General features: G+C 39.5%; 1 long non-coding RNA gene across 1 annotated transcript; it reads right to left on the bottom strand.

The window, feature by feature from the left end:
- Nucleotides 1–13,407: 13,407 nt before the first annotated feature.
- Nucleotides 13,408–67,168, bottom strand: LOC108581031. The gene is made up of 3 exons (XR_001892783.3): nucleotides 66,894–67,168; nucleotides 58,548–58,603; nucleotides 13,408–15,589 (listed from the first exon to the last, which is right to left on the bottom strand). It is a non-coding gene; the product is annotated as an uncharacterized LOC108581031 (long non-coding RNA).
- Between the last annotated feature and the right edge of the window lie 4,921 nt (nucleotides 67,169–72,089).

The raw sequence follows: 72,089 nt of genomic DNA, 5'->3' as shown, positions 1-72,089 counted from the left end.
CAACATGGAGAAACGCCGTCTCTACTAAAAATACAAAATTAGCCAGGCGTGGTGGCACATGCCTGTAATCCCAGTTACTCGGGAGACTGAGGCAGGAGAAAAGGCGGAAGTTGCAGTGAGCCGAGATCACGACACTGCACTTCAGCCTGGGCAACCAGAGCAAAACTCTGACATAAAAAAAAAAAAAAAAAAAAAAAGTGCTAGGTATGAATGAACAAAAGAAAGAGTGAATACTAGTATTTCTCCCACAGAACTCAAGGGGTTTCCCAAGACAGCTTCACAAAATGAGATAACATTTGTAGTTATTTGTGTGTTTTCAACTTTATTATATTTGAATCAGTATTATTTTTTAGTGTTTTTGTTGTTGCCGTAAACCGGAGCAATAAGAATGAGATATTTGAGAGGTAGATGTGGGCGTTGATAGGGGCAAGGTATGGGAGAGACTATTGTGACAGAATGGTAACCTCTTCTAGACACTGGAGAGCAGGCTCTGTTTAGAGTCCTTTGTCTGCCTCTGCAAGGACAAAGCTTTCATCTTAATGGAATCCTCTGCTGGGCTCAGTAAGTGTTTCAAAGCAGGAAGGAAAGAGAAAAAGGATGGTCCTGGGGGAGGGGAAATTGTAGGAAGAAAACATTTTTTCCCATTTTCTACTCAAAGTATGAGTTAGAAACACACAAAGAGGGGTATATGGAAAGAAATGTAGAGTGCAGCATCGATTACCTCTGTATATAAAAAAACAGTACATTTGCTGAAATATAGATATAATGTGTTGTTCCAGAGTAGCACATTGAAACCAGTTCAGAGATGAGAAAGTGTTGGAGGTCATGGGTAATTATAGAAGGAGTGCTGTATTAGGGTAATTTCTGGTTTAAAAGGACACAAAGCAATCTTTTGGGGATGCAAATATTTTATATCTTGTTTGGAGTGGTTACATGCATGCATACAGTTGTTGAAATTCTTCAAACTGAATGCTTATCTCTTTACATTTTACTGAATGTAAATGATACCTCAATTTTTAAAATTATTAAATAACAGAGTTTTTTTCTGATTGCAAAAATAACCTGTATTCATTCTAGAAAATTTAGAAATTACAGATAAGCACAATGAAGGAAATAAATATTGCCTGGACTTTTACTGCCCAGAGATAATCACCTTCACTTTTAGGTTATTGTTATCTGGATTTTATTTGCCTGCCTGCCCAGTTATCATGTTACCCAAGAAAGCAATAGTCATCCCTATTATGGACATGTTCACTAACAACCTGACCACTCATCAAATTTATCCCCACCCAAACATCCTCCAGCTTAACACTGGCTTCCCTCCCCACCCATCCTGTCAATGTGCTTGTCAGTCAGCTCTTTCCTGAATGTTGCATATGAATATCCGCAAATGTAATGGAAATTGACTCTAAGTGGATTGTGAGCTTTGAAAAATAAGATATGTTTGATGAAATAAGTGAACATAATGTTGGAAAACTACTGGGTCACATAAAAAAGCCATCGACAAGTGAGGAAGTTAGACCTGATGAGCATCTACTAAGAGAAAATAAACAGAGATGATGATTAGGCTCTTCAAAAGAGAATGATTTGATTATCAAAGACGAAGCCCTTTAGAAAATAATAAAACCCTCAAATTATTTTTGTTGTAAAAGTTATGACAGTATTATAAAAGTCAGACATAAAGTGGTAAACAATGTTGTATCATACTATCATACGATTTCGTCCAAAAGAAAAAGCCAAAGTGTCATTTTAAAAGTTAATTTCCAAACAAACATTTCAAAAATTATTTTCTATAACTGAACATCTCAAATGTCAATATGCATAAGAATCATCTGGAACTCCTGTTAAAAATACATTCTGGTCTGGTCTGCTCACACCAATCCCAATGCTTTGGGAGGCCGAGACGGGAGGATTGCTTGAGGCCAGGAGTTCAAGGCTGTAGTGAGCTATGACCCTTGTCTCAAAACAAACAAACAAACAAAAACCAGATTCTTATTCAATTAGGTCAGGTCAAGGATCCTTAATTCTGCATTTCTAACAAGTTCCCAGGAATACTGATGCTGTTAGTCTCTGGACCTTACTTTGAGTATCAAGACTGTACAATTGTGATCTTATGTAGATTCACTTTAAATGGCCTTTATCCAATATTAATTATCTTTGAGTATTGAGAAATGCCTACCTATTCTTTCAGCTATTTTGTACTAATTGCTCTAGACCTGGGCAATGCATGATTCTCAAACTATAAACAAAATTACTTAGGGCTTGCTTAAACATACATTGTTTATCTTCACCCCCAGAGTTTCTCATTTGATAGATCTGAGGTGGGGTCCAAAAATTTGCATTTTAAACTAGTTCTCAGGTGATGCTTAATCTTGCTGGTCCTAGAACTACACTCTGAACTGCTGCTTTAGAACGATTGCAAATAACTTCAAAGAGGGTGCTTACAATACCTGAATTATACATTCTGCTTATAACATTTGCAAAACAGGTCATATGAACGAGCTGCAAACTTTTAACTATCTGAATGTTCCTGGTATATATTGCACTCAATGATACAGCTCCCCATCCACAGATTCAGCTTGACTTTATATATGTACACCATGGTCCCCAATTGTTTTGATTGCAAAATTATTTTTATTAATAATTGATATTATTTTCCATATTATTAATTATATTTCTAGTAAGAGCAATGAGACTATGTATGTTCTATCTGCTTAGATTATTACCAATCACTTTTATCTCAGCACAGCTGACAAATGAGTGCCCCTGAATTTACAGGTGGTGGCTCTGCCATCATCTTGTTGATTGTGTTTGCATTATTAGTATATGAAAATATAAACGGTATGGTAACACACAGTTTCTTTTCAGGGATCCTGTTAGGCAATACTCTCATTTTGAGAGGATTAATTACTTACTTAAAAGTGGATAATGTAACCTGTAAATCCACATATCTGCTTTTGTAACCTGCAACACAATGCCGTAGGCAAAAACTAACAAACTACTGAAGACTTCACTACCAATCCCTTTCCTTTGAGGGATTCCCACTCAGGATACTGCAGATCTTTCAACATGACTCTTAGTATTGTTATTTAATTGACAACGTGGTCATCTAATTGCATTTTCATTTAGCACACAGATTTGCAACTGGTTCAAAGTAATATCAGTGATGCTGTGTCAGATGCCCTGGGAAAAATCAAAGTTTGTAGAGGTTAAGGGATCTGATTCTAGAGCCAGATGGTCTAGTTCAGATCCTGGCTCTATCACCTACTATAAGCTCTGTGGTTTTGAGCAAGTAACTGGACCACTCTGTGCTTCAGTTTCTTCATCTGTGAAATGGGAATAATAATAGTACATATTTCATAGTGTCATTGTGAAACTCAAATAAGTTAATATCAGTAAAGCATTTAAAGCAGTTCCTGGTATATTAAGAATGCAAAAAAAAAAAAAAAAATAGCAATTTTATTATGCCCTTAGCACTGAATTGGAAGACAAAAGATCTGGGTTCAGGTCCTGGCTCTGTCAGTAATTAGTTCTATAACTTTAGACAAGCCTTTTAACCCTTCTGAGCTTCATTTGCAAAAAGGGCTAGCAATACCTGTCTTGGCAAGCTAGCAGAGCTGTGATCGCAAATAAAATAGTTCGTGAAATGTGCTTTTATAAACTGCAAAGCACTATACAAAAATAAGAGTCCTTCTTTATAATTTTATGTGTTATATCTTAATGTATTTATAATATGTGAAATGTTTTATAGTATAGAAACACAATCAAAGCAGGAACTTATTCTTAGTGAATACTTTCAACATGAGTCCCAAGTGAGCTGTGTGACCTTGAATAAGTCACTGAAATGCTCTGAGCTTTGGTTTTTTCTTTTTTCTTTTCTTTCTTTCTTTCTTTTTTTTTTTTTTTGAGACGGAATCTCCTTCTGTTGCCCAGACTGGAGTGCAATGGCGCTCGATCTCAGCTCACTGCAATCTCCACCTCCCAGGTTCACGCCATTCTCCTGCCTCAGCCTGAGTAGCTGGGCCTACAGGCGCCCGCAACCACGCCCGGCTAATTTTTTTGTGCGTGTTTTTAGTAGAGACGGGGTTTCACCCTGTTAGCCAGGATGGTCTGGATCTCCTGACCTCGTGATCCGCCTACCTCGGCCTCCCAAAGTGCTGGAATTACAGGCATGAGCCACTGTGCCCAGCTGAGCTTCAGTTTTATTACAGGGATAATACTGGCTTCCCAGCCCACATCCTTGGGCTGGATCTGGAGAGAATAATCAAATGAATATAAACTTTCACAGTTGCTATGGATTAGAGATTACATCAGATATGCATCTTGCCCAGAAATGGGTAAAGTTTTTTTTGATAAAAAACTACACAGTAGGTATTTTAGACTTTGTAAGTCATACAGTCCCTGTTACAACTACCTAACCCAGATATAGTTGCATAAAAGCATCCACAAAGAGTATGTAAACAAATGGACATGGTTATGCTCTTTTTATTATTTATTTATTTATTTATTTAGAGGTAGACTCTCACTCTGTCACCCAGGCTGGAGTGCAGTGGCGTATCTCAGTTCACTGCAACCTCCGCCTGCTGGATTCAAGCAATTCTCCTGCCTTAGTCTCCCGGGTAGCTGGGATTACAGGTGCCTGCCACCATGCCCTGCTAATTTTTGTATTTTTAGTAGAGATGGGGTTTCACCGTGTTGGCCAGGCTGGTTCCAAACTCCTGACCTCAAGTGATCTGCCCGCCTTGGCCTCCCGAAGTGCTGGGATTACAGGCATGAGCCGCCACGCCCAGCCTGTTCTAATAAAATTTTATTTATGTACACTGAAGTTTGATTTTTCTTCTAATTTTCATGTCATAAAATTTTCTTCGTTTGAGTTTTTTAAACCACTTAATTTACTGTTTTTAACATTAAAAACAAGCAGCAAGCTGAATTTAACCTGGGGGTGCCCATAGTTTGCAGACTCTTGGTCTAGCACAATGCCTAGCACATAGCAGATAATACTAGTTAATGTTAGTCATATAACATTGCTTTATAAACTGTAAAACTTATTAGATGTAATCTAGCAACTTTCTTGTTCTCCATCATGCCTTTAAAATGATCAGCTCTTGTCCCACCATCACATCTGTTCTCTCTTAGTACCTTAGCAGGTGATTAATGTGGGTTTGTGGGCTTAGCATCATCTAAGGCATTGAGTTGAACTCTTACTAAATCTTTACTTATGTCAAATAGTAATTCCCTGTTTTTCAATAAAATAGAGTCTTTTTAAACTAAAATGATAAAAACTCATTCTAAAACTATTTTTAGAAAATAGAGAAAAGTGGGCCTGGTGCAGTGGCTCACGTCTGTAATCCCAGCACTTTGCGAGGCTGAGGAGGCCGGGAGTTTGAGACCAGCATGGCCAACATGGTGAAACCCCATCTCCACTAAAAACACAAAAGTTAGCTGGGCATGGTAGCAAGTGCCTGTAGTCCCACCTACTCAAAGACTGAGGTAGGAGAATCACTTGAACATAGGAGGCAGAGGTTGCAGTGAGTTGAGAGTGTGCCACTGCACTCCAGCCTGGGGAACAGAGTGAGACTCTCCCTCAAAAATAAAATAAAATAAAATAAAAAGAACATAACCATGTGCATTTGTTTACATACTGTCTGTGGATGCTTTTTTAATTAAAAAAAATAGACAAAAGAAATAATAAAGAGGATCTACCATAAGTTATACTGTCCAGATTAGTTCCTGCTTAGTTATGTTTTCTATCTCCCACTTTGAAGGCCACTTTCTTCATTAAAAAAGAATAAAGAAATAAAGCTATGGTGAAGTAGTTATACTTTCTCTACCATCTGTCAGCATTACACCATTTTCTTGCTCCAAACATAGTTTTTTTAAAAAAAACCAAACTGCAATTGTTTTTGTTATCTTTAACCTCAGCTGGTTCTGTGCTTTATCTTTCCTGAGGTTTTTCCTTCATATTTGTTCTTGCCTCTTTCTGTCATCAGCATGTCTGTCAATAGAGGCTCATTCTTTTCAGCCACATGTGTTTCTTTTAGTATTGTCTTCCTCATCAGCTTTATATGTGATCGTAATTTCTTATAAGCTGTTTCCCTAGCCACACCAATCTAAGGGTAAAATGGAACCATATTAATGGTAATAAATGATTTTGTATATTAGTTTTACCCCAACCCTCTATTGTGGTTCCAGCTACCCTCAAAGTCTCATCCAGTTATCTCTAGGTGCTCTTAGGTTTTGTAACAGGTGCTTGCAAACAAGTTATAGCAGCTATTGTCTGTGTCTGCCATGATTCTGCCCCATTCTGGACCCCTCTGGTGATGTCTGCTGCTTAAAGCTCTACTTGCTATTAAGTCATTTGATATTGCCTGACCTGCCACTGCAGCTGGTGTCCACCATTACAGTGGTGTGTCCATGCTAAGGGGTCTTGAAGCTGCAAACTATTATAATCTCTCTCACTCTTGGAACTGGTTCCCACTGCTGCAGTGTGATGAGAGCTGGCCTCTGTTGTGGTCACAGACATAAGAGCTAGTCTCCATTGCAGATCCATTGAGCATTAAAGTTGAGGGGAAGGCGGTTTTTGGAGCCTTCAATGCACTGAGGCCATGCTGCACCTAAGTGGGATCAAGCTTTTTCTCCTTTTTGTGTTTTGTGTTAGCATGAGCGGATGAGTAGAAAAATAAAATAATTTCGTGATCCTAGCATCTTACATAATTTAGTGAAACAAAGCTGCACATTCTTACATGTCCCTCTCCTTAGTAATCTGACATGGGTTTATGGAGGCTGGACCAGAGGCAAAACCTGAGAGACAGACATCACCACGTGCTAATTACCCCTCCCCTCTGACCTGTTACTGGTCCAAACTTAAGAGCCCTGCTTTCACTGCCTTTAGAATAAATTCTTTCCCAGGAGACTTCCACTCCTGCATGAAAACAGAGGACTTATGCCCTGGCACTACACATGCAGATGTGTCTGAATGAATGCCAGTGGTGACCAAATTTAGGTTCAAGCCGGAATCCTCCGCTCCATCAGAATTCCTCCCCTTCGACACTTCCATTCTGCATCTGCTGTCCCTTTTTAATGGTGTTGGTCATAGGACCGCAGTTATCTTTACTCTGGGTTTTTAGAAAATCTGGGCTTTCTAAGATTTCCCATATGTTTTTAGAGCAGACATCTGTTGTTTTTACATGCCTCCTCAAGAACATTGCTCTGTCAATTCTGCTTTCATTCTCCTACATTCTCAGTTTCCCCTCCCCTCTCCACTGGATCACTCCATCAACATACAAATTCCTCCAATTAAAAAAAAAACTTCTTGACCCAATATTCTTCTTCTACCTACTGTCCATTTCTCTGCTCCCTTTTATTGCAAAACATGTAGAAATAGACCACGTGTTGTTGCTTGAAATTTGCAGTCTCCAAATTCTTTTCTTCTGATTCTCTCTTGACCAGACTCCAACAGTGTTTTATTCACCTTTACAACACTTAAAACTGCCCATGTTAAAGCCTCCACATGGTTAAATCCAAAGGTAAGTCTTAATTTTATCTTGACTTCTCTTCACTTGACAGTGACCTCTCTCCTCTCCAGGCACTTTATTCCCTTTGCTGCCGGGACATCTCATTCTCTCAGATTGTCTCCTATCTCTTTTTTTTTTTTTTTTAAACCATTACAAAATGTTTAATCAGAATTCATTTTAGCCAATCTAGTAAGAGGTCAACTCAGTTTTCTATGCTGTAACAAAGCTATGTCTATTTTTTTTTTATGGATTACTCCACTCTTTTAAATTCTTTTATTTTTTATTTTATTTTATTTTATTTATTTATTATTATTATACTTTAAGTTCTAGGGTACATGTGCATAACGTGCAGTTTGTTACATATGTATACTTGTGCCATGTTGGTGTGCTGCACCCATCAACTCGTCATTTACATCAGGTATAACTCCCAATGCAATCCCTCCCCCCTCTCCCCTCCCCATGATAGGCCCCGGTGTGTGATGTTCCCCTTCCCAAGTCCAAGTGATCTCATTCTTCAGTTCCCACCTATGAGTGAGAACATGCGGTGTTTGGTTTTCTGTTCTTGTGATAGTTTGCTGAGAATGATAGTTTCCAGCTGCATCCATGTCCCTACAAAGGACACAAACTCATTCTTTTTTATGGCTGCATAGTATTCCATGGTGTATATGTGCCACATTTTCTTAATCCAGTCAGACATTTCTCAAAAGAGGACATTCATACAGCCAACAGACACATGAAAAAATGCTCGTCATCACTGGCCATCAGAGAAATGCAAATCAAAACCACAATGAGATACCATCTCACACCAGTTAGAATGGCAATCATTAAAAAGTCAGGAAACAACAGGTGCTGGAGAGGATGTGGAGAAATAGGAACACTTTTACACTGTTGGTGGGATTGTAAACTAGTTCAACCATTATGGAAAACAGTATGACGATTCCTCAAGGATCTAGAACTAGATGTACCATATGACCCAGCCATCCCATTACTGGGTATATACCCAAAGGATTATAAATCATGCTGCTATAAAGACACATGCACACATATGTTTATTGCGGCACTATTCACAATAGCAAAGACTTGGAATCAACCCAATTGTCTCCTATCTCTTTAGGAGTTACCTCTCTCTCAGCCTCCAGCCTCCTTTGCTCATTCCTTATCATCACCCTCACATCTAAACACTGAAACACCTCATTCTTGAAACTCTTATATCTTATCTTCAATGCCTTCCTTTCCTTTCTTTCTTTCCTTCCATCCTTCCTTCCTTCCTTCCTTCCTTCCTTTCTTTCTTCCTTCCTTCCTTCCTTCCTTCCTTTCTTTCTTTCTTTCTTTTTTTCTTTCTTTCTTTCTTTCTTTCTTTCTTTCTTTCTTTCTTTCTTTCTTTCTTTCTTTCTTTCTTTCTTTCTTTCTTTTCTTTCTTTTCTTTTTCTTTTCCTTCCTTCCTTCCTTCCTTCCTTCCTTCCTTCCTTCCTTTCTTTTTTATTTTTTTATTTTTTTATTTTTTTTTTTTTTTATTTTTTGAGACGGAGTCTCGCTCTGTCGCCCAGGCTGGAGTGCAGTGGCCGGATCTCAGCTCACTGCAAGCTCCGCCTCCCGGGTTCACGCCATTCTCCGGCCTCAGCCTCCCGAGTAGCTGGGACTATAGGCGCCCGCCACTTCGCCCGGCTAATTTTTTGTGTTTTTTAGTAGAGACGGGGTTTCACCGTGTTAGCCAGGATGGTCTCGATCTCCTGACCTCGTGATCCGCCCGTCTCGGCCTCCCAAAGTGCTGGGATTACAGGCTTGAGCCACCGCGCCCGGCCCCTTTCTTTTTTTAGAGACAGAATCTCACTCCATTGCTCAGACTGGAGTGTCGTGGTGTGATCATAGCTCACTGCAGCCTCTAACTCTTGGGCTCAAGTGATCCTCCCACCTTAACCTCCTGAGTAGCTAGGACTACATGTGTGTGCCACCATCTTCAGCTAATTAAAAAAAATTGTAGGGACAGGGTTTTGCTATGCAGGCTCTTACTGTGTTGCCCAGGCTGGTCTCAAACTTCTAGGCTCAAGCAATGCTCCTGCCTCAGCCTCCCAAAGTGCTGGGACTACAGGCGTGAGCCACTGTACCTGGCCAATACTTTCTCTCCTTCAGTGAGCTCATCCAATCTCATGGTTTTCAATATTAATTATATACTGATAACTCTCCAGCCAAGAACTCTTGCCTAAATTTCAGGCTTATATATTTAACTGCCTACCAACATTTCCACTTTGAGGTGTAAAAGGAATCTCAAATTTAACATGTCTAAAAATTGAGCTCCTCTTCTCTTTCAAAACTCTTCCTTTCACAGTTTTCCTCCATTTCGGTTAATCACATCTCCATCCTTCTAGTCACGCTTGCCAAAACCTTAGGGTCATCCTCACTTCTTTCTGTCACTTTTCCTCTCCCCTTATTCAATCATGGTAGCCCTGCCTTCAAAATATGTTGAGAATCTATTTTTACCAAGTCAGCTGTTATCACTTTGGTCTACACTAGCAACATCTCTAATCTGGATTATTTCACTACTCTCCTGCTTCCTCCCTTTCGCCTGCATTTTTAAATGTCAGCTAGATTATGTCACTACCCTGTTCAAACTCTCTGCTGGCTTCTCATTCCAGAGTAAAACCAAAGTCAGTAGCCTACAAGACATTTTGCAATCTTTAATCTCATCTGCTACTCTCCCTTGGCTCACTTAGCAGGGCACAAACCCATATATACCTTCTGTTCTCTCTCTCTCTTTTCCTACATGCCTAAGTAGCTCATTCCCCCATCTACTGTGACTCAAATGTCCCTTTTTCAAGGCCTTCTCCAATAACCTTAAATAAAATTACAGCATCCCTCTACCCTAGCAATTTCTGTTCCTCTTCCTTGACATTTTCCTTCATAATTCATATCACCATCTGAACTATTACGTATTTTATTAATATAGCTGTTTATTATCCCCCTCCCCCAACTAAAATGCAAGGTCCAACAGAGCATGGATTTTTGTCTATATTATTCACTGTTATATACCTGGAACCTAAAATAGGCATGCATATAGTAAGCATCAGTAAACATTTGTTGAATGAATGAATGAATCCCCAGCACGCCTAATTCTTGTATTAGTACCTCAATGGATAAGGGATACGCAATCTGTATGACACTGCCTCTTTTTCTTGGTGTTCTTGTAGTTTCTAGTTACTTTACTAATCAGTTTTCTTTACTAAATCAGTTTAGTAAAAGTCAAGTCTAGAATATAAAATCCCCTAATTGCTTCCTCAGTCGTCTGAGAAATGAAACTATCAAGGAAGCAAGTAAAGAACTTTTCAAATTCTTTGCTTTTAGTAGAATGAACCTATCAACAGACATTGGAATCATTGTAGTTCCTTCTCTGGAACTTGTATCTGTGTCGATTTTGTAACTGGAATGAAAAAAGAAGCATCTAGAACATTTGTATGGTTGGGTGGCATGCAGCACACTCCTGCAATTATATCACTTGCATTTTCTCCTTTTTAGCATGAGCATAATGATTTTCATTATTTCTATCCTTGGGTTTCTAGACCTTGTTATAGATGAACTTTATAAAGTTAGGAAATATTTATTGAATCCAACTCCATAGCTGGTACTTTTCTAGATGCAAGGAATGTAATGATGAAATTTCATTTTATCACACAGTAGTTGAGTTAGTAAATAAAAGGGCATATTGATACATACAACTACTTGAATATTCATTGGATCTATTTCCTTTGAACAAGATTTACCTTTCTGTTGATATATTTTAATCTGTGATGACAAGTCTTGGTGGGGATGATAATAACAATGACTTCAAGTTACAAAGCTCTAGTGGGCAATATATGTAATAATTTATGTTAACACTTTTCTGATCAGTGATCTTTAGGTGGGCAGGAGCAAAGACCGAATGGAGTTAGCTTAAATAAAGAGGACTTATTATATGTAGCAATGAAAGTGTTGTCATAGCAACCCAAAAATACCCACAAGGAACAGCTGTAACAGAGGGTGCCAAAGAGGAGTTCTGATTTCATGGCATTTTTGGCGACCTCAACAGCAGGAATTCATTAACTGTGACCTGTTTGCATCATTGTTCATTATCACGACTCAGTAGTATTCCACATGCCTGCTTCTTTCTCTTGTCCTCTGATCAGTTGGCCATTCCTGGTTCAAGCGGCCAAGGCCAGATTCACAAAAGCAGGATGTAAATGGCAGTTGGTGCTCAGTGTGGGAAAGACTATTGGGAGCGGCAGTGACTAGGAGGAATTTGAGGGAACATGAAGCCTTATCTAAAAGGGTCTATCAATTGTTGCCATGTGGGAATATGAATCTATTTTTTAACAATACTTGATTTTTCACATGAAGATGGAAATCCTGAGTGAAATATCTTAATATTTTTTAAAAAGGCAACTAAGTAAAATATAAACAAAACAAAACAAAACAAAACCAAGAAATCTGCATAGGCAAACCCTGTGCAGGTCTGTGCAACAAAAAGTTGAGGTAGCAGCCCTAACTGCTTATCCTTGGAAAGGCCTGCTTACACAGCCAGCCCTGGGCAGGCATCTGGGAATGTGGATTTCAGGAGGGTTCCCACCATTCCCAGAACTGGTAAGAGCGACTCTTTGTGCCTAAACTTTTGTGTAGACAACATGTTTATGCTGACTACCTGCTTTCCTTCTAGGACTCTGAAATCTGAGTATGTGCCTAGCAGAGGCTGCCTGCCTTTTACTGGGCCGCAGTAAAAGCCCTGAGCACTGAGTCTCTAAGGAATTTCCTGGTTGGCATCATTTCACATGTTTTATCACAACTCATTACAGGGGCAGTTGAGCACATCCTGTGTAAACTCTATGGGAGCTGAACCTTGAAAGTCTGTGGCTGGTATATCCTGTATTTTGATCATGTGCCTTTTTCCTTGCTGATTTTGCTTTATATCCTTTTGCCAATCATAATCATGAGTATTACTATATGTGAGTCCTATAAGTCCTCCTAGTGAATCATCAAACCTGGGGCTGGTCTTGGGGACCCTAACTCAAGGAAAAGCAAAACATATCTTTGAACCAAATTCAGCCAATAGTTTCACCTTTCAACCTCTAACCTGAGACATGGGCAGGACAGTTGCCAGGCATAAATGGAACATTTTCATATGCATCATCATATTTAGTCTTCACAACAACCCTGCAAAATGAACCATTTTATAACCTCATTGTATAAGTGAGGAAATAGACTCAGAGGACTTAACCTCGCACAAGGTCCTATCACCTGTAGGTGGAAGAGGCAGGAATCAGAGTTAAATCCAATTTTATTTTCATACTGCCTCAATATGAAATTATATTTCCTCCCTTATGTTAAAATTTCAGAATCATTTTGTTTATTTTCTATTCCCTATGCATAGTATTTATACCTCTGGAGCTCAAAGTATTCTTATCATTCCTCCTCCTTGTAATATTTGCCTTTTTCTTATTCCTTTCCAATCTTACCTTCCTATCAGCTATGAATGAGGTTTTCGGAGCCAGTAGGGAAACAGAAAAAAAAAAAAAAAAAAAAAAGAAGGTAAATATGGGCACAGGCAAGGCAAGGGAAGGATAATAAAAGACAGCAGCTGGGCCTGCCTCTGCTAGGGATGGTCAGTAGTCCCAACAGTAGGGTCTAAAGTGGAGTGGAGGCTGGGTGTACAGGGTGGCTCACATCTTTAATTCCAGCACTTTGGGAGGCTGAGGCAGGATAATCACTTGAGACTAAGAGTTTGAGACCAGCCTGGACAACATAGCAAGACCCCCTTTCTACAAAAAAATTAAAAATTAGCCAGACATGGTGGTGCCTGCCTGTAGTCCTAACTACTTGGAAGGCTGAGGTGGGAGGATTGCTTAAGCCCAGGAATCAAAGGTTGAAGTGAGCTATCATCATGCCACTGCCCTCCAGCCTGGGCAACAGAGCAAGACCCTATCTCAAAAAAATGAAAAAAAAAAATGTAAATAAAGTGGCAAGGAGAATACCAGGTGAATCTAGGCTGTGATAGTAGTACTTATAGTCAGAGAAGCAGTGATAATCTTTCCAGAAGGATCCATGAGCTTTGAAGCAGGATCTCATTCAGCATATAGCATAGTTCAGGTGACAGGATAAGAGCATGAGAAATGGATAGGCAGGTTGTCAAGGGCCTATCTGGGGGTGAGTGCAGAGCTATACTCTCAGGAAAAAGTAGCATGAAAACCTGGAAGCTGGATGGAAGCCTTACTCTAAGATCTGAACTTGCAGAGTCAGAAGTCTGGAAGGGAAAGTGCAGCTTGATGGTTGAGCAAGTACTCCAGAGTTCCCCTCTGGTCCACTGAATATTAAGCTTGGAACAGCACGACCAGTTCGAGCCTCTTTCTTCTAATATTTTGCATATCTTGAGTGGCTTTCTAGGTAACGATGGAACTGAATTCATAAAGCGGAAGGTCTTTCTTCGTTTCCCGTGTCTGGGCTGAGCTGAACATGTTTGAGACGGACACTTCTTGCTGAAGGAACACACCAGAATAGGTTTGCCTAGCTTTGCAGTATTTATTACTGTTTTAGATTTCCCTCACAATACATCTCTGAAAAGACTCAGTGAACTAAATGATACTCAGAGAGATAGCATTTCAGTGAACTCTCAGTGAACTCTCGAGGTTACAAACATTTAAAACAGTCACATTACCATGTAAGTAATTATTCCCAGTTATTCCCATACCAATCTGTTTTACAGATGTTTTAATACTAGGTGGTCTCTGAGTTATAAGCATCAGGCTTATGAACATCCCATGCAATTCGCTGCATCCACTAATATCTTTTGAATTTCTACTATGTGTGCCTCATGGTCATTGTGCAGAGTCATAATAATTGACATTTACTGAACACTTACTCTGCAATCTGCACTGTCGCACTGACATGCATTAATTCATTATTCTCACAATAGCTCCCAACAATGCTATGAGGTAGGCATTATTATTGTATCCATTATCAGGTAAGAGTCCAAGGCACAGAAAAGTTCAGTACAATTTTTTGTTGTACCTAGAAGTGTGCCTCACTTCAAACAATGAACAATTTAGAAAGAGAGATAAGACATATTGAAATGTAAACAACCAGTCACCTGCCTCTCCTGCACTTTCACCCAAAGGTTTTGAGCCAGATCTATTTTTGCCCTTTGTTCCATTTGGCATCCAAGCTACTCTAGTGCCACCTGCTGACCAGAATGGGGAACTGTCGGACCTAGTACCGTCCCTATAATCTTACTTCTTCAAGTAGGATTCTGTCATACCCTCCATTTTATTTCTAGCTTTAAAATGTCCACTTTATTCCATATAACACTTAACATGTATAATTTATATCTGAAGAATAGATAGCCTGTGATGCTGATCTATGTTAAAACACTCTGAAAAATGTAGTACAATTTTTTACATCTCTGGGTTTCTCTAGACAAGCGTATCACAATGCAGAACTATGGGTATCATTACTATACTTTGCATAAGATACAAGAGAACTATGATAAACTTCAGAAAGTAGTGAACTCACCTATTCCTTAAAATACGAGTAGGCAATTGTTACAAAGCAACAGTAAATGGCTTATAAAGTGTAAGTGTATTTTATGCTACTCTGCTGTTACACAGGGCATAACATTTTTGCAAGGCTTTTTTGGGACCACGGTGCATTAGCAACACAAAACGCTGGTCCAACTCAGAATAGCAATCACTAGATGAAACGGATACCCTCTCACATGTGCACAAATCTGCACAGAAAAATACTAAAGTTTCAGAATTGGACTTGTGTAATGTATTTCTGCTTTCTAGGGTATTAAGTACTGATATGCATTTTAATTTACCTAAAGCAATGCATGCATCCTCACAGCAACATGATACTTCTATTACATGGTAAGGTGAATACCGGAAGAAAAAGACAAAAGGTGTACATGAATTTTTATTGGGAAGGAAAGTTGTCAACTTAAACAGCAGCAAATGAAAACCTTGTTGTTATGGATACACATGACCTCTGTAAACTGTTATATAGGAGACATTCCAATTCCCCTCCAGGCCAGAGACATTCCATACTGAAAGGAAATCCTTGAAGAAGAGTAAGGGAGGGAATAAAGAAATCAAAAAGTTACACAGAATACTCTCGAATTGTAATTAACTATATTTTCAGATATTTACAGTAGTACAAAACATAATTGCTTACAGAATTTGTTCAGATTACTTAAATATCAAGTACATTTTTAGTCTACTATATAAGTGGAAGTTACTAATATTTTATATGAAATAAAGCCATTAATACTTTTCTATAGCAGTAATTGTACACCAGGAGGGCCAGGACAAACGAAAGGAATAGAGTTTTCTCAAAGCTGCATTGTGAAAAACTATAAACAGTTGATCCCATACACATGAATTTCTTTCTTTCTTTCTTTCTTTTTTTCTTTTTTTGAGACGGAGTCTCACTCTGTCGCCCAGGCTGGAGTGCAGTGGCGCGATCTCAGCTCACTGTAACCTCTGCTGCCCGGGTTTGAGCCATTCTCCTGCCTCAGCCTACCGAGCAGCTGGGATTACAAGTGTCTGCCACCGCACCCAGCTAATTTTTGTAGTTTTAGAGGAGACGGGGTTTCACCATGTTGGCTAGCCTGGTCTCTATCTTCTGACCTCGTGATCCGCCTGCCTCGGCCTCCCAAAGTGCTGCGATTACAGGCGTGAGCCACCGCGCCCAGCCATCATGAATGGGTTTCTTTGCCACAGGAAATCCAAGTGGAAAAGGCAATGGAGATGTGTACGAAAGTTTCTTGAAGAGAAGAAAGATTACACCTTGTATGCATTTACTTTTCTGTCTCTTCTACCACATCACATTCTTCTCTTGCACTGTCTGATGGCTGTAATGTTAGGTTGTCTCTATAAGCAACTGCATGATAAGGGTGCTGTCTTTGAATCTTCACTCAGTGTATCAAGTTCTTCTATGGCCTCATCAAAAGTGGTTTTAGTCAGTACGCAGGCAAGCTCTGGGTTATTAATGATCTCATAGTAAAGTACAGAAAAATTAAGAGCCAGCCCCAGGTAGGTTGGGTATATGGATTACATCTCTTTACTATATCAAATGCCTCTTAGGAAGCTCCTTGGGAATTATCTATCATTTGTTTCAACCATCACCACATGCAACAAATGTACTGGAAATAATCTCCCTTCATTTTTGATAAAAGGTCGTACTCTCTAGATTAGTTGCATTGGATAGTAAATAGTTATCCAAAAATTGCAGGACAGTAATGAATATGGATCTCAGTTCAGACTTGACTTTCTCCTGATAAGTTTTCTCTTTTGTTTTGGTTTGTTTTTTGTTTTTTCTCAGTGATGTGAAGCTCACTCCCAATAGTTCTCGATCAGCTGCAACTTCTTGTCAGAGGTGTTGGTTTTCTGCTCAGTGCTCAAGATACCCTCCAGGTGGGCCTGCAGCCTTCAACGATGTTTTTGTAGCCACAGAGAGTGAGTTTGCTCTTCCTCGGACAGCTCTGCATCCTGCTAGGAGAGCCCTCAAATTGCAGGTATAATCAATGATAGCAAAAGCCCTGAATCCAAAGTATTTGCAAGTACTCAAAGCCCCCCTCAGAATCACCATGAAATCCTCGCTTACCACCTTCATTCTTTTCCACTTAAGTCTATGTTTCTATAAGTATCAAAATTTGTGATAAAGATTTCTTATGCGCCGATCCTTGAGATATTAGAGTTGGAATGAGATTTAGAGATCATTTAGAGTTCAAGTTCAACTTTTTGTTTACAGTTCTCTGCTGTTTGATGACCCAAATCGATTTCACAGGAAGGCATTTGCTGATTGCCTGGCTTGACCTCTTTCCTGATTCTTCATTTTTCTCTAGTCTACTGGGAATTCTGCCCTGCTCTTATGGTAAAGAAAGGCCTGTGTTTGTAGCCAATGTGGGCTCCCTCAACAATTGGGCATGACACATTTCTATTCCCTCTGGTAGGTCTCACTCCTCCCCACTATGAGATGGGTTAGCTGCTGGATTTCTGTGGCCTCAAGTTCCCCTCATCTCGTCACACTAGGGACACTGAGACACAAAGAGCTACACAGCTGTCAGCTGATTTGAGCTTGGGGCTTCGGTGGCCTTTCGGAGTTTTCCCAATGACTGCCCTCCAAGTGGTTTCTAAACAGAAGAAAACAGTTTCTCCTTTGTTGAAGGCTTCCTCCTCCTGTCCCATTATTCCTATCTATGGCGGAGCCAGGGGGTACCTGGGGACTGTTGGCTCCATAATTTTATTAGTGCCCTCTCCCCAGTTCTTTGATATTGACCTTTGACATTCGCTCAGTCTGATGTAAAGTACTTTGCAAAATCAGCTTTAAGGCCCCCCCTTCTGACCAATATCTATCCTCAAATCCAACCTAAATAGGACTTCTGGAGACGTTGCCTCTTGGAGATATTTAAGCGGGGGAATGTTTCAAAGTAGAAGGTTTGCTGTCTTTCCTGATGCCCATCCTTTCTTTGAAGCTTTCATTCTCTAAACTGGATAGATTAGAAGTGCTTCAGTCTCATCTCTAGTTTGCATTGTGTCCAGAAGCGAGAGAGTCCTGCATCAGAACACTGCTTCTCTTTTAGGTCACTTCACGTGATGTTCTTTGTGGATGATCATCTTTGTGGATGAGGTTGATGAGTTAGTAGCATGAGGTTAGGGCCTTTCTTAGTTTCACTGTATACAATTTCCTTCTATAATTAGCTTCTTTCAGTTCCTTTTAGTGGGTATAGGAATAGGAAAGACTTTTAAAAAGTGTTCCTACGCTTTTCTTTACAGATGAAGAAATTGTGGGAGGGAGAGGTAAAATGATCTGGTCAGATTCACACAACCAGAGAGTAGCCGAGCAGAGGACTGAACCTGGGGCTACTGTTTCATTGACGAACACTATTTTCCTATTCTGCTTAATAGCTTTTCTTTACAGATGAAGAAATTGTGGGATGGAGAGGTAAAATGATCTGATCAGATTCACACAACCAGGGAGTAGCCGAGCAGAGGTCTGAACCTGGGGCTACTGTTTCATTGACAAACACTATTTTCCTATTCTGCTTAATAGCCAATATTATATCCATTTTTTAAAACTGCCTTTCTATTTTAAAATATTTAATTTTTCAGTTGCATTATGCATTCAGTTGGTGGACTCACCTCAGAAGTAAATTGTTTAAATCAAGTTTTTATGGGAAAATGCACTTCTAAATTCAAGTAGTCAATTTCCTTATGAATCTTTCAAACAGCATGTAACTCCTTGCAAAGATTTCAGGATACTAGTTAAACACTATAAAATGTTTATGTAGAAACAAAGTAATTCCAGGCACTTCTGCTGAGGGGACAGTCCATGCAGAACAGGTGAGGGGATTTAGTGGTAACCAGTTGGGTTAGAAGAAGGGACAGATCATCAGCACACAGTCTTGGTTGGTGCAGTGTTCAGATCCATTATTTGGGTCACAAATTACTTATCTCAATATGCTCTTTGAATTATGTTCTCCTTACTCCTCTTTTGTTGTAGCACCTACCTTCTGTCAGGAGTGGTATTAAAGTTGCAAACAAATTTTTGTCAGAATATTTGGAACATTAAGTTATATGAATGCTAATTAATAATAACAAAGAAGTCAGGCACGGTGGCTCACTCCTGTAAGCCTGTAATCACAGCACTTTGGGAGGCTGAGGCAGTAGGATCACTTGAGCCCAGCAGTTTGAGACTACCCTGAGCAACACGGAGAAACCCGAAACCCTGTCTCTACAAAAAACATGAAAATTAGCCAGGTATGATGGCAAGTGCCTGTAGTCTCAGCTACTCGGGAGGCTAAGGCAGGAGGATCACTTGAGCCTGGGAGGTCAAGGTTGCAGTGAACTGTGGTTGCGCCACTGCACTCCAGCCTGGGTGACAGAGCAAGACCCTGTCTCAAAAGATAATGATAACAAAAATAATAATAACGAAGACAAAAGTTCCCAAGTTGGAAAACATTTACTTAATGAATTGCTGTTGAAATGAGGGGGGTAAACCCATCTTCAACCACTTCAGAGCTTCCATAAAAATAATAATAGTAAGAGCTACCATTTACTGAGTGTTTACTTTGTGCCAGCCATTACTCTGAGTATTTTACAAACATGTTATTTAATGAGGTAGGCATAACTTTTCTAGTGAGGAAACACACAACCTTTCCAGAGAGAGGTCACACAGTCAGCAGGAAGAAGACCTAAACTTTAAATCCAGGTTGATCCTATGGCAAGGATGAACATTTAACCATCACTGATCCTAAAATGTGATGCCTTCTCATTCCTAAACCTCACGCCCATATGCTTTGTATTCCTTCCAAATGTGTTTCTTGGTCTTCCAGAAAGGTAGAGATTGGCTATTGGAAATCCGTGATTTCTTAACTTTCAGAGTAGGACATACATCAGTGCCACTCATTCTCATTCCTTCACTTTCTGTTATTCATGCTTTTCTTATTTCTTATTCATGCTTTTCTTATTTCCCTTGTGAGTCTAGATCTGGTTGTTCCATTTCTGCCTGAAAGGCCCTCTCCTAACCCCCTCCATTCCATCTCTCCAGCTGAGCCACTCTCTTCAAGGGAAAGCTTAAACACTACATCACCCAGCAGAGGTTTCTGACTAAACATTCCCAAGGCTTCCCTTTCCTTCAGCACTTACTGAGAGTATAGACCTGTGCCTGTCCTTTTCCTGTGTGTATAGTTATGTTTCACTTAAACCAGCAATTCATTGAAAATAATTATTATTATATTATTGAGTTTTTTGGGTAAACTCAAAATAGTAGTTTTAGCAAAAACATTTATGATTATTAAAAATAAGTGATGTGTACTTATTCTGTATAAACTTTTTAGAGTTCATATTTTTTTGTTAGTTTATTTGGAGACAGAGTCTTGCTCTGTCACCCAGGCTGGAGTGCACAATCTCGGCTCACTGCAACCTCTGCCTCCCGGGTTCAAGCAATTCTCCAGCTTCAGCCTACCAAGTATCTGGGACTACAGGCACATGCCGCCACGCCGAGCTATTTTTTTGTATTTTAGTAGAGATGGGATTTCACCGTGTTGTTCAGCCTGATCTCGAATTCCTGAGCTTAGGCAATCCGCCTGCCTTGGACTCCCAAACTGCTAGGATTACAGGCGTAAGCCACCGTGCCTGACCTAGAGTTCACATTTTTTTAAAAAAATGAGTTGAAATTTAAGGAGAAGGTCAATTAAATAATAGAAACTTCTTTTCCAAGAGTAGTTAGTCATTGCATCAGATAGGAGATTGGACTAGGTAGCTTTTGAGGTTCATTGGAGGCCTATGATTCCACCATCACCCTAGTACCAACTGAGTGGTAGAATGTAGTAGGATAACAGCAGGACCAAGAAGGGTGATTTCAAAAGGCAAAGAGACATAAATAGTGAGTGAGAGCCAGAGGTTGAAATATGAAACAAAGCAGAGATGGAAAGACAAACAGCCACATTTTAGTCAAAATAGCCAAACTCATGTGAAATCCACAGCACTGAATCTCCAGAATCCAAAAAAATTCATATATGTGTCCACTTTTGCATTGCTATAAAGAACTACTTGAGACTGGGTAATTTATAATGAAAAGAGGTTTAATCGACCCATGCATGGTTCCACGGGCTGTATAGGAAACATGGCTGGGGAGGCCTCAGGAAACTTACAATCATGGCAGAAGGCAAACAGGAAGCAGGCATGTCTTATGCAGCTGGAGAAAGAGAATGAGAGAGCAGGGCAAGGGACTACACACTTTTAAACAACCAGATCTCATGAGAACTCACTGACTATCGTGAGAACAGCAAAGGGGAAATCCACCCCCATGATCCAATCACCTCTCACCAAGACCCTCCTCCAACATTGAGGATTACAATTCGATATGAGATTTGGGTGGGGACACAAATTCAAACCATAAAAATCCAATATAATTTTCTTTTTAATCTAGGCAGTCTCATTATTATAAGTTTCCAAATAAGACCCAGGAACACTGATAGTTTACAGATCCAAGAATCTTTTGAGATTTTTACTTGGTTTGGTTTTGCAGATTAAGAGGTAAGTTCATATTTTCATTGTTGTTTGCTATTTCACTAGAGAAAATTATGTCAAATAACCCTTATGAATGCAATTCAGAATCAAAAGCTTTGTTGGCAGCAATACGGCAGTGTAGTGTTAACATAGTACCAACACAACAAATCATAGAATCATTCCATTTGGTTCCACAAGCTTTGATGATAGGGCAAATTAAAAAATCTAACTCAAATAATAACAGAAAGGAAAAGGAAGCCCAAGAGAAGAAAAAGCAGATATTAGCTATTAAACAGAGTGTCACAGTAAAGTAAGAGTACTTCATCCACTCTCTCCCACTGAATGCAACTAAAAACTCTGGATAGAATGCACAGAGCAGTTATCTAAGGACTCTGGAAAGTGTATGGTCAGACAGACTGGGGAAGGAAACCAAAACTTGAAATACTGCTTAACTGGTGATAAGCTTTCTGTTATCCCTCCTCCAGTATCTCCTGTCCTGGACTCAAAGGCAGTCTGAAATCTGGAACTGCACAATGGGTGCAGAAAGAAAGTACTCCAACAGGAGTCCTTTATTTTGGTCCACAGAGTGGAAAAGAGGGTCCTTATGGGTCAGAGAGAGTAGAGAAAATTTTCTGGGTTTTTTGCCCCCATTTTTCATTCTCTCTTATACCAGTCCTGTGGCAATCTTGTAACAAGAGAAGCAGCCAGGCTTGTGTCTAAAACTCCAAGATAATTATTTATTATGATCAAAGGAACTATAGTCTCAAAAATATAAGCCTATGTATTTGGATTTCTCTATATCTCTATTTTTCTCCATATATTTCCTCACTGCTTAGCCCCAAATTGAAACGCTGTGCACAGCAGGGCAAGGAATCAAAAGCTCTGGATTTGTAGCCAGTGAACCAGGAAGGGGGTATGCTAGGAGCTTGAAAGTATCAAGGTGATTGTGAAAAGAACAGAGCTCAAGAAAATAATCCATAAAATTGTACAAACTTCTGGGCTAACCCCCAAGGTGCACATGCATAAATCTGACCATGAATAGCATACTAAAGGGTTTGATAACTGAATTATAGGGTAGGCCACTACACAAGTCCAAGACTGGCTATGGGGTGGCCCAGACCTGGAATAAATCCAAATAGCACTGTAAAGATATGAAAATGGAACTGAATTAGAACTATAGCCCACAGAAGGATAGTAGGAACTTGTAGTCTAAACCTAACTGGGTTGGTTGGTTAACTACAAACACTTTGGTTAACTACAAACACTTTTAAAAAATCTATTTCATAGGATTTAAAGTGTTGATTAACTACAAAAATAAAAAACAATCCATTTCATATGATTTAAACAGGATTCAGAGTCACATAACTTAATAGTCAAGATGTTCAATATATAATCCAAAATTACTTAGCACATGAAGAATCAGGCAAATCTCATCATTTCACAAGAGAGAAGACAATTAATAGTTATTAACTCCAAGATTATACAGATGTTAGAATTCTCAAACAGCTTTTATAATGACACTTCAAGAGATGAGGACAAACACTCTTTGAAAAAAAATAATGTCAACTTTTATTTTAGATTCAGAGGGTACATATGCAGGCTTGTTACCTAAATATAATGTGTGATATTGAGGTTTGGGGTACAATTGATCATGTCACCCAAGTCCTAAGCATAGTACCCAATAGTTTTGCAACCCTTATCATCCTCCATCTCTTGCCCCTCTAATAGTCCCTGATGTCTATGTTGCCATCTTTATGTCCATGAGTACCACTGTTGAGCTTCCACTTATAAATGAGAATATGCAGTAATTGATTTTCTGTTCCTGCATTAATTTGCTTAGGATAATGGCTTCTATCTGTATCCATGTTGCTGCAAAGAACATGATTTAATTCTTTTTTATGTCTGCATAGTATCCCATGGTGTACCACATTTTCTTTATCAAATTCATAAACTCCCTCCCTTTAAACCAGTGGAAAGATATAAGGTCTTCAAAGAGGAATAGAAGATATAAAAATAAAAACACATCGAAAACACACTAAATGAAAATTTTAGATATGAAAAACAAAATAAAATTTAAAATTTACTAGATGGCTTCCATAGCAGAATGGAGATGACAGAGGAAAAACTCAGTGAATCTGTAGATAGGTGAATTGAAATTACCCTCTCTGAACAAGGTAGAGGAAAAGTTTTTTTTTTAAAAAAAATAAACAATACTTCAAGGACCTATGAAACAATACCAAAGTTATACTATTTATATCATTATAATATTAGAAGGAGAGAAGGAAGGGTATGACACAGAAAAAAAATATTTCAATGAAAGTTGAAAACTTCCCAGATTTGGTGAAAGGCATAAAGGTGCGGATAAAGGAAGCTAAGAAAACCTCAAACAAGATGAACTAAAAAAATAATAATAATAAAAATAAAATAAAAAGTCATGCCTAGAGACATCATAATCATGCTGCTGAAAGTAGCTAGAGGAAACAAAGATACATCCAAGTGGAGGATCAGTAAGTTTAATGATTGCATATTTCTCATCAGAAATCATGGAAGCTAGAAGGAAGTAGAATGACGTTTTTCAGAGGGGTAAAAGAAGAGAACTGTCAACTCAGAATTCTAAATCAAGTGAAAATATACCTTGAGGATGACAATAAAACAGAGATATTCTCATATGAAGCAAAATTTATATCACTCTTTGCCAGAGCACCTGCTCTAAAAGGCATACTAAAAGAAGTTCTTCACATGAGAGTAAAATGGTACCATAGCAAAACTTGGAACCTCAGAAATGAAGAAGGGAAAATAGTCCATTATATTTACTTAGTTGTCTACTTTCTTCTCTTCAGTTATTTTGAATATTGATAACAGTCAAAAATAAAAAAATATATAGCATTCTCTGATACTCCTAAAACTTTGCCTCATCAGTATCTCAGATCTGGGGAGGCTTATGACTTGCTTGTAACCAGTAGAATGCAGTGGAAGTGACACTATATGACTTCTGAAGCTGAGTCATTAAACATTATGCAGCTTCTGTCTTTTTGGCTGGAACACTCTGTTTTGTAACCCTGAACTGCCATATGAGAAATCCAAATACCCTAAGGCCTGATGATGTGAGAACGCCCAAACTAACTCATGCAGAAAGACCAAATGGAGAAAGTTGGAGGCTATGTGAAGAGAGAGAAATGTCTACACAGCCCACAGCTGCTTTAGTCCTCCCTGTTCCCTGCTCCAATCTGCTCTTATGGTTTCAATCACTGTGAGCCTGCATTAGCATGAGAAACCCTGGTGTTACCCAGGTCTGGACTACACATCATACAAAAACCCCTAGAACCAGGAAAACCTCTAAAATCCAGAAGACACCACTCAAACACATCAGATAAAATAAATATTATTTGGACATGCACCCAAAAATGAGTTTGCTTTCTTGACAAAATGAAATTTTGCAGAGAGTTTTCCAATTCCCCAAGAGACCACAAAAATCAAATGAGTTTTTCTTCAAGTAGCACTCATGCCCAGCCCCTGAGAATCCTCATACACAGCAAGCCTATGTTACAGAAATGAAAACACTCATCTTTTAAATATGGCGTGGGAAAGAATAGGAAATAAGGACTCAAGGAATTTAAATGCATTTCCCAGTATTAGGGATCAGTTAATAAAAATAAATTGTATGATAGCAGTAGAATCAGAAGCAATAAGAATGGGAAGTAGTTACAACCCCAACTGATTCTAGTTAATGAGACAAAAACTCTCACCTATCTGTTTGAAAAAGGAAACCAAGAGAATCATGAATGTGCTCTTCATTTGACCATAAAGCAGAGGGGAAGGCCATTTTAAAATTCTCTTCTGGCTCAACAAAGAAATCTGGCAAACATGTAATTGCCTTTTAAATAGTAGAGATGTCAGTTTGAATACAATTACTAGGGAACCAAGTTACTAAGATAACCAATCAGAATTGCAGACTGCCAGAGGATATAGAGAAACTTCAGAGGACATAGCCCCTCTAAAAAGGCTCCTTTGTGTAAATATCTTTCAAAGAGAGTTTTTAATAACAGAATGGAGAACAGGGTTATACATTTTTACAACTGTCTCTAAACCGAACAGAATATTAAGACTGGTACTTTTGTGAACGTCCTCGATCCATCCCTCTATCAGAAGTAACTTTATGCTGCTAAACAGTGTCTGCTTCTCTGCTAGGGAAGAAAGAACTCTCCTCCTCCTCCTCTTTGTCTTTCTGAGATTTCTCATGGGCAGTTGGAGAGAAAGTGGCAGGCCTGAGAAGCCTGAAACTTACTTTTAAAAAAGTGTATTTGTTAGAACATTTGATGGCAAGTGATAGAGACTGTTGAGAAAAGGAGTCAAACTCTGTACAATATTTTAAAGAGATTTATTCTGGGCCAAATATGAGTGACCATGGCCTATGACACAACCCTCAGAAGATCCTGAGATCATGTGCCCAAAGTGGTTACGGCACAGTCTGGTTTTATACAATTTGGGGAGACATCAATGAAATACATTTAAATGCATCAATCAAATACATTTAAAATGTACATTGGTTTGGTTCAGAAGGGCGGGACAACTTGGAGGGTTGCGGGGTGGGGGGCGGGGGTGCTGGGGGGAGCTTCCAGGTTATTGGTAAATTTAAACATTTTCTGGTTGACGGTTGAGTCAGAGAACAGATGCTAAAGTCCTATAGGCAGAATGCAAAACCAGAACACTCAGGTTGGAGAGATTGTGCTGCAGAGTTATCCAGTCATTCTCAGCTTTAACAAGTAAAGGCTTATGTACCTCTGTAATGTGAATGATAAGAGTTTATTTGTCAGGGTTTTCTTTTTATTATACAGAGTAAATACAATAAGATGTGGAAAAACATTTTGTAAAATACAAGAGGGGAGAAAGACAGGAACTTATATTTAATAAGAATTCACCAAGTGCCAGGCAGTGCAATGTAAAGCCTGTAGCACAGATGTATCTTTCCTCTTGATGAATCCCTGCTCTCTGCACTCTGTGTTGGAGCATCAGCCAATCACAGCATTAATCTCCAGACTTTTCATCCTCTGGAGGATGAAATAATCCTCTGGAACAATGAAATAATCTAATAAAGACTTAGCTAAGGAACCCACTCAGGACATCCTCTGTGTTTCCTTTAGGAAGAGTTCCACACTTTGATCTTCAGACTTGCTATTAAGGGCATTCTCTGCTGTTTGTCTAAATTTAAGTGGTTTCAAAGGACCTTATGTAGCTTTTTATTTTTTTTTAATGACTTTAGTATAGTTATAATTCAAAACTGTTTTATTTGTTAAGGCGTGACTTTTTAGTTAAAGAATTTTATTACTTAATATATCTCTCATGAAAGTAGTTGCCCCAAGAAGAGCCACTGATCACAAGCCGTTCCTAAGACAGATCTCCTAAGCAGGCACTAAATGCATCCCTGGATACATTCATGGAGTAAAGACCAATAGTCTGTGCTAACAGGCACTATGTCCTTTCATTCTATGAAAAGGAAAAGGGAAGGAGGCAAATAGGTACTTTATCAGTATGGAGTCAAAAAAGAAGGGCCATTCAGAATCTGGGTTCAAATGTCATTACACTGCTTCCCATTTGACCCTGGAAGTTACTTAACCTCTTTGCATCTTGATTTCTCTTATAAAATCCACATACTAATACCAAAGAGCTGATGTAAGGATTAGTTGACGTAAAATGTGTAAAATTTAGCATAATAACTGACATATACACTCACTCAATAAGCATATATCACTTTATAAGAGCAATCTTTGTGATATATGAACCACGGAAGAGCTCTATATCCCTGCTACATTAGTCCAGAGAAAAACTCTCCAGGAAATTAAAATAACAACTGCACCTTAACATATTTATATTGCAAGGAGACATATAAAGCCAGTGTAACTATAACCACAATCTTCTAATATCTGTTAGGTTGCAGTTCTTGTAAACGGTATAAAATTTATAAATAGGCCCCTGTTGAGTATAGCCACTTACATGCCTAACAGGTAGAGAACTGAACTCATCATCTTGCCTCACACAAACTGTTTCTTTTTCTGATTATTTGATTTCTATTAATAGTTCACCATTCTCCTAGCAACTCATGCTTCAAACTGTAATTATTTTTGACAAGAACTTCTCCTTCACCACTGCCTACTGATCTTACTTGTACTCAAAATCTAACTCCATCCATCTCCATTTCTGTACCTACCCACCTAGTTCAGGCCTCCAACCTGATTTTCTTGCTTCAAGTTTATTTTTTCCCACCAAATTCTTCCTCTGTATAAATCCTAAGCAAACTCTGATATTGAGCCCATTTTACACCATTACTTCTGCTTCTGCTCAAATATCTCCAGTAGCTCCCTATTGCTTACCAAATAAACATCAAGTATTCAACAAATTTTATGAGATGACGCTGCAATTTCTTTCTGGCTTTGTCTTTAATTACTCACTGTATGCATTCTCCTTGAGCTTCCCTAAGCAATCTCCCTATTATTGTCATATATTGTCCCATATATTGTCATTTTACCTCCATAATCTGGTATTATTTATTATATTTTGAAAAACTTAAACTCATTTTACCTGTCCAAATAATGTCACCCTTTAAGGCCAAAAGCAAATGCCATCTCTCTGGGAAATGACATAGTAGATCTACAGAAAATGTGGGGTTTTTTTTATAAATAAATAATGCATGAATAAAAGAATAGTGAATGAAATTAAGTTCTATCCTGAAGGGCCTGTTTGGTAACAAGAGAAGATCAAGAATTAAAATAGAATAATTGAAAGATTCATGTGAGATTTCATCAAGTAGATACAAAGAGAGGCAAAGACTCTTTACTTTGATGACAAGAATAAATGGTTAGACATGGGAAACTGAACTAGAACTCAGAACGGAATATGATGGTCATGATATCAGCGAGCAGAAAAGGCCAATGAAAGAGGTGTCAAAGCCAGGATTGGTGAAAACAGCACAGACTCTTCTCAGAGGGGCAAATTGTGTGAAAAGTGGATAGATACCACATAGGACTCAGATTTTTCTCTTGACCATGGTTCACAAAATGTGATCTGCAGACCTCAGGGAATTTCAGGGACGATGCTTTCAAGTATATACAAGATCAAAACTATTTTTACAATAATACTAGACATTACTTGGCTTTCTCACTGAGTTGACATTTGCACTATGAAACAAAGGCAATGGTGGGTAAAATCGCTGGTGCTTTAACAGAAATGAAGGCAGTAGTACCAAAAGTGTACTAGCAGACATTGAATTATTTACTGCTATATCTGAGAAAAACAAGACAGTTTTTCATTTTCATTTAATAATATTCTTGATAAAATAGCATGATTAATTTTATTAAATCTCAACCTTTGATTATGTATTTTTTAAAATTCTGAGGCAAAATGCATAATATATTCCTGTTGCATACCAAAGTTCTAAGGTTATCTCAACGAAAATGATTTTTGTGCTTGAGTTGTGAGTTAAACAAACCACTATTTTACATGGAAAATTATCTTTACTTGAAAGAATGACAGACATATAAACTATAGTTATTCAGACTTAGGTATGTGTCAGAACTTCTCTCAAAAATAAGTGAGCCTGTCACTTCAAGGAAAACAACTCACAGCGTTTGTTGCCAGTGATAACATTTGAGCTTTCAAACAAAATTTATAATTTTTTAAAACTCGTATCTACCTCTGTGAATCTGGCAGGTTCTTGATTCTTCAAAAATTTTCTGATGAGATCAGTGGTGACAATAATACATGTGATTTTTTGGGTATTTCAACATGAAATGTGTCAGCACTTGGAAGATATGCATAACTCCATGAAGCACTATTTTCCAAATGACTAAATGCATGATGTTGCAAAATAGCGCATGGAATCTTAATTACAGAAAGGTCAGCTCAATCTGTTGATGCTATGTTGGTGCTAACTCCAAATGGACTGCTGCTACACAACCACCCTCCTTAAGGGTATTCCTGAAGGGAAAATCTCCCAACTGCAGATCTGTAAGCAGTGTACCTGATCAATTACTTTCTATAAAGGAAGAAAAGGCCTGATGTATAGATGTACATGGACCTTTGAATGATGGCAGTTGGCTTGTTGGTTAGTCAGAAGGGCCTAGAGGAGAAAGACTGGAAAATGGGATATAAAAATGTCCAAGGAATAAAGGTATGGGTAGACCACTGGAGTAGGCTCAAAGTGTACAGAAATTTGTGTGCTACATCAATGCCTATCAGAGAGCCTATACTGCAGAGAAAGCACTATACAATCAAGTAGAGAGGACTTGTCTAGTAGAAATCATTCAGCCTCTCTTCTCAGCAATATCTGTGTTTACACAAAGGGCCCATGATAATTGCATGGCCATGGTGGCAGGGATAAAGGCTGTGAATGATCCAATAGCATGAACTCCCTGTCTCCTGGGCTACTGCCACACTGTTTGTCCAGTCTATTAGCAGCAAAGATAAATGCTAAGTCCTCATTATGGCACCATCCCTTAAGAAGGCCAGTCAACCATTCAGTGGGAAGTTGATTATATTGGACTCTTTCAATCCTGGAGGGGATAGCAAATTGTACTTATCAGAATTGCTACCTATTATGGGTATGCATTTTTCTTCACTGTTATAGGTGCCTTTGCCAGCACCACCCACCATACAAGAACTTACAGAATGCCTGATTTACTGGCATTGAATTCTACCTATTTTTTTATATCAAAGGGCCCATTTTATGATAAAGTAGGTGTAATAATGGGGCATAAACATGAAATTGGCCATCCTAATGGAACAATGAAATAATCTAATAAAGACTTAGCTAAGGAACCCACTCAGGACTAACACTTCAAAGGGATAGAGTATTGTTCTCAAGAATAAGATAGGTGCATTAAATGTATAGCTGATGGCTGGGCACAGTGGCTTACGCCTGTAATTCTACCACTTTGGGAGGCCAAGGCAGGCAGATCATCTGAGGTCAGGAGTTCGAGATGAGCTTGGCCAACATTGGCAAAACCTTATCTCTACTAAAAATACAAAAATTAGCTGGGTGTGGTGGTGTGTGCTTGTAATCCCAGCTACCCAGGAGGCTGAGGCAGGAGAATTGCTAGAACCCAGGAGGCGGAGGCTGCAGTGAGCCAAGATTGCGCCACTCCAGCGTGAGATCACTCCAGTCTAAGTGACAGAGCGAGACTCCATCTCAAAAAAAAAAAGTATAGCTGATTTATAGTGGTGTGTTTCCAATAGCCAGAATATACAGGTCCAGGAACCAAAGGGTGGATATAGGAATGGCTGTCACCAATACTCCCATTGACCCCTTTGCAGAATTTGGGCTTCCTATCTGTGCGTTCTTAGGCTTTTCAGGATTAGAAGCACTTGTTTGGTATGAAAGGGACTACTGTGAGGGCACACATGATGTCTCCACTGAACTGGAAACTATAACTACCACATGGTCATTTTAGATAACTTGTGTCAGTGGCCCATCAATGAAAACACTTACTATCTTGGTGGTGATAACTGATCTTGATTACCCATATGAAATAGAGTTGCTGCTACCCAATGAAGACAGGAAGCCCGATGCATGGAACACATAGGATTCACTGAGTTATCTCTTGGTGCTCCATGTCTGGTGATAAGTATAAATGGGTAATTGTAAAAACTAAGACTCACTGAAAGAGCGACAATTAGAGTTCAGACCCTTCAGAGATGATGATCTGGTTGCCCCCACCCAGTCAAGCAACACAGACTCCCTGAAATGCTAGCCAGGATGAGACAAACTAGAATAATCTTTTTCATATCCATTCAGCCTACCTTTTATACCAACTACTGCTATGGCAACCAGTTTTGTGCAACCGTACCACATATTTATCATTTCTTTTTTTTTTTTTTAAGACTGCTTTGCTATTTTTTTGTTCTTTTTTTTATTATTATACTTTATGTTCTAGGGTACATGTGCACAATGTGCAGGTTTGTTACATATGTATACATGTGCTATGTTGGTGTGCTGCACCCATTAACTTGTCATTTACATTAGGTATATCTCCTAATGCTATCCCTCCCCTGCCCCAACCTTCAACAGGCCCTGGTGTGTGATGTTCCCCACCCTGTGTCCAAGTGTTCTCATTGCTCAATTCCCGCTTATGAGTGAGAACATGCGGTGGTTGGTTTTCTGTTCTTGCGAGAGTTCGCTGAGAATGATGGTTTCCAGCTGCATCCATGTCCCTACAAAGGACACAAACTCATCCTTTTTTATGGCTGCATAGTATTCCATGGTGTATATGTGCCACATTTTCTTAATCTAGTCTGTCATTGATGGACATTTGGGTTGGTTCCAAGTCTTTGCTATTTTGAATAGTGCCACAATAAACATACATGTGCATGTGTCTTTATAGCAGCATGATTTATAATCCTTTGGGCATATACCCAGTAATGGGATGGCTGGGTCAAATGGTATTTCTAGTTCTAGATCCTTGAGAAATCGCCACACTGTCTTCCACAATGGTTGAACTGGTTTACAGTCCCACCAACAGTGTAAAAGTGTTCCTATTTCTCCACATCCTCTCCAGCACCTGTTGTTTCCTGATTTTTTAATGATTGCCATTCTAACTGGTGTGAGATGGCATCTCATTGTGGTTTTGATTTGCATTTCTCTGACAGCTAGTGATGATGAGCATTTTTTCATGTGTCTGTTGGCTGCGTGAATGTCTTCTTTTGAGAAGTGTCTGTTCATATCCTTCACCCACTTTTTGATAGGGTTGTTTGTTTTATTCTTGTAAATTTGTTTGAGTTCTTTGTAGGTTCTGGATATTAGCCCTTTGTCAGATGGGTAGATTGCAAAAATTTTCTCCCATTCTGTAGGTTGCCTGTTCACTCTGATGGCAGTTTCTTTTGCTGTGCAGAAGCTCTTTAGTTTAATTAGATCCCATTTATCAACTTTGGCTTTTGTTGCCGTTGCTTTTCGTGTTTTAGACATGAAGTCCTTGCCCATGCCTATGTCCTGAATGGTATTACCTAGGTTTTCTTCTAGGGTTTTTATGGTTTTAGGTCTAACATTTAAGTCTCTAATCCATCTTGAATTAATTTTTGTATAAGGAGTAAGGAAAGGATCCAGTTTCAGCTTTCTACTTACGGCTAGCCAGTTTTCCCAGCACTATTTATTAAATAGGGAATCCTTTCTCCATTTCTTGTTTTTGTCAGCTTTTTGTCAAAGATCAGATGGTTGTAGATGTGTGGTATTATTTCTGAAGGCTCTGTTCTGTTCCATTGGTCTATATCTCTGTTTTGGTACCAGTCCCATGCTGTTTTGGCTACTGTAGCCTTGTAGTATAGTTTGAAGTCAGGTAGCATGATGCCTCCAGCTTTGTTCTTTTGACTTAGGATTGTCTTGGCAATGTGGGTTCTTTTTTGGTTACATATGATCTTTAAAGTGATTTTTTTCCAATTCTGTGAAGAAACTCATTGGTAGCTTGATGGGGATGGCATTGAATCTATAAATTACCTTGGGCAGTGTGGCCATTTTCACGATATTGATTCTTCCTATCCATGAGCATGGAATGTTCTTCCATTTGTTTGTGTCCTCTTTTATTTCATTGAGCAGTGGTTTGTAGTTCTCCTTGAAGAGGTCCTTCACATCCCTTGTAAGTTGGATTCCTAGGTATTTTATTCTCTGTGAAGCAATTGTGAATGGGAGTTCACTCATGATTTGGCTCTCTGTTTGTTATTGGTGTATAAGAATGCTTGTGATTTTTGCACATTGATTTTGTATCCTGACACTTTGCTGAAGTTGTTTATCAGCTTAAGGATATTTTGGGCTGAGATGATGGGGTTTTCTAAATATACAGTCATGTCATCTGCAAACAGGGACAATTTGACTTCCTCTTTTCCTAGTTGAATACCCTTTATTTCTTTCTCCTGCCTGATTGCCCTGGCCAGAACTTCCAACACTATATTGAATAGGAGTGGTGAGAGAGGGCATCCCTGTCTTGTGCCAGTTTTCAAAGGGAATGCTTCCAGTTTTTGCCCATTCAGTATGATACTGACTGTGGGTTTGTCATAAATAACTGTTATTATTTTGAGATACGTCCCATCAATACCGAATTTATTGAGAGTTTTTAGCATGAAGGGCTGTTGTGGAATTTTGTCAAAGGTCTTTTCTGCTTCTATTGAGATAATCATGTGGTTTTTGTCTTTGGTTCTGTTTATATGCTGGATTACGTTTATTGATTTGCGCATATTGAACCAGCCTTGTATCCCAGGCATGAAGCCCACTTGATCATAGTGAATAAGCTTTTTGATGTGCTGCTGGATTCAGTTTGCCAGTATTTTATTGAGGATGTTTGCATTGATGTTCATCAGGGATATTGGTCTAAAATTCTCTTTTTTTGTTGTGTCTCTGCCAGCCTTTGGTATCAGGATGATGTTGGCCTCCTAAAATGAGTTAGGGAGGATTCCCTCTTTTTCTGTTGATTGGAATGGTTTCAGAAGGAACGGTACCAGCTCCTCCTTGTACCTCAGGTAGAATTCAACTGTGAATCTGTCTGGTCCTGGACTTTTTTTGGTTGGTAGGCTATTAATTATTGCTTCAATTTCAGAGCCTGTTATTGGTCTATTCAGGGATTCAACTTCTTCCTCGTTTAGTCTTGGGAGAGTGTATGTGTCCAGGAATTTATCCATTTCTTTTAGGTTTTCTAGTTATTTGCGTAGAGGTGTTTATAGTATTCTCTGACGGTAGTTTGTATTTCTGTGGGGTCGGTGGTGATATCCCCTTTATCATTTTTTATTGCATCTCTTTTATTCTTCTCTCTTTTCTTCTTTATTAGTCTTGCTAGCAGTCTATCAATTTTGTTGATCTTTTCAAAAAACCAGCTCCTGGACTCATTGATTTTTTTTGAAGGGTTTTTGTGTCTCTATCTCCTCCAGTTCTGCTCTGGTCTTAGTTATTTCTTGCCTTCTGCTAGCTCTGAATGTGTCTGCTCTTGCTTTTCTAGTTCTTTTAATTGTGATGTTAGGGTGTCAATTTTAGATCTTTCCTGCTTTCTCTTGTGGGCATTTAGTGCTATAAATTTCCCTCTACACACTGCTTTAAATGTATCCCGGAGATTCTGGTATGTTGTGTCTTTGTTCTCATTGGTTTCAAAGAACATCTTTATTTCTGCTTTCATTTTGTAATGTACCCAGTAGTCATTCAGGAGCAGGTTGTTCAGTTTCCATGTAGTTGAGTGGTTTTGAGTGAGTTTCTTAATCCTGAGTTGTAGTTTGATTGCACTGTGGTCTGTGAGACAGTTTGCTAAAATTCTGGTTTTTTTTTTTTTTTTTTTTTTTTTTTTTACATTTGCTGAGGAGTGCTTTACTTCCAACTAGGTGGTCAATTTTGGAGTAAGTGTGATGTGGTGCTGAGAAGAATGTATATTCTGTTGATTTGGGGTGGAGAGTTCTGTAGATGTCTATTAGGTCCACTTGGTACAGAGCTGAGTTCAATTCCTGGATATCCTTGTTAACTTTCTGTCTCGTTGATCTGTCTAATGTTGACAATGCGGTGTTAAAGTCTCCCATTATTATTGTGTAGGAGTCTAAGTCTCTTTGTAAGTCTCTAAGGACTTGCTTTATGAATCCGGGTGCTCCTGTATTGGGTGCATATATATTTAGGATAGTTAGCTCTTCTTGTTGAATTGATCCCTTTACCATTATGTAATGGCCTTCTTTGTCTCTTTTGATCTTTGTTGGTTTAAAGTCTGTTTTATCAGAGACTAGGATTGCAACCCCTGTCTTTTTTTGTTTTCCATTTGCTTGGTAGATCTTCTTCCATCCCTTTATTTTGAGCCTATGTGTGTCTCTGCATGTGAGATGGGTCTCCTGAATACAGTAAACTGATGGGTCTTGACTCTTTATCCAATTTGCCAGTCTGTGTCTTTTAATTGGACCATTTAGCCCATTTACATTTAAGGTTAATATTGTTATGTGTGAACTGATGCTGTCATTATGATGTTAGCTGGTTATTTTGCTCATTAGTTGATGCAATTTCTTCCTAGCATCGATGGTCTTTACATTTTGGCATTTTTTTGCAGTGGCTGGTACCGGTTGTTCCTTTCCATGTTTAGTGCTTCCTTCAGGAGTTCTTGTAGGGCAGGCCTGGCGGTGACAAAATCTCTCAGCATTTGCTTGTTTGTAAAGGCTTTTTATTTCTCCTCCACTTATGAAACTTAGTTTGGCTGGATATGAAATTCTGGTTGAAAATTCTTTTCTTTAAGAATGTTGAAAATTGGCCCCCACTCTCTTCTGGCTTGTAGAGTTTCTCCCAAGAGATCCACTGTTAGTCTGATGGGCTTCCCTTTGTGGGTAACTCGACCTGTCTCTCTGGCTGCCCTTAACATTTTTCCTTCATTTCAACTTTGGTGAATCTGACAATTATGTGTCTTGGAGTTGCTCTTCTCAAGGAGTATCTTTGTGATGTTCTCTGTACTTCCTGAATTTGAATGTTGGGCTGTCTTGCTAGGTTGGGGAGGTTCTCCTGGATAATATCCTGAAGAGTGTTTTCCAGCTTGGTTCTTTTCTCCCCATCACTTTCAGGTACACCAATCAGATGTAGATTTGGTCTTTTCACATAGTCCCATATTTCTTGGAGGTTTTGTTCGTTTCTTTTTACTCTTTTTTCTCGAAACTTCTATACTCGCTTCGTTTCATTCATTTGATCTTCAATCACTGATACCCTTTTTTCCAGTTGATCAAATCAGTTACTGAAGCTTGTGCATTTGTCACGTAGTTCTCATGCCATGGTTTTCAGCTCTATCAGGTCATTTAAGGACTTCTCTACATTGGTTATTGTAGTTAGCCATTCGTCAAATCTTGTTTCAAGGTTTTTAGTTTATTTGCAATGGGTTCAAACTTCCTCCTTTAGCTTGGAGAAGTTTGATCGTCTGAAGCCTTCTTCTCTCAATTCGTCAAGGTCATTCTCTGTCCAGCTTTGTTCTGTTGCTGGCGAGGAGCTGCGTTCCTTTGGAGGGGGAAAGGCACTCTGAGTTTTAGAATTTTCAGCTTTTCTGCTCTGTTTTTTCCCCATCTTTGTGGTGTTATCTACCTTTGGTCTTTGATTATGGTGACGCACAGATGGGGTTTTGGTGTGGATGTCCTTTCTGTTTGTTAGTTTTCCTTCTAACAGTCAGGACCCTCAGCTGCAGGTCTGTTGGAGTTTGCTGGAGGTCCATTCCAGACCCTGTTTGCCTGGGTATCAGCAGCGGAGGCTGCAGACAAGTGAATATTGCTGAACAGCAAATATTGCTGCCTGATCATTCCTCTGGAAGCTTCGTCTCAGAGGGGTACCCAGCTGTGTGAGGTGTGAGGTGCCAGTCTGCCCCTAGTGGGGAGTGTCTCCCAGTTAAGCTATTTGGGGGTCAGGGACCCACTTGAGCGGGCAGTCTATCCTTTCTCATATCTCAAACTCCATGCTAGGAGAACCACTACTCTCTTCAAAGCTGTCAGACAGGGACATTTAAATCTGCAGAGGTTTCTGCTGCCTTTTGTTTGGCTATGCCCTGTCCCCAGAGGTGTAGTCTACAGAGGCAGGCCAGCCTCTTTGAGCTGTGGTGGGCTCCACCCAGTTCGAGCTTCCCAGCTGCTTTGTTTAACTACTCAAGCCTCAGCAATGGCGGGCACTCCTCCCCCAGCCTCGCTGCCGCCTTGCAGTTAGATCTCAGACTGCTGTGCTAGCAATGAGGGAGGCTCTGGGGGCATGGGACCCTCTGAGCCAGGCACAGGATATAATCTCCTGGTGTGCTGTTTGCTAAGACCCTTGGTAAAGCGCAGTATTAGGGTGGGAGTGACCCGATTTTCCAGGTGTTGTGTGTCATGGTTTCCCTTGGCTAGGAAAGGGAATTCCCTTCCCCCTTGCGCTTCCCAGGTGAGGCAATGCCTCGCCCTGCTTCGGCTCTCACTTGGTGGGCTGCACACACTGTCCTGCACCCACTGTCTGACAGGCCCCATGAGATGAATCCAGTACCTCAGTTGGAACTGCAGAAATCACCTGTCTTCTGTGTTGCTCACGCTGGGAGCTAGAGGCTGGAGCTGTTCCTATTCAGCTGTCTTGGAACCACCCCTTATTTTTTACATATTTATCATTTCAACACCTGTGTTGTTCTGATTATATGGCATGGATGCCAATAAGAACCCACTCTGCACTTGGGCATGTACAACCTGGAAGAGTAAAGAAATTAACACTCTTCGGGACAATCCTTGACTGTGCTTGTAATCTATTGCTGCATAACAAGTTACCAAATCTAGCAGCCTAAAACAATAACATGTATTATATCCCAGTTTCTGTGGTCAAGAGTACAGACACAGTTTATTTGGATTTTCTGCTTCCAGGTCTCTCCAGGCTAGAGTCAATGCATCAGGTGGGCTGTGTTCTCATTGGGAAGCTCATCTGCTTCCAAGGTTACATAGGTTGCTGAAAGAATTTATTTCATTGAGGATATAAGACTGAAAGCTTTAGTGTGTTGGCTGGCTGTCAGCTGGAGGTGCCACTAGCTCCTAGAATCCATTCAAGTTGCCTGCCATGTGGTCTACTCCATAGGCAGCAACATAGCAGTTTGCTTCTTCATGGCCAGGAGAAGAATCTACTAGCAATATGAAGTCTTACATAACGTAATGTTATAAGAATGCCATTCTGTCACTTTTGCCATATTCTATAAGTTAGATGCTTCACAGATTCCTCCCATATTCGTGGGATGTAATTAACAAGGGCATTAATAACAGCAAGTAGAGGTCATTGGAGAATCAGCCTAGGTTCTGTCTGCCAGTCTTTCCTCAGGCCCTCCCATATGAAATATATGGTTTCTCCCCTTCCGAGATTCCTGTATTAGTCCATTTTCACACTGCTGATAAAGACATACCTGAGACTGGGAAGAAAAGGAGGTTTAATTGGACTTACATGGCTGGGGAAGCCTCAGAATCATGGTGAGAGGTGAAAGGCACTTCTTACATGGTAGTGGCAAGAGAAAATGAAGAAGATGCAAAAGTGGAAACCCCTGATAAAATCCCTCATAAAACCATCAGATCTCGTGAGACTTATTTGCTACCATGAGAACAGTATGGGGGAACCACCCCCATGATTCAAATTCTCTCCCACCAGGGCCCCTCCCACAGCCCATGGGAATTGTGGGAATACAATTCAAGATGAGATTTGGGTGGGGACACAGAGCCAAACCATATCAGTTCCCAAGAGTTTCATTCATTATACCATCAGCTCAAATTCTGAAATTTCATCACGTGAATGAAGTCCAGGTGCAGATGAACCTCCTACGTATAACCTGTTAAGTAAAGCTCCTGGACACAGTTATTCTCTAACTATGGACCTGTGAAACCAAGCAAATGAGTTATCTGCCTCCAACACACCCAACATACAATGGTGGGACAGATACAGGATAACAGCTATAGACATTCCAGTTTAAAAACAGGGGAAATGCACAGTAAAAAGGAGTCACTGGTCTATAGAAGTTTTGAAATACAACTGAATTTATTGGAAGTTCCTTAATCAGGTTTCTAGGCTTGGGAATGATCCTTCATGGCTCTTGGCTCTGCTTTCTGGGTTCTTAGTTCCACCATCTGAGTCATTCTTCCTTTTTCATGGAAGGTAGCATGTGTTTGCAGATGAGTAGTTTTATCAGCCTGCTTTCTGCCAGTAAAATTTTGGAGGTCTGACATCCTCTTTTCATTTTCTAGTCTTTTTGTCTGTCTTATTCCAAGTTGGCACTGTTTCTGCAGAAATAATTTTCTCAAGAATGTTGTGGTTCTGTATGTGTTTCAGTGGCATTTACTCTTATCAGACAAAGGCCACATCTACAGATTGTTTCAAAAATAATTCCATCTCCTTTACGCTTCCTAGAGGCTCAATAGTTTGAGAAGATCTGAGGCATACCCTTGGATCTTTTCAAATCTAAGTGCCATCTCTTGAAATATACCTGAATACTCAGACCTTTGATGTTTCTGGGGCTTTAACAAAGATTATAGAGTAACTTCAAGGGCATTTTTCTCTAGAGTAGGCTTTTCTGACAGTGCCCAAAAGCCATCTCCAGCTGTTAATATTTTTTGCCATCTGGGGAGGATGAGGATTTTTTAAATTATCAAGTACTGATTCCTTTTTGCTTAATAGTTCTTCTCTCAATTTGTCTCTTTTCTTGCACTTTCCTGTAAGTAGCAAGAAGAAACCAGTTGTCCCCTTCAACCTTTGCTTGGAAATCTCCATAACTATATAATCAAATTCATCCATTTACAAATTCTGCTTTCAACATAATTGTAAGAAATAATTTCACTAAGCTTTATACCAGTACATAACAAGGATCTCCCTTCCTCCAGTTTCCTATAGCATGTTCCTTACTTCCTTCTGAGTCCTCAACAGCAGTCTTCTACTGACAGTTTGTTGGCAGTGATTTGGGTTTTGTCTATCATACTTTTCAAGCATTCTTCTAATCTCTGCCCACTGATCAGTTTCAAATCCACAGATATATTTTTACATATTTATTACAACAGCATTCTATCTCTAGGCACCAAAATCTGTATTAGTTTTCCAATTCGATGTAACAAATTAACACAAATTGAACAGGTTAAAATAACACACATTTACCATCTCTCTTTCTGTGGGTCAGGAGTCCAGATACAGTTTAGTTGGGTTTTCTACCTTGGGGTCTCTCCAGGCTACAGTGAAGGTGTTGGCTGGACCATGTTCCCATCTGGAAGTATGAAGAAAGAAAAATCTTCTTCCAAACTCTCTCAGGTTGTTGGGAGAATTCATTTCCTTACAGTCGTAGGACTAAGAGCTTCAGGATTTTGTTTTGTTTTGTTTCTGCTGGCTCTCAGCTTCTACAAACCACCTCTGAGTTCTTTGTCATGTGGTCCTCTCCGACAGGCAGTTCTTAACATAACAACTTGCTTCCTCAAGACCAGCAGGAAAGTGAGAGAGTGGGTCTGCTATCAAGACAGATTCTTATATAACATAATCATGGGAGTGATATCCCATCATGTTTATCATATATTGTAATGCATGTATTACATTACATCATGGGAGTAACATCCTATCACCTTTGCCTTATTCTTCTGGCTGGAAGCAGTTCACAAATTCTACCCAGGCTTAGGGTGAGGGGCATAAAGAAGGTCATTAATACCAGAAGGCAGAGATCATTGGCGGTTACCTTAGGATATGTCTGCCACATTGGGGGAAGGCCGACAATTCTAGGTAGCTATTCAAAGATCCAGAGAAATGAGCCTGAGTTACCTATAACAATGTTCAGATTGATGAATGAGTTAGCTTTTCTTCCTTTCATGTCTTAGTTTTCCTGGCCCCCTACTCCTATTCACTGGGATCTCTTCCCAAAATCAACTGTCCGCACATAAGTTATTGTCTCAGACTCCAATTTCAGGAAAGAAGCCAGGCTAAGATAGCAGAAGAGAATAAACTTGTATAAATGGTATGCTACAAGTTAGGAGGGATGGTAGGCAGGAGGTCCTCCTCCCCAGAAATTAATTACCCCCTACCCATATATTTCTCTGGACTATAATGAGGCAGTGCTAAAAGTTCATGGAAGAAAGCATGCTACAGTTGCCTTCTCTGTACAGATTTCAAGATACATCATCTTAACTCTCTCTTTCATAAAATTAGAATTGGCCCAAGATACTAAATTGGGCTAGGCTGGCAAGTGGGGTTCAAGTAGTTTCCATTGTAGGGAGAGACCTTTAAAAAGCGTAAACCTGGCAGAGCTCAAAAAAGAGCAACAGAAGTATTTGAATACAAGGGATAAAATTATTAAAGAACATTTTTCACAAATAAGCCTTGTTTCTTCAATTATCTCTATTTCCACCATGCCTGCTATCTCAAGTGATGACTATCACTCTACTCTGGCCAAGTTATATGTCAAATCACAAAGGTGAAATGAGATGACTGTCTGGTCATATGTTTGAGGGGGAGGAATGGAATTACAAAGAAAGGGAGACCATGACACTTGGAGGAAGAGTTATGAGGAAAGAAAACCAATGGGGTGCTTAAGAAAAGGACTTGAGTCAGAGTCAGCTGGATACCATGTCTAACACAGTGAACTATGATAATCCTCACAAAACATTTCTAAAATGATTGCCTTAGGATTACACTGGCTTCATGGCCAGGGTTCTCACTTCCTTTTCTTAGAATTAAGTTGATGCTCTTTGAAATGTCTAAAGATAGATGACTACCAATGGTAGTCAACCCTGAGGTTTTGTATGTACAGGCCCAGCACTCAGCTAAGTGTTTTGTATGCAATTGCACAACATCTTTATGAGGATAGATGCTATTATTATCTGTTTCTCTAAGCATGGGGAAACTGTTAACCTCAGGATGTTGAGTAACTTGCCCAACATCATACAGCTAGTAAATGACAGAGCCAAGATCCAAGATCTAGGCTCTCATCTGGTGACTTAAAAGGTTAAGCTTTTTGCTATTTTTTTTTTTTTTTTTGAGGCTCCATTGCTCAAGTTTAAGTGCTGAATGCAGTGGTGCGATCTAAGCTTACTGCAACCTCCGTCTCCCAGGTTCAAACAATTCTTCTGCCTCAGCCTCCCAAGTAGTTGAGATTACAGGCACGCACCACCATGCCTGCCTAATCTAAGGCAGGAACAGAAAACCAATATCGCATGTTCTCACTTATAACTGAGAGCTAAATGATGAGAATTCATGGACACAAAGAGGGGAACAACAGACACTGTGGCCTACTTGAGGGTGGAGGGTGAGGAGAGAGAGAGGAGTAGAAAAAATAACTTTTGGGTACTAGGCTTTGTACCTGGGTAACGAAGTAATCTGTAAACCAAATCCCCATGCCATGAGTTTACCTATAATAACAAACCTGCACAAGTACTCCTCAACCTAAAACAAAAGTTAAAGAAGAAAGAAAGGGAGCCTGTGAAGCCCTCCTACATCTCATCCTGTTCTCCCACTGATCTAGCTTAAAGTTTTCCTGCTGCAACGTTTCACCCTATACCAGGTGGTGGGGGAAAAAAAAGAATTTTGGATTAACTTACATATCTCAATTGAGCATTGGGAGTCTATTGTGAATTCATCTGATGAAAAAGTTGAATGCATCTCTTCAGAAGTTTATCATTATCATCTGCAATCTACTGAGAACTTTCTAAAAAATGAATCCTGCAATTGTATGGCCAGCAGGGGGCAACTAAATACTTCCCAAAACAGCATCTTGTATAAGAGAACAAGTTAAAATTGGAGACTGTTAGCATTCTCAGCTGTGTAGGAGAGCTGACTTCCTTTAAAATAATTAACACCTAGACACATTCTCACAATACTGAATTTGTGAAGATAATTGGAACAGTTTCCTAAGTAGACAGATTATAAAACCACATTCTGGGGCCTGTATATGGCAGATTTGTTTTGGCTGTTTTTTCAGTCCACAAGGTTCCTTGAAAAAATTTATGTATTTCATGATCAATAGCTTTGTAAAACTTCTTGTATTATAGAAAATATAATGAACCTTGATTTATTTCTGTAGGTTATTTTAGAATTCTTCTATTTTTACTTAACATTCAAAGATAAAACTAAATAGGGATTGCAGAGGATCTTGTTCTTAAAGTATAATAAAGTATTATTTCTTAGCCCTGTTTTATAGAACTAATTTTTAAGCGTGTTATATTAGTTAGGGTTGTCCAGAGAAACCAAACCAACAGAATGTGTATACACATACATATTATAGATATAGATGTTTATTTTAAGGAACTGGCACACATGATTGTGGGGACTCAGTTTCTGTTTGAGTCCAAAGGCAACCTGCTGGCAGAACTCCTTCTTTCTCTGGGGAGGTCAGTATCTGATTTATGAAGGCCTTCAACTGATTGATGAGGCCCATCCACATTATGGAAAGTAATCTGCTTTACTCAAAATCCACTGGTTAAAATGTTAATCTTATCCAAAAACGCCTTCGCCAAAACATTCAGAATAATGTTTAACCAAATATCTGGATACCACAGCCTAGCCAAGTTGACGGATAAAATAACCATCACAGTTGCCTATTTCTTTACATCACAGTCTCAAAGTTGTAGGAGATCTATATGGTGAAATAGCTCAACCCTCCTCCAGATGCAGCTGCAATGCCTGGCACAAAGAAAGCATTTAGCAAATATACGTTGATTTGAATTGAACTGAATGTATATGAATTGGATTAAATATCCCTAGTGGTGGTTATGTTCTGCCAGGTTTCCAGTGCGGTGCTGGGAGGCAATGGAAGACACAGGTTAAGCACAAGCTCTGGAGTCAGATTGCTCAGGTCCACATAATGAGGCTCCCCTGCTTACCTTATATATACCTTTGGATGAATAACTTACTTTTTCTAAGCCTCCATTTCTTCACCTGTAAAAAAACAACAGTCATAATAGCTATTTATGCTAGATATTGCTTTCTGGCCTCACAGTGGATTGACTGTATTCCTCAGCAACCCTGCAACTGAATGGAGCCATGTGACTTGGTCTGGCCAGTGAAAACTGTAGAGGTTATGTGTGTCACCTTCAGGATGTGGCAGTAAAAGTTCGATATGAAATTCTTTTCTTTCCCAACTGTGGCAACCACGGAAAAAGATTCATCTTAAGATAGCAGCACCACAAAGTTGAAGCTGCCTGGATTATCATGTTGTTGCATGGAAGACAGTTGCTTGGAGAGTTGCCTGCAGCCAGAGCTACCTTTTGTTAAACACTTACTTTTTCTCCCAACTGCAGCATAATCTAGACTATTCTCATGTATTGTCTCACAGAATTGTTTTGAGGATTCAATCAGATATTGTTTTGCAGGAAACTGCTCATTTGACAAGTCATAAGCACTCAAATGTTATAATTATGATATTTCATTGCCTTGATCATTATAGCAATTCAAAACTCAAACAATAAAATTAGAGTACCAGGTAACTTTTGTTTAAAGTATTAGTATTCTAACTCTTTAAACTTCTCCTCCGAACGCTGCCTCGCACACAGTAGGCATTCATAAATAAACCCTTTTTTTTTTTGAGACAGGGTCTTACTCTGTCACCCAGGCTGTAACATGGTGCTACAACCAAGGCTTACTTTAGCCTTGATCTCCTGGGCTCAAGCAATCCACCTGTGTTGGAATCCCAAGACACTGGGATTACAGACATAAGCAGCCACACATGGCTTCTGGGATATTTTATTCCCTTACTGTTAGACTGGCAAGATTCAAATTTATTTCTTTTGCTAGACCAAGGTTCTCATTAAACAACTACTTTTGATTAGAGTTACCTATTAAAAAATGTATTACTATCCTGTCATCAATGGGGCTTAGGCAGTGATGGCTGCTCACACATCTTAACTCTTCCCTGAATTCAGACCCAATTGATAGGAAGCCAAAAAGATAAAATACCAACTTTAGTTGGCACGGTGGCTCATGACTGTAAACCCAGCACTTACAGAAGGCCGAGGTGGGAGAGCTGCTTGAGTCCAGGAGTTCAAGATCAGCCTAGCATAGGGAGACTCCATCTCTACAAAATGTTTTAAAAATTAGCCAGGCATGTGGCATATGTCTGTAGTCCCAGCTACTTGGGAGACTAAGGTGGGAGGATTGCTTGAGCCAAGGAGGTAGGGGCTGCAGTGAGCAGTGATATTACACCATTGCACTCCAGCCTGGGTGACAGAGTGAGATTTCATTTTAAAAAAGCTTCTTAAGATAAAGCTGACTGGATGTATTATAAAACACAACCATGACCAGGTTTTTCAATACTTTTTTTTTATTTTTTTGAGACGGAGTCTCACTCTGTCACCCAGGCTGGAGTGCAGTGGCATGATCTCAGCTCACTGCAACCTCTGCCTTCTGGGTTCAAGCAATTCTGCCTCAGCCTCCCGAGTCTCCCGAGTAGCTGGGACTACAGGCACCTGCCACCATGCCCAGCAAATTTTTGTACTTTTGGTAGAGACGGGGTTTCACCATGTTGGCCAGGGTGGTCAAATACTTAAGTCCAAATGGGTGATGACTCGCCATAGGAGAATTTGAGTCTGCAAGATGGATAGACTTATATAGAATCACTGTTTCATGTTTGGTGAGATCAACAGTAGAAAGAGAGTTGGCCGGGCATGGTGGCTCACGCCTGTAATCCCAGCACTTTGGGAGGCCGAGGTGGGCGGATCACGAGGTCAGGAGATCGAGACCATCCTGTGAATGGTGAAACCCTGTCTCTACTAAAAATATAAAATATCAGCTGGGTGTGGTGGCGGGCGCCTGTAGTCCCAGCTACTCGGAAGGCTGAGGCGGGAGAATGATGTGAAACCGGGAGGCAGAGCTTGCAGTGAGCCAAGATCGTGCCACTGCACCCCAGCCTGGGTGACAGAGCGAGACTCTGTCTCAAAAAAAAAGAGAAAGAAACAAAGAATGAGAGTTAGGCCTCAGGCCTGTTCTAGAAGATAAGCATAGGCCCTGATCCTTGTGTTTTTAGTTTATAACGTATCTTGAGGAACTGAGCAGAATATAATTTCTTGTGGGTGGGAAAATTTGAAAAAGATGGCAAGAAATGGTTTGGGTTTTATGTTTTTCTCCCCAAATCGACAATTAAATACAATACTCCTTCCTCTTGGGGAAAGTGGCACAAAGAATGATGAAATTTCCTCTTGACTCTGTAGTTCTGAAGGCAACATATTTCTATTTTAAGAGCCAGGTAGGAAAACTGTGAGGCAGAGAAGATGGTTCCTTTTAATATAAGCAAATAAATTATTGTTCTTATGGTCTGAATGTTTATGTTCCCCCAAAATTCATATGTTGAACTCCTCACCTCCAAAATGATGGTATTAGGAGGTGAGGCATTTGGGAGATTATTAGATTATGGGGTTACCACCCTCATTAATAAGATTACTGCCATTATAAAAGGGGTCTGAGAGAGAACCCTCAGCTCTTCCACCATGTGAGGTTAGAATGAGAAGACAGCTGTCTATGAGGAAGTAGACCCTTACCAGACACTGCATCTGCCAGTATCGTATCGTGGAGTTCTTAGCCTCTAGAACTTTAAAAAATAAATCTCTGTTGTTTATAAGCCACTCACACTATTGTATTTTGTTATAGTAGCATGAATGGACTAAGATACTTGTGATATTCTTGAAAGCTTTTATGTTCTGAAGTTACTTTTTAATTATATAAGAAATAGGGTTTGGATGATATACTAAAAATGAATTAATTAGTACAAAAATTAAAAATACCAACAAGAAGTCACATATGCTAACATTTTTAGTGATAATTTTTCCTAACTTTTCCTCCCTACTTTTTACTGGTAATAAAGTTTTCCTAATTTTTACTCATAATAAACTGATCCACAAGAAACATTCAATAGCAAATCATGTATAAATACTGAGTACATACTATGTGCAAAATACTTTGCCAAATGAGGGGACACAGACATTTAAAAAAATCAGTCCTGATCTTACAGTCTAGGGAAAGAAACAGATTTCAAAAAATACATTTACAATAAGGTGTGTTAAGCCATTCACAGTCCAATGAATGGACTATAACAAATTACCTACTTAATATCCATTTTCTCCTTCTTCCTTAGTAACAGAAATCCAATTCAAGTTTGGATGACAATGTAAACTTAAAAATATCCTGTCTGTCCTGCAGTTAAGAGTGACCTTATAGATAGCACATTTCTTTTTAAAGAAGTAGAAACCTGCCAGGGATTTTGGAATAAGTTGTATCAATTCAAGTTTCTTGATTTAGGCACTATCCTCCCTTTTATATTTAAAACATGTTTTGTGACAAGAACACTTAACATGAGACCTACTCTCTTTTTTTTGAGATAGAGTCTTGCTCTGTCACCCAGGTTGGAGTGCAGTGGCACGATCTTGGCTCACTGCAACCTCTGCCTCCCAGGTTCAAGCAGTTTTCCTGCCTCAGCCTCCTATGTAGCTGGGACTACCAGCGCCCGCCATCACGCCCAGCTAATTTTTGTATTTTTAGTAGAGACGGGGTTTCACCATGTTGGTCAGCTTGGTCTTGAACTCCTGACCTCATGATCCACTAGCCTCGGCCTCCCAAAGTGCTGGGATTACAGGTGTGAGCCACTGCGCCTGACCAATTTTTTGTATTTTTTAGTAGAGACAGGGTTTCACTGTGTTAGCCAGGATGGTCTCGATCTCCTGATCTCATGATCTTCTCACCTCAGCCTCCCACAGTGCTGGGATTATAGGTGTGAGCCACTGCACCCAGCCTCTTTTAACAAATTTGTAATAAAATAATACATTACTGAAATTGTACAATGTTGCACAGCAGATCTCTAGAGCTTATTTACCTTGCTTCACTGAACCTTATGCCCATTAATTATTAATTAAATGATTAATTAATTAATTATCCCCATTTCCTCCTTCCCCCAGTCCTTGGAAACTACCATTTCACTCATTGATTCTATGAATTTGATTATTTTGGATATCTCATATAAGTGGAACCATGCAGTATTTATCTTTCTGTGACTGGCTTATTTCACTTAGCATGATGTTCTCAAGGTTCATCCATGTTGTCTCATATTTCAGAAATTCTTCTTTTTAAGGGCTGAATAGTATTCTATTGTATGTATTTGCCCACTTTATCCATTCATCTGTCAATGAACATTGAGTTTATTTCCACATTTTGGTTATTATGAATAGTGCTGCAATGAAAATAGGAGTGCTAATATCTCTGTAAGATCTTGGTTCCAATTCTTTTGCACAAAGACCTAGAAGGGAGATTGTTGGATAAATGCTAGTTCCACTTTTAGTTTTTTGAGGAACTTCCATACTGTTGTTTATTTTGCTTTTGTTGCCTGTGCATTTGGTATCATATCCATAATATCACTGCCAAGACCAAAGTCATGAAGTTTTTAACCCTGTTTTCTTCTAGGAGTTTTACTCTTTTGAGTCTGATGTTTTTAATCTATTTTTATTTTTTTAAGAGACTGGGTCTTCCTATGTTGCCCAGGCTGGTCTTGAATTCTTGGGCTCAAGTGATCTTCCTGCCATAGCCTTCCAAGTAGCTGAGATTATAGGCACCACCACTTAGGCCACATTTGGAGTTTACTCTGTGGATGGTGTTAGATAAGGGTCCAATTTCTTTTCTCTCTTTTTTTGTTTTTTGAGACAGTGTTTTGCTCTGGAGTGCAGTGGCGCCATCTCGGCTCACTGCAACCTCTGCCTCCCGGGTTCAAGCTATTCTTCTCTCTCAGCCTCCCAAGTAGCTGGGACTATAGGTACACACCACCATGCCCAGCTAATTTTTGTATTTTTAGTAGAGATAGGGTTTCACTGTGTTGGCCAGGATGATCTCAATCTCCTGACCTTGTGATCCACCTGCCTTGGCCTCTCAAAGTGCTGGGATTACAGGCATAGGGTACAATTTCATTCTTTGCATATAGATATCCAATTTTTACAGCACCATTTGTTTAGGATAATATCTATTCCTCGTTGTGTTATCTTGGCCCCCTTGTCAAAAACCTGTTGACTGGGCCAGGCACAGTGGCTGATGTCTGTAATCCCAACATTTTGGAAAGCCAAGAAGGGAGGATCACTTGAGGCCAGTAGTTTAAAATCAGTCTGAGCAACACAGTGAGACCCCATCTTCACACAAAAAATTTTAAAATTAGCTGGACCTGGTGACACATGCCTGTAGTTATAGTTACTGGGAAGGCTGAGGCAGAAGGATCCTTGAACTGGGGAGTTCGAGGCTGCAGTGAACCATGATGTGCCGCTGTACTCCAGCCTGAGCAACAGAGTCAGACTCTGTCTCTAAAAAAAAAATTGAAAATAGACCAGGGACAGTGACTCACGCCTGTAATCTCAGCATTTTGGGAGGCTGAGGTGGGCAGATCACTTGAAGTCAGGAGTTCAAGACCAGCCTGGCCAACATAGCAAAACCGCATCTCTACTAAAAATTCAAAAATTAGCTGTGCATTGTGGCGTGCACTTGTAATCCCAGCTACTCGGGAGGCTGTGGCAGAAGAATCACTGTAACCTGGGAGGCAGAGGTTGCAATGAGCCAATATGGCGCCACTGCACTCCAGCCTAGGTGTCAGAGTGAAACTCTGTCTCAAAAAAAAAATTAATTAATTAAAAATAAATAAAGACGGCAGGTGCAGTGGCTCACTCCTGTAATCTCAGCACTTTGGGAGGCTGAGGCAGGTGGATCACGAGGTCAGGAGATCGAGACCATCCTGGCTAACACAGTGAAACCCCGTCTCTACTAAAAATACAAACAAAAATTAGCCAGGTGTGGTGGCGGGCACCTGTAGTCCCAGCTACACAGGAGGCTGAGGCAGGAGAATGGCATGTTGACTGTGTATATGTGAATTTATTTTGAGGTTCTCTATCCTGTCCCATTGGTTTATGTTTATCTTTATGCCAGTACCTACTGTATTAATTACTATAGCTTTGCAATGTATTTTGAAATCAGAAAATGTAGTGCCTCCGGTTTTGTTCTTTCTCAAGACTGATTTGGTTATTTTGGTCTTTTATAACTCCATATGAATTTTAGAATTATTTATTCTATTTTTATTTTAAAATGCCACTGGGATTTTGATAGGAATTCAGCGAGTCGATAGATCATTTCAGGAAGAACGAACATTTTAATAATATTAAGTCTTCCAATCCATGAACATGGAATATCTTTCCATTTTCCTGTGTTTTGTGTACCTTTTTTCATTAATGTTTTGTAGTTTTTAGAATAGAAGTCTTTCATCTCCTTAGTAGGTTTGTTCCTATGTAATTTATTATTTTTGGTGCTACTGTAAATGGGATTGTTTTTCTAATTTCCTTTTCAGATAGTTTATTGTTAGTGTATAGAAATGCAATTGATCCTTGTTGTTGATTTTGTATTCTACTACTTTACTGAATTTGTTTACTTGCTCTGACCTTTTTTATTTTAATTATTGAATTTTTAAATTTTTTTGTTGTAAGGTAGTTGCCAGCTTTATTTACCACCAACTAAATCAACATTGTGCTCTGTTACTTAAACTTACATTAATATAAGTATATAATAATAGTTCTTGGCCTATATGCCACTTATTTCCATGAATATTCAGAAAGTACAATATATCAATATGGTAACATACTACAACCTTCTCTCAGCAAGCATTTACCTTCACTGTCTACTGCTTCAGACTCTTTGTAGGTACTGGGTAAACAAACATGACTAAGACATGTTCCCTGCCCTCAAAGAGAACAAATTATCTGGGTTTTTTCTTTGGAAATGTGCTGATATTGTTGTTACACCAGCGTCATGGTCATAATCATGTTCTAATCTTTTTTAAAGGAAGTCTTTGGGTTTTCTGTAGATAAGAGTATGTCATCTGCAACCAGGGACAATTTTACTTCTTCCTTTCCAATTGTAAGCCTTATATTTCATTTTTCTTTTTTTTTTTGAGACGGAATCTCACTCTGTCACCCAGACTGGAATGGAGTGGTGCAATCTCGGCTCACTGCAACCTTCACTTCCTTGGTTCAAGCAATTCTCCTGCCTCAGCATCCTAAGTAGCTGGGATTACAGGTGTTTGCCACCACACCCAGCTAATTTTTGTATTTTTAGTAGAAATGGGGGTTTCATCATGTTGGCCAGGCTGCTCTTGAACTCCTGACCTCAGGTGATCCGCCTGCCTCAGCCTCCCAAAGTGCTGGGATTATAGGTGTGAGCCACCGCACCTGGCCTATATTTCATTTTCTTGCCTAGCTATTCTGGCTAGAATTTCCACTACTATGTTGAATAAAAGCGGCAAGAGTTGGCACCCTTGTCTCATTTATCTTAGAGGAAAAACTTCCAATTTTTTACTGTTGAGTATGATGTTTGTGGGCTTTGCATATATACTTTATTATGTTGAGGTCATTTCCCTCTATTACTATGTGTTGGAAATTTTCATCAACAAAGTTTTTATCATGTTGAATTTTGTGAAATGCTTACGTATCAATTGAGAGAATCACATGGTGATTATTTTTTATTCTGCTAATATGCTGTATCAGATTGTGTTGATTTCATATATTGAAATCTTTGTATCTCAGGCATAAATCACACTCGGTCATGGTGTATGATAATGTGCTGTTGGATTTGCTTTGCTAGTATTTGTTGAAAATTTTTACAATATTCTTTAGGAATACTGAGCTGTAGTTTTCTTGTGATATCTATGTCTGTCTTTGGTATCAGCATAAAGTTGACCTCATGAGTTTAGAACCTTTCCCTCCTCTTTAATTTTTTTGAAGAGGTCAAAAAGGATTGGCACTAATTTGTCTTTAAAGTAGAGTTTACCAGGGAAGCCTGGTCCTGGACTTTTCTTTTTGGGGAAGTTTTTGATTGCTGAATCAATCTCCATACTAGCTATTGGTCTGTTCAGGCATTCTATTTCTTCCTGTTTCAGTCTTGGTAGGTTGTATGAGCAATTTATCCATTTTTTTCCATTTATCTAGTTTGTTGGCTTATAATTCTTCACAATGGTCTCTTATGATCTTTTGTATTTCTGTGGCATCAGTTGTAATGTCTGTTCTTTTATTTCTGATTTTGCTTATTTGACTCTTTTCTTCGTTTAGCTAAGAATTTAATTTTAGTTATCTTTTCAAAAAACCAACTCTTAGGTGTGGTGATTTTTTTTCTATCATTTTTCTATTTTCTATTTCATTTATTCCTAGTATACTGTTTGTTATTTCCTTTTTTCTGCTAATTTTGGGCCTCCTTTGTTCTTCTTTTTCTACTTCCTCAAGGTATAAATTTAGGTTGTTTATTTGAAATCTTTCTTATTATTTAATGCACCTGTTTATCACTATGAACTTAGTACTGCTTTTGCTGCAGCCTACAAGTTTTGAAATGTTGTGTTTTTGTCTAGAGGAATTTTTTTTTTTTTTTTTGAGATGGAGTCTTGCTCTGTCGCCCAGGCTAGAGTGCAGTGGTGTGATCTTGCTCACTGTAACCTCTGCCTCCCAGGTTCAAGCAATTCCCTGCCTCAGCTTCTGGAGTAGCTGGGATTACAGGCACCTGCCACTATGCCTGGCTAATTATTGCATTTTTAGTAGAGACGGGGTTTCACCATCTTGGCCAGGCTGGTCTTGAATTCCTGACCTCGTGATCCACCCACCTCTGACTGCCAGTGTGCTAGGATTACAGGTGTGAATCACGGTGCTTGGCCTGTCTAGAGGAATTTTCTAATTTAACTTTTGATATCTCCTTTGACCAAGTGGTTATTCAGAAGTGTGTTAATTTCCATGTTTATGAATTTTCCAAATTCCCTCTGCTATTGCTTTCTATTTGTTTTCATTGTATTCAGAAAAGATACTTGATATGATTTCAATCTTCCTTTTTTTTTTTTTTTTTTGACACAGTCTCACTCTGTCACCCAGACTGGAGTGCAGTGGTGCGACCTTGGCTCACTGCAACCTCTGCTCCCTGGGTTCAAGTGATTCTTGTGCCTCAGCCTCCCCAGTAGCTGGGATTACAAGTGCATGCCACCACACCTGGCTAATTTTTTTGTATTAGTAGAGATGGAGTTTTACCATGTTGGCCAGGCTGGTCTCAAACTCCTGACCTCAAGTGACGCACCTGCCTTGACCTCCCAAAGTGTTGGGATTACAGGTGTGAGCCACCATGCTTAGCCTGAATCTTCTTAAAGATGCTAAAATCAGTTTAGTGACTTAATGTGATCTGTTCTGAGGAAAAATCTATACATGCTTGAGAAGAATGTGTGTTTTGCTGCTATTAGGTGGACTATTCTGTATGTCTGTGATGGTCATTTGATCTAAATTGTAGTTCAAGTCCTGTTTCCTTATTAATCTCCTGTCCAGATGTTCTGTTCATTATTGAAAGTGGGGTATTGAAATCTCCTGCTATTAGTGTATTGCTGCCTATTTCTCCCTTCAGTTCTGTCAATGTTTGCTTTATGTGTTTAGATGCTCTGATATTGGGTGCACATATATTTACAGTTGTTATATATTCCTGGTGAATTACCCTTTTATTATTACACAATGTTGCGACGGTTACTATTGAGTGTCAACTTAATTGGATTGAAGGATGCAAAGTATTGATCCTGGGTATGTCTGTGAGGGTGTTGCCAAAGGAGATTAACATTTGAGTCAGTGGGCTGGGGAAGGCAGACCCATCCTTAATCTGGTGGGCACCATCTAATCAGCTACCAGTGAATATAAAGCAGGCAGAAAATCATGAAAAAGTTAGACCGGACTAGCCTCCCAGCCTACATCTTTCTCCCATGCTGGATGCTTCTTGCTCTCGAACATCAGACTCCAAGTTCTTAGGTTTGGGACTCAGACTGGCTTCCTTGCTCTTCAGCTTGTAGACACCCTATTGTGGGACCTTGTGATTGTGTGACTTAATTTTATATACACACACACACATATATATGGAAGTTTATTATATGTCTTATTATATATCTTTTTCTCTTTTTTCTTTTTTTGAGATGGAGTCTCACTCTGTTGCTCAGGCTGGAGTGCAGTGGCATGATCTTGGCTCACTGCAACCTCTGCCTCCCAGGCTCAAGCAATTCTCCTGCCTCAACCTCCTGAGTAGCTGAGATTACAGGCATCCACCATCATGCCTGGCTAATATTTTTGTTTTTAGTAGAGAAAGGGTTTCACCATGTTGGCCAGGCTGGTCTCAAACTCCTGGCCTCAAGTGATCTGCCTGCTTTGGTCTCCCAAAGTGCTAGGATTACAAGTGTGAGCCACTGCACCCAGCTAGCATGGTATATCTCTTTCCATTCTTTCAGTGCAGTTTATGTGTGTCCTTAGGTTAAAGTGAGTATCTTATGCACACTGGATAGTTAGGTCTTTATTTTTAATTCATTCACCACTCTATGTCTTTTGATTGTGGAGTTTATTTGCATTTAAATTATTATTACACTTGCCTCCTACATCAAAACCTAATTGTAACATTTTAGACATATGTCCAGATGTACTCCAGTATTGAAGCAGTGTTGCCTTCTGCCATGATTGTAAAGCCTCCCAAGCCATGTGGAACTGTGAGTCAATGAAACCTCTTTCCTTTATAAATTACCTAGTCCCAGGTATTTCTTTATTGGCAGCGTGAGAACAGACTAATACAGTAAATTGGTACCAGCAGAGTGGGATGCTGCTGAAAAGATACCTGAAAATGTGGAAGTGGCTTTGGAACTGGGTCATAGGCAGAGGTTGGAATTGTTTGCAGGGCTCAGAGGAAGACAGGAAAATGTGGGAAAGTTTGGAACTTCCTAGAGATTTGTTGAATGGTTTTGACTAAAATGTTGATAGTGATATGGACAATAAAGTTCAGGCTGAGGTGGTCTCAGATGCAGATGAGGAAGTTTTGGGGAACTGGAGTAAAGGCCACTCTTGCTATGCAAAGAGACTGGTGGCATTTTGCCCCTGCCCTATAGGTCTGTGGAACACTGAACTTGAGATGGATGATTTAGGGTATCTGATGGAAGAAATTTCTGAGCAGCAAAGCATTCAAGAGGTGATCTGGGTGCTGTTAAAAGCATTCAGTTTTTGCATTCACAAAGATATGGTTTGGATTGGAACTTATGTTTAGAAGGGAAGCAGAGCATAAAAGTTTGGAAAATTTGCAGCCTGATGATGAAATATAAAAGAATGACCCATTTTCTGAGGAAAAATTCAAAATGGCTGTGGAAATTTGTGTAAGTAATGAGGAACCAAATGTTAATTTCCATGACAATGGGGAAAATGTCTCCACAGCATGTCAGAGGTCATTACAGCAGCCCCTCCCCCCACCGGCCTGGAGGCCTAGAGGAAAAAATGGTTTTGTGGACCGCACCCAGAGCCTTGCTGCTTTGTGCAGTCTTGGGACTTGATGCCCTTTGTCCCAGCCATGGCTAAAAGGGGGCAATGTACAGCTCAGGCCATTGCCTCAGAGGGTGCAAGTCCCAAGCCCTGGTGGCTTACACATGGCATTTGCCTGTGGATGCATGGAAAAATTGAGGTTTGGAAACCTCCACCTAGATTTCAGAGGATGTATGGAAATGCATAGATGTCCAGGCAGAAGTGTGCTACAGGGCCAGAGATCTCATGGAGAACCTCTGCTAGGGCGGTGTGGAAGGGAAATATGGGGTGGGAGCTCCCACACAGATTTCCCACTGGGGCACTGCCTAGTGGAGCTGTGAGAAGAGGGCCACTGTCCTCCAGACTCCAGAACCCCCAGAATGGTAGGTCCACTGATAGCTTGCACTGTGTTCCTGGAAAAGCCAGACACTCAATGCCATCCTGTGAAAGCAGCCAGGATGGGGACTGACTGCATCCTGCAAAGCCACAGGGCAAAGACACCCAAGGCTGTGGGAGCCCACCTTTTGCATCAGCATGCCTTGGATATGAGACATGGAGTCAAAGGAGATCATTTTGGAACTTTAAGGTTTAGTGACTGCCCTACTGGATTTCAGATTTGCATGGGGCCTGGAGCCCCCTAGTTTTGGCCAATTTCTCCCATTTGGAATGATTATATTTACCCAATGCCTTTACTTCCATTGTATCTAGGAAGTAACTAACTTGCTTTTGATTTTACAGGTTTATGGGTAGAAGGGACTTGCCTTGTCCCAGATAAGACTTTGAACTGTGGACTTTTGAGTTAATGCTGAAATGAGTTAAGACTTTGGGGGGACCACCAGAAAGGCATGATTGGTTTTGAAATGTGAGGACTTAAGATTTTGGAGGAGCCAGGGTAGAATTATATGGTTTGGCTGTGTCCCCACCCAAATCTCATCTCAAATTATAGCTCCCATAATTCCCACACATCTTGGGAGGGACCCGGTGGGAGGTAATTGAATTATGGGGGCGGGTCTTTCCTGTACTGTTCTTGTGATAATGAATAATGATCTGATGGTTTGTTTGTTTGTTTGTTTGTTTAACAGTCTCACTCTGTCACCCAGACTGGAGTGCAATGGTGCCATGTCAGCTCACTGCAACCTCTGTCTCCTGGGTTCAAGTGATTCTCCTGCCTCAGCCTCCTGAGTAGCTGGGACTACAGTCATGCGCCACCACGTGCGCCTAATTGTTTTGCATTTTTAGTACCGACAGGGTTTCACTGTGTTGGTCAGGATGGTCTTGATCTCCTGACCTCGTGATCTGCCCACTTCAGCCTCCCAAAGTGCTGGGATTACAGGCATGAGCCACCGCGCCCAGCCCCCCCCCCTTTTTTTTTTTGAGACAGGGTCTTGCTCTGTTGCCCAGGCTGGAGTGCGGTGGCGTGATCTTGGCTCACTGCAACCTCCACCTCCTGGGTTCAAGCAATTCTCCTGCCTCAGCGTCCCAAGTAGTTGGGATTACAGGTGCGTGCCATCATGCTCAGTTAATTTTTGCATTTTTTTTTAGTAGAGATGGGGTTTCGCCATGTTGACCAGGCTGGTCTCAAACTCCTGACCTCGGGTGATCTTCTCAGCATCCCAAAGTGTTGGGATTACAGGTGTGAGCCACTGCACCCAGTCGATCTGATGGTTTTATAAAAGAGAGTTCCCCTGCATATGCTGTCTCTTTTGCCTTCCACCATTAAGACGTGACTTTGCTCCTCATTAGCTTTCTGCCATGATTGTGAGGCCTCCTAGCCATGTGGAACTGTGAGTCAATTAAACCTCTTTCCTTTATAAGTTACCCTGTCTTGGGTATGACTTTATTAGCAGCGTGAGAACAGACTAATACACATTCCATGAAATCTCCTATAGGACTTGGCCTCTATTTACTTCTTCAACTTAATTTCCAGCTATGCCAGTTTTACTCACTTTAGTATATATTTCAGTTTCTAGCACAACCTGATGCTCAGAAGACGACTAATAACTATTGAAAAATTAATGCATAGAGATTGAGTTGTTTTATATATTTTTCAGGTGAAATGTCTAAATGGAGTTTATAATAATTTGTGATTATATATGTGACTATATTCTTCAGGAGAGAGAACAAGGCTATAGATATCTATTTGATAGATTAACATGAATTAGAACATAAAATGTATTCTCTTCCCTCCTCCCTTTTTCAGGAAAAAGATACAGAGTGAAGGGAGAAGGCTGAGTATGGAATTGTGGGGGAAATTAAAGAAATCGTAACCTTTCAAAGGAGACTGAGAAGTCAAAAAGGTAGGAAGAAAACCAAGAGGATATAATGACTCAAAAACTAAAGAAGAAGGTAATTTTTGTCCAAAAGCAAGCCAAGAGACAAAGAAGTTGCCAATTGGTAAGGGCTGCCAAAGTGAAAAGGCTAATTGGATTTAGTGCTAAGGTAACCTTGAGCCATGGGTAAGATGCATAGGCAAAGGAAATTGGTAAGCAAAAGGAAATCAGTAGTTACTTCTTTGAAGAAGTAACCAGCTGGGCTGGTGCCCTGGCAGCCTCCCATGCTGGAATGTATCAGTCTCATGTTGATGGTGATTCAGAAGCTGTATCTGGGCTCAGTGGAAAATAGTGATTTTCTTTTTAAAATAACCTTTTATTATTATAAAACTAGCATATGCAAGTAGAAAGTACAAAACTACATATAAGCAAAATAGAAAAATAAAAACAACCACATTCCCCCCTTCCAGAGTTTAACAGTTCAGTGTATATCTCTCCAGTTCATTATTTATCCCTATATATGCATATAAATATATAAATGTATTTTTACCAAAATGATATCATACTCAGTGTGTGGTTTTGTAACCTATTTACTTTTTAAAATTAACAATCTTCACCTTTCCAAGTGAATACATTTTTATCTTATCTAAAACCCAAATTCAAATTTTTCCATTAGTCTCCAAAATATCTTTACTTTGAAAATTTGTAATTAAAAGCAAAGAATTATTATTTACTTTTCCTTTACAGTAGGGGTTGTATTTCAGGGTAACCAAATAGTTCCAGGTAATAAAGGCAAGCTCTAGGTTACCGAAGAAAGTCAGAATGTAGAAGGAATGATATATTTATAATTATTTTGCAATTCTTATTGAAATTATTGACTCATGTAAGGGTTTTCAATAGGTGTTAAAGCATAAGGTTTATGTTTGAAGGGGAACTGGACATCTGTATAGTATCAAAATAATGCCATACAAATTACTTACCATAGTTTACAGTGGAGGGAAGAGTCTGTCATCATATCATCAATTCAGTTGTCAGTCTAAATATCAATAGTTGTGCATTAATCAAATAGCATGAAAGATATTATATAAAAATATATAACCTATTAGTATTCTAGCCCTAAATGTTTAACTTGAATTTGCCTGAAACCTTTATATCTATCTTACATGTTTCAAAGAAAGATTTCAAATAAATATTTCAAAAAGCCATTTTTACACCCAAAATCATACATAAGACGTTCTGGGTTGCTAAGCAACACTGTGAAGGCAAAAGAATAATAATAAGGACATGTGTGCATTACTGCATCGTCCTTAGAGGTAAGTTTTGTTTTTGTTTTTTGTCTTTAGAGCCAGTGCCCTCTTGCTCTGTTGCCCAGGCTGGAATGCAGTGGCACAATCATAGCTCACTGTAGCCTCGAACTCCTGGGCTCAAGTGATCCTCCTGCCACAATCTCCTGAGTAGCTGAAATTACAGGCATGTGCCACCACACATGGCTAATTTTTTAATTTTTTGTAGAGACAGGGTCTTGCCATGTTCCTCAGGCTGATCTTGAACTCTCGACCTCAAGTGATCCTCCCACCTCAGCCTCTCAAATTGCTGGGATTATAGGCATGAGGCACAGTGCCTGGCTGATAAGTTTTATTTACTGTAATTTGTTATACTAAGAAATAAGTGTGGCAAGAGGTGACTGGCTTGGAATGTTAACTCCATGTATTGTAAGAGGAGGTCTGGCTAGAGATTAACTTGAATGGAAAACATAACTCTGAAGTTTAGTGTTTCCTGGTTGTTAAGGAAGGGGCTTTCATTTTCACATCACATGAAAGTTCCTGATACTTACATATTAGGGGTGTGTATATTATTACATAAAGCTGCATAATGGCCTGAAGTCATGTCTGCCTACGTATCTTCTATAAACCTCAGAATCAGGCCAGTTGCTACAAAAGCCTTGGTATGAATGAGAGGATGGTAGAGTGTATGGTCTGTGTGTAATTTTCCTTCAACTTGGTGTAGTGGGGTTAGTAATATTGTGTAGAACATAATATTCCCAAAAGGTAGTGACTATAATAGCTTATATTTCTTGAGTTCTTTAATTCTTTTCATATTATAAAAGAGGTTTTTTTTAAACTCCTATTTTACAGATGATTTTTACAGATGACAGCCTTGGTGGTAAATGACAAAGCTAGGGTTAGAACTGAGATCTGTCTGACTTTGGTGTTAGAACTCAAACACACTGCACTAGACTACTTCAGTGAATGAAATTTGTATTAACTTTGTAATATTGGTTAAAATGTATTTTGAGGTTTTCTGTGGACCCAATAGTAACACTAACTTACAACAGTTTCTGGGCTATCACTGCTAATTCAATGGAAATCAAAGTACTTAGTTCTTGTCAAATATTAGCACTGAAGAAATAAAACATTAACAGAATATTTCAATTTTTTTTTAAACACAGTCACTGCTATTCTAGGAAAAATCTAAATTTTTATTTGACATTTTTTTGCTCCTTTTTATGAATTTGACAGTTGTGCACTTGAAATCTGTTCAAATTCTATTTGTAGCTGAATCATGTGAATGCCAATGCCAAGGAGACCAGTACATCTGCTTCTTAGCATCTCTAGAGTAATCTATATTTGCAGAATGCTTTATATAAATTTGAACGTGTTAACATGCTCAATCAGATTTATTTACCACCAGTCTTAAGATGTTAGGCCTTTCATAGTGGTTTAACAGATGTTTGGAGCAAATACCAGGTAGGCAGCATGGATTGCTTTTGATTTGAACACTTTTTACTGAAAAATACTACTAGATATGATAAGGAGAAAATGATTACTGTATTTGGTTAAGGGTAGAAAATAACAAGTAGTAATACTTTCCCATGGAATTGACTGACAGGTATAAAAAAGAAAGTGACATACTCTGAAAGTTTTCTTTTCTTTTCTTTTTTTCCTAAAGCAGGGACCCAGTGACATTTTAGAATGTCTTTAGGAAATGAGACATTAAAAAAACAAAAACCATAATCATGTACCATTATCACAGCTAAGGCAATTAACAATAATTCCTTAATGTCCTATATATCTAGTTGGTATTAAAATTTTCCTGATTGTGTCATTATGTCTTTTTCTAAGTTGTTTGTTTGAGTCAGAATCTGATAAAGGTAAAGATCCACGTACTGCCTTGGTTGATGCATCCGATAAGTCTATTTTAAATCTCTAACAGTGCACGAAGGTCATTTTTCTCTGGAATTTTCCCCGCCCTCAGTTCAGATAATTGTATTCTTTTAGTGTACTACTTTAGCAACTTAAGGAAGGGGTGGGCGGCTTAGGACACAAAGAATATCAGGTCCAAGTCTATTTGCTGACTGCAGAAGGAAGTGGGGAGTAAGTAGCAATGTGGGATCACGGGGTGGAGTTGGTGGCCATGTCTGGAAGTAAGCTGACATTCAAAGATAAAGTCTTAAATAGAGGTGTATCAATCCAAGTTCCAGGAGGATATTACAGGGATTAAGGGTTAAAGGATACAATTAAGGGAATGAGACTGGGAGTCTGGTTTCAGCTGTGCATGTAAGAATACCAGACAAAAGTAAGGCTCCCATAGAAATGGACTGGAAACAACTAGGGGAGAATACCAACAGGGCCTAGAACAGAGGAATGAATCTGACAGGAATGCAGCGGACACACTTTATTGGAAAATAGGGTAGGCGCCTTCTTTTCCCACCATATCACTTCTGGGTACCAGTGTTCTGTAGAGGTAAAAGAGGCACTAAATACCTGGGAGATCTGGCAAAAGACATCTAGGTAGTACCCGTGGTTGGGAGGAGTGAGTAGATGGTTGCTACCTGATAATGCTGTAAGAATATATGGCACCTTCACTCCCAGAACAGTAACAATGAGTTTTGAAATACTGCTGGTTTATAGGGTGAGGACTCTTCTAGCTTCACACACATTTTAGGAATGAGGTAGAACAACATACAGATACTTGATCATTTTTTTTTGTAAATGAGTGTAAGACCCAGTACAAACTGATAACTTATTAAATTGAAAGAATTAATATACCACCTGGTTTATGAAAATTTAATTACTGTGACTTCTCAAGAGTTTCATGTACTTGTATAAATACAGGTTGGACAAAGCTAACTGGAATAATCTTGCAATTAGCTAGTAATCTAGTAGTTAATAGGAATACTAGTAATATATAAACTTTTACATATATTAAGAAATATAAATAAAAGTCATTTGAATAGTCTTCAATAAAATTATAGATTCGGTTTTATCAAGAAAATATTCTAGGGTGTGGTGGCTCATGCTTGTAATCCCAGTGACTCAGGAGGCTGACGAGGGAGATGACTTGAACCCAGGAGTTTGAGGCTGCAGTGCATGCCACTGCACTTCAGCCTGGGTGACAGAGTGAGACCCTGATTCTAAAACAAAAACAAAGTAGTATACAAGTAAATATACTTTGAATAATCTCATGTGGTTGAGGGGAAAAAAGAGAAAGGTTCTGGTTAAAGTAAGGTATAATTCATTTGCATTATACTTACACCTTTGGAAATCTAAGGGATCATGTGTTCCAAGCTTCCCATGTTTAAATAGTCATGAAAAACTTAAAAAAAAAACCCCTTTCCCAAAATTGAAATGAAAAACACATTTACAATTGGAAATTTGTAGTCTAAGTAGCTATCAGAAAGAAATGGGTTCTTCTTATTATTAGAATTTATTTTGAATTTAGGATGTCCTATGAATTGAGTTAAAACTCAGGAGTCAATTCTTATACCTCAGTACAAATTTCTAGCTATTTCCCGAGATGGTGTTAAAAGTCATAGCATGTACCTAATTTTGAATACGCAATGTGGGTGGAAAGAGTAGGCAGAGCATTTCAATAAGACTTAATTGTCTTTAACCTGTGAATACATAATTATATAATTTGTTATGATGAACTTTCATTTATAGACTTCTATGGAGGAATCATTAATACTTCATAGTTAAGTGAAAGTAGTATATAATTCTGCTTTTTATTTCTCTAAATCATGATCTTCTAAATATATGGTACTTTCTTAATCTAATTATATAATACATCATCTTCACTGGTACATTACATAAATTTGAAATGTCATTGTGAAGAAAAACACTTAAAGTGATGTTATTTAAAAAGAGAATACCAATAATATATTAATACAATTTTCCTCTATGGATGAGAAAAGAAGAAATGTATCATGTTTTTGCTTTTAAAGGTATGTGTCAGATGGAGATAATAGTACTAGTTTGTAAAACACTTGGTCTAATGAGGTCTGTTTAATAGTAGGCATAAAATGCAAATTTGATTGGGCCTATTTCTAATGTTAGATGTGATATTTTTCTTTAAAAAAATCGTATTAAAATAATTTTAACAATACTTACTATTTGTTTGCATTGTCGATTATATTTAGATTTAGGCAAATATCTACCACTCATAATGCTCTTCGTTTATTCTCAACTCTCAGACCTTCCATTTGGGTCGATTTTCTTCTTTTTTTTTTTTTTGAGACAGGGTCTCTCTCTCTGTCACCCAGGCTGGAGTATAATGGTGCAATCATGTCTCACTGCAGCCTTGATTTCCCAGGCTCAAGCAATCCTTTTACCTCAGCCTCCTGGGTCAGGACTACAGGCCCATATTACCATGCCCAGCTAATTTTTAATATTTTTGTGAGATAAAATCTCAATATGTTGTCCAGGCTGGTCTCAAAATCCTGTGATCCTCCTGCCTCAGCCTCCCAAAGTTCTGGGATTTACAGGCATGAGCCACTGTGCCTGGCCTGGGATCATTTTCTTTTTGTCTGAAAAAAGAAATTTCTTTAGACTTTCCTTTAGCAAGACTCTATTAGTAGCAAATTCTGCTTTTGCTTGCCGGAAAATAACTTTATTTTGGCCTCGTTCTTGAAATATTTTTTTCACTGGGTACTGAATTCTAGGCTGATAGTCATTTTCTTTTAGGCCACTGAAGATATTATTCCACTGTCTTCTGGTTTTTACTGGTTGTGATGAAAAGTCATTTACCTGACACTTTGAAGATTAACTGTATTTTTTGTTCGTTGCTTTTAAGGTTTTCTTTTTTGTTTTTGGTGTTCTGCAGTTTCACTGTGATGTATCTTAGTGTGGTTTTTTTATTCTTTAACTTGCTTGGGATTTGGGAGGCTTCTTAAGTCTGTGAGTTGGAGTCTTTCATCAGTTCTGGAAAGTTCACAACCATTATCTTGTTAAATATTGCCTCTGGCCCACTGGCTCTTTCCTTTTCATTTGAAGTCACAGATTTTAGAGCTGTTTACAGTGTCCTCCATGTCACTTAAAGTCTCTTTTATATTTTTAATTTATGTTTTCTTTTTTTATTGCATTTGAGATAACTTCATCTCTATCTTCCATTTCATTGGCTTGTACTTCTGCTGTGTCAAATGAACTATTAAATTTGTCCAACGTGTTTTTATTGTAATCATTTATATTTTTCAATTCTTTCAGTTCTATTTGCTTGTTTCAAAATCTTCAGTCCTACTTTAGTTTTTGTTCTCTGCACGTATTTTCAAACTTGTCTTTTATTCCTTTACTCATATTTAATATTGTTATTTATAGTCTGTGACCCCCCTTTTTTTTTTTTGAGGTGGAGTCTCACTGTCGCCCAGGCCGGAGTGCAGATTGGCTCACTGCAATCTCCACCTCCCGGGTTCAAGTCATTCTCCTGCCTCAGCCTTTCCAGTAACTGGGATTACGGGCTAATTTTTTGTATTTTTAGCAGAGATGGGGGTTTCACCATGTTGGCCAGGCTGGTCTCAAATGCCTGACCTCAAGTGATCTGCCTGCCTTGGTCTCCCAAAGTGCTGGGATTACAGGCATGAGCCACCACACCTGGCCCAGTCTGTGACTTGTAAATCCAGGATCTGAAGTCTTTTAGAATTTGTTTGTGCTGTCTTAAGTCTGTACTGTTTCTCATGAATGGTGTCTTATTTTGTGCTTGTTACTTTTTTAAAATGTGAGCTGCTCATTTTCCTTAAAATTTTATTTGTAGTCATTCTTTATGGCTTAAGATGAAGGTGGGTTCCTCCAGAGAGGATTGGTATTTGCTTCTGCCAGGTGTCTGAGAGCATTATCAGTCAAAAATTCTTAATTATGCCCAGGTATGGTGGCTCATGCCTATAATCCCAGGATTGGGAGATGGAGGTGGGCGGATCACCTGAGGTCAGGAGTTTGAGACCAGCCTAGCCAACACGGTGAAACCCCCGTCTCTACTAAAAATAAAAAAAATTAGCTGGGCGTGGTGGCACGTGCCTGTAGTCCCAGCTACTTGGGAGGCTGAGGCAGAAGAAACGCTTGAACCTGGGAGGCAGAGGTTGCAGTGAGCCGAGATTGCACCAAGGCACTCCAACCAGGGAGACAGAGTGAGAATCCCTGTCCAAAAAAAAAAAAAAAAAAACCACTTAATTATTAGCCTGAGGTTTTTGGGGATCACCCAGCTAGTATGAATTCAAGCTACATTTTTGTGTGAGAATTGGATTGCGGTTCCAAATTCTCAGATATGATTTTGCTTTTCCCTGTCCACTAGGTGCCAAGGTTTAAGACGGCTAATTTTCTTTGTAGACTCTGGGGGATGGCTGCCTATGCTAGCAAGGGGCAATTTTATTGCCAGTATATCCTTACACCTAATTAAAAATCCTTTGGAATTGCTGTGTGTGTGTGTGTGTGTGTGTGTGTGTGTGTGTGTGTGTGTGTGTGTATGTATAATGCAGGTCATGGGTTTTGTGTTTTTCTTACAAGGTCATGAAAACCAAAGCTCCTAGTAACTGGGTTTAGCACATGCCTTTGAGATAAAAGTTGGCTGACTCTGCTAAACTCTAGGTTTCTGCCTTCATTTAGTTTTTTAACTTAATAATTTCTTACTTTATTGTCAGTTAATCAGTATATTTAATAAGATTTAAAAAATGTTTTTTCCAGGGATTTTGTTTTCAGTGTGACCTAGTCCTTGATATTTCTAGAAACAGAATCCTATATTCTCTTTATAATTTATTATCCAAATTTTCCTCAAGGGATACTTAAGACAAATAATACTAAACAGAAATATTTAAAATTAATATGTAAATAGCTTACATGAAAATATTTTGCATGCAAATCTATATATTTTATAAAGACTACTTCTTAACATACATTTTAGGTGGATATTTACCAAATAGCTGGTTGACTAGTTTGTAGGTGTCTGTTATTTATTTTATTAAATAGACAAGTATTATTGTTACATAGCACATTTAGCCTTTGACTCACGAATTTGTTGGCTCAAATTCACTTTAGATGATTTGCAAGATTATGCTATGCAACAACCTCAAAAATATTTGTGATTCACAACAACAAATATTTTTGTTTTACTCTTGTTTCACATCAGTAGCTGTATGTCAGGAGCTGCAAGTCAGTTGCTTCAGTTCTGTACAGGATGAGAGTTTCAGGTCTGCTCCATATATTTTCTTATTCTGAGATCTTATCTGGAACATACCTTTCTCATGGCAGGTGGCACAAGAGTAAGAGATTGACCTGAATTTTGCAATCAAATTTAAAGCTTCTGCTTTGATTTAGCATTTAACATCTGCTCACAAAGCACTGGCTGAAGCAAATCACATGACCAATAAGAATAGGAGTCTTCAAAGCTGTGTTGAATACCTTATTTATGGCTGAGGTTGCTCTTAATCTAAATTCTCTTCCAGAAAATGAGGATTTTAGTCTAGAATCCTGATTAGTAATTGTCAGTAACCTAAGTGTCTAACAGGATAAGCCAAATGGAAAAAAGCAAACAACCTCAAGCCACATCTCTGTCATTCTAGGTCAGGGTTGAAATATACTCTGGGAAAGACTGTCAAGCCTGTCAGTGCTTAAACTAATTTGGAAAGAACTTCTCATTCTTAGAAATGTATAATTAATAAAGCAGTAGGCAAAAGAGATGAATTCTCATTGGAGTTAAAATCGGATCGTTCTAATAAAAAAGCTTTATTTCAAAATGTCATTCTTAAAATCATTGTAAGAGTAGCAAACTTGCAGGGTATCTCTGGGAGTCACTGAATGTTTTTCAGTTACAGTGCAGGATCACATATTAGTTTCTGTTTATGTTGTCATTACACTGAAAATGCTAGATTGAATTATCATTTCCTGGAATCACAATATTAGATTTCAAAGGATCTGAAAAAACGATTTTTCAACTGTAGTGCATTAATATATTTTTGTGTTGCAATCAGTTGTTAAGCATGTCAAAATCATTAGTTATTCATGACAAGTAACTATTATGCTAGTGATAATTAAATTAGAGAAGATTGTGAAAGATATACTTACATTTGTTTTGCAATATCTTCACTTTTGGTTACTTGCATTAGGACTTTCTTTTTTTTTGAGTGGAGCTGAAACGGTTACTTGCATTAGGACTTTCTTTTTTTTTTGAGTGGAGCTGAAACGAGTTAAACCTAGGCTGTCAGTTATTTGCATAATCCTGAGTATACCATGGCTGTTTGTTTCAAAATGTGATTGTCGGCCGGGCGCGGTGGCTCAAGCCTGTAATCCCAGCACTTTGGGAGGCCGAGACGGGCGGATCACGAGGTCAGGAGATCGAGACCATCCTGGCTAACCCGGTGAAACCCCGTCTCTACTAAAAAATACAAAAAACTAGCCGGGCGAGGTGGCGGGCGCCTGTAGTCCCAGCTACTCGGGAGGCTGAGGCAGGAGAATGGCGTAAACCCGGGAGGCAGAGCTTGCAGTGAGCTGAGATCCGGCCACTGCACTCCAGCCTGGGCGACAGAGCGGGACTCCGTCTCAAAAAAAAAAAAAAAAAAAAAAAAAAATGTGATTGTCATCCGCCGGGGAAAAAAGGGTGGTTTAGTATCATTTCTCAAAGAGCATGTAGTCCTACTTCAGAACTTGAAATGCAGAGAGTAATTTATGTAGTCATATATCTCATTAGCTAAGTCTGTAACCTAGGCTTCCTTGCTTCTTGCTTTTTACAACAAATGATCAAATTTTCAAAAGCCAATGTATGAAATTGGGGCTGAGGCAGAAGAGAATTAGGCAAGGCAATTTGCCACCTTTCTCCAATCTTTAGTCTCAGTTTCCAAAGTAAAAGAAAAGTACCAGAAAAACAGGGTCCATATGGTGTATTTTGCATGTTATCTACGATCTAGAAACATTCTTTTCCAAATCTATTTGATTGCAACTCACAGTAAGAAACTGTTTAAATCACAACAGAACATACTCTCACCTTCCACCATATTTGAAACAAAAAGTTTCAGGAAGCAATTTTTGCCCTTACTAGATATTATGCACTCTGATCTTTTATATCCTAGCCTATTTCATATAAAAATAAATTTTTGAGTTGCAGTTTGAAAAACATGCCTCTAGAAAACAGGAGACAGGTTAACTGTTAACAAACTCCAAAGTTACTAGCTTTGCTGAAATAATGTCACAGAATAATAAACTTCCTCCACATTTATTTGTACTACAGTCTCTCAGGCTTCAGAACAGAACCTGGTAGAATCTTTTCCTCTTTGGAACACCAGTTCATGACAATATCTCAGAGATTCTAAGACTTGTTGTTTCCCACGCGTTTACATCTCTGAATATGTTTCAGGCCGAGCACGGTGGCTCATGCCTGTAATCCCAGCATTTTGGGAGGCCGAGGCGGGTGGATCATTTGAGGTCAGGCGTTCAACACCAGCCTGGCCAACATGGTGAAATCCCCTCTCTACTAAAAATACAAAAATTAGCTGGGCATGGTGGCGCATGCCTGTAATCCCAGATCCTCCGGAGGCTGAGGCAGGAGAATCACTTGTGCCTGGGAGGCGGAAATTGCAGTGTGCCGAGATGGCGCCACTGCACTCCAGTCTGGGAGACAGAGTGAGACCCTGTCTCAAAGAAAAAAAAAAAAAAAAGAAAAAAATGTGGCTTAAAGGTGCCTTACTTATCAGTGGTATGACATAGTTCCATTGGCAGCCTTTGTTTTCTTTCTTGGGTAACATAAAACAATGTAAGTCTATGATTTTTTTAGAGCTGCTATGAAATATATCAATAATAAGGATTACATAGGCCAAACTCTATTGCTTATTCATTTCAATGTATCCAACTTATCAGAATGCCTTCTGACTTCTTGTTAAGAAAATGCAATGAGATGAGAATAGCTTAAGAAAAAATCCTTAGTTCTGGGCTACAAGGGAAAATGAGTTATGACCCCAGTTTAATTACACAGAAAGCTTTCTCATTTGCCTTCATTGTGATCAGGGTTTGAGTATGATCTTTCTCTAGTCTACCTCCCTTACTTCTGAATAGTTATTTCATTAGGCGGCTAGAGGGGTTCTTCGGATCATGGCTAAAAAAGAAAGCAAAAGGTTAAGTCCTAGAGTTAAGCCATTAGGAAAAAAAAGTTAAGGCATTAGAAAAAAAATTCAAGAATTAGGTTTTATTTTAAAAAGGGAACCAACTGTCAAATTCCTGTGTACCCGTTTAAACTGTCACCAACCTAACACACTGTAAAACTTAATGACTGTAAAACTGGCAGCAGGATCCTGAACACAAGAAGGAATAAAAATAAGTTTGCTAGGCTGTTTTCATCCCCGCGTGATTGAAATACACCGTTTCCTCAAAAAAAAAAAAAAAAAACAAACCTCTAATGAGGGAAGCAGTAAATCAAATGCCACGATTAATGTGCCACTAGAAATAGGAACAAGTAGTTACGGAATGCTTCTTAGGCCAGACACTCTACGATGCGTTCTTTTTTCTTTGTTTCGCTAAAGCTTTTACCAAGCCTTAAAAAGGAGAGGGGTACTAACTGAGCCCTGACCAGACCAGGGAGCCCTACTGTGCAATCTCCTCAGGCCAAGAAGGGCCCGGTACGACCCGCCCATAAGGCCTGGCCGATCAACAGGCGCTGGGCCGACCTTTGGTGGGCTCGCTTCCTGAGGCTGCCCTTGGGCATGCGGAAGGGGACTGGCTGGCGATAACACCCTGGCGAAGCAAGTTGGACACTGGCTCCCGCGCTGCTCGCGCCCGCCTGGCAGGGTAAGCAACTCCACCTCTGTCTCCGGGCACCGTCACGTGACGGGAAGAGGGCGTGGCCGAAGCCCGTGATCCTAGGGGCGGGCTGGGCAGTGGGAGGGCGCTAGAATGTGAAGGATCTTGGCGGTTCTGGGTGCCCAGAAAGGCGGCGACGCGGCGGATGACAACATTAGGCCGCGACGCGCTCCTGGCCAGGCGGCGGCTGTAGTGTTAGCTTTGGACTCCGCAGTAGCCGCTGCCGGTAACAAGCCGACTCTGAGGGAAGGTGGGGGTCCGCCCTGTCCGGTGGACCGCGGGGCCGAAAGTACCCGCTCCGCTCGGAGGCTGAGCCAGCAGTGCCTCCGCGGCAGCTGGGCAGCGCCCTCTGTCCGGGCTCGCGCCCCAGCTGCCGCCGACGATAGCGGCCGAGAGAAGTTGGGGTCTGACTAGACGCGTACGGAGGCCCCGGACCCCGGCGCCGCGGCGACTCCGGAGGAACCGGCTCCTTGCGTCCCGCCTCCCTGGGAGCTCAGCACGGGTGAGTGTTTGCTCCATTCCTGAGGTGGGGGTGCTGGGTCCGCACCCCTCAGAGCGACTGCGCACCCTTATTGCCACATTCTGAGCTCGGGCTGTCGGGGACTCCTGGCCGCCCGCGCCGAGGAGTTCTTTGGCTCCTTTGTTCCATTTTGGAGTAGGGGGATTAGAAAGGCTGGCGGGGTGGAGTGTTTCGGGTCCCACGGTGGGTGCATCTGCAGCCTTACAAAAGCCGCGGCAGGGGAACGGGGGTGGGAGGCTCTTGGAGCATTTCGACTGCCCCGGGTGTCTGTCCCTCCTCAAGTTTGATAGGTCGATGGCATGGGTCTCGTTGGGAGCCCCCGCGCCCAGGAGAGCTGGCGCTTTGTCGCTTGGTGCGGTTAAGGCGAGGCTCCTTTTTTCCTGTGACAGCCCCAGAGGAGGCTGTGCCGCGCACCGCAGACCGCACCCGCCTTTGCAGAGCCGAGCGACACGGTGTTGTTCCTCTAAGCCTCAGTTCTCCCGGCCTTCTTGTAACGTAGGAGGAAAGCCAAGCCTTTGCTGTGCTTTTAAATTTGTTTCTAAGCCCTCTCTCAAGAGTGGAGTCAGGTTCCAAGGAGCTTCACATGCAGCATGCTTTAGGTTCATTGAACACCCACTCAAGACTGGCTGAGGCGAAGCAACAGTATATGCAGATTTTCCATTCACAAAAGTCATTTAACCCTCTTTATGAGACACATCTGCGTTGCAGAACGTAACCTAATTTCATTTTATTTAAATGCTTTCTGAAATAATAGGTAACTTGTACTACGTAAACAGATGGGTAAACTTTAACTGATAATGTAAGTATATATGCATTAAATAAAAAATTTAATGATGTTTTTCCCTTTCTGCTGCTGGAAGACTTAAATGACGTCTGAGTAGTAATACAGTGTCTCCTGCATGGCAGTTAAGTTTTTCCCCAAATTAGTGCTGCTTTTGAAATAATCATTTAAAACAGTTTTTGCCTCCCTTTGTATCTAGAGAGAGCAAGAATTGTGGAGAATCGTGGGTGAATTGATTGTTAGATTTTGCTAATTTTCTAGGATTTCATCTAAACTTGCTCATGCTGAGAGGCTATGATCAGTTTCTATGCTTGCTAGAACCTGTTTTGCAGTGAAATTATTAAGATCATGCTAGTTTTATAAAATAGGTTGGAAAAGGAAGAGTAAGGCCATGCAGTTTAAAACTGTTCTCTGTGAAAGTACAACTAATTTCAAATGTTTGTAACTTTTATTTTTTTTCGATATTAACCATGTATGGAGTGACTATAATATGCCTGTTCAAAGAGCTGAGAAAGGGAATAGATGAAACTTAAGCTACCTTTTGGGTCTTTAATTATGGACATCAAGGTATTGCGGTCACATTCCATGTCAACCGTTTGAACAGCAATACCGTGTACACAGGTGCTTAGAAATGCCTGTTTAATTAAAAATGGCCATGGTTTATTTCTCTTTGATTGGATCATAATAGTTACTGAATCTCTGATCTGTGGAAAGATGCTACTATATTTTCCAGTTAGAATGTTATTGCATTTTAAAGGCAGTCAAATATGTTTTTTATAACACATTCAGGGTACTTATACATTTGTTAATATTCAGTTTCTTGGTTCATTTAAAAATTGAAAGGTTTAGACTACACTTTGGGGATACATTTACAATTGTGTATAATGAAGTTATGTTTTAGTTTGTTTTAAGAAAAATGATGAAATTATGAATTTGTAAAATATGCATTACAAAAGAAATTTTATTTTTATTTTTTTAGACAGAGTCTCACTCTGTTTCCCAGGCTGGAGTGCAGTGGTGCAACTTGGCTCACTGCAGCCTCTGCCTCCTGGATTCAAGATATTCTTATGTGTCAGCCTCCTGAGTAGCTGGGATTACAGGTGCGCGCCACCATGCCAGGCTAATTTTTGTATTTTTATTAGAGATGGGGTTTCACCATGTTGGCCAGGCTGGT

This window comes from Papio anubis, chromosome 9 (genome assembly GCF_008728515.1).
Source record: "Papio anubis isolate 15944 chromosome 9, Panubis1.0, whole genome shotgun sequence".
In the NCBI taxonomy this organism is placed as follows: Eukaryota; Metazoa; Chordata; class Mammalia; order Primates; family Cercopithecidae; genus Papio; species Papio anubis.
The sequence above is the reverse complement of the archived record's forward strand: the minus strand, read 5'-3'. Positions and strand labels throughout refer to the sequence as shown.